General features: G+C 34.9%; 4 protein-coding genes across 4 annotated transcripts; all 4 read left to right on the plus strand.

Moving 5' to 3' along the window:
• The first annotated feature begins 19049 nt into the window (after positions 1–19049).
• Positions 19050–21105, plus strand: LOC116111233 (protein DETOXIFICATION 14-like). Its single transcript, XM_031397431.1, has 7 exons — positions 19050–19247; positions 19326–19870; positions 19975–20061; positions 20155–20211; positions 20300–20538; positions 20712–20917; positions 21023–21105. Exons 1-7 carry the CDS (start codon positions 19050–19052, stop codon positions 21074–21076), a joined length of 1386 nt encoding a protein of 461 aa, XP_031253291.1. The 3' UTR covers positions 21077–21105.
• A 1105-nt stretch (positions 21106–22210) lies between these two features.
• LOC116111222 (protein DETOXIFICATION 14-like) lies at positions 22211–25678 on the plus strand. Its single transcript, XM_031397422.1, has 7 exons — positions 22211–22581; positions 23572–24116; positions 24217–24303; positions 24400–24456; positions 24537–24775; positions 24879–25084; positions 25297–25678. The coding sequence occupies exons 1-7, from the start codon at positions 22330–22332 to the stop codon at positions 25342–25344; spliced, it is 1434 nt and encodes a 477-aa protein (XP_031253282.1). The 5' UTR covers positions 22211–22329; the 3' UTR covers positions 25345–25678.
• Positions 25679–30884: 5206 nt separating this feature from the next.
• On the plus strand, positions 30885–33134 carry LOC116111203 (protein DETOXIFICATION 14-like). The gene is made up of 6 exons (XM_031397398.1): positions 30885–31124; positions 31340–31884; positions 31991–32077; positions 32169–32225; positions 32323–32561; positions 32674–33134. Exons 1-6 carry the CDS (start codon positions 30885–30887, stop codon positions 33132–33134), a joined length of 1629 nt encoding a protein of 542 aa, XP_031253258.1.
• A 2229-nt stretch (positions 33135–35363) lies between these two features.
• Positions 35364–37682, plus strand: LOC116111204 (protein DETOXIFICATION 14-like). Its single transcript, XM_031397399.1, has 6 exons — positions 35364–35603; positions 35819–36363; positions 36470–36556; positions 36648–36704; positions 36802–37040; positions 37153–37682. The coding sequence occupies exons 1-6, from the start codon at positions 35364–35366 to the stop codon at positions 37680–37682; spliced, it is 1698 nt and encodes a 565-aa protein (XP_031253259.1).
• Positions 37683–72089: the final 34407 nt, after the last annotated feature.

Genomic DNA, 72089 nt, shown 5'->3' on the forward strand with positions numbered 1-72089 from the left:
CAGAATTAACCTCACTAGCAAAACGTAATGTATTTAGACCTGTAGTCCAAACGCTTGAAAACATGAAACCCCGTAGGATAAAAATAGGTATTCACAATGAAATGGAATGAGAAAACTGAGATTGCTAGGTATAAGCCAGACTAGTGGCCCAAGGTTTCCTGTAAAGACTTGGAATTGACTTAGGTGAGACGTATTCACCAGTGATGGATGCTATCACATTTCGATACATGATTACTTTATCAGTCTCAGAAGGACTTGATATGCATCTCATGGACGTTGTCACTGTGTATTTGTATGGTACACTGGATATGATATCTATATGAAAATCCCTGAAGGATTTAAAGTGCCAGAAGCAAGAATATATACTCAATAAAATTGTTATATGGGTTGAAACAATCACGACAAATGTGGTATAATCATCTCAGTGAGTATCTGATGAAGGAAGGATGCATCAATGATCTTATATGCTTGTGTATCTTTATAAAAAGGTCAGAATCAAGATTTGCAATTGTGGCAGTATATGTCGATGACATGAACTTAATAGGGACTCTTGAAGAGCTCACAAAGCTGCTGAGTACTTAAAAAGAGAATTTGAAATGAAGGATTTGGGGAAAACAAAGTATTGTCTTGGCTTGCAGATCGGGCATTGTTCAGATACAATTTGCTCCATCAATCAAATTATACTGAAAAAGATCCTTAAGCGATTTATATGGATAAATCTCACCCCTTGAGTACCCCAATGGTAGTTCGGTCTCTTGATCCTAAAAAGGATCTATTTTGTCCTAAAGAAGATGATGAAAAGATACTTGATCCTGAAGTACTGTATCTAAATGCAATAGGTACATTATTATATTTAGCACAATATACGAGACCAGACATAACATTTGCAGTGAATCTGTTAGCCAGATTTAGCTCTACACCAACTCGCCGACATTGGAATGAGATCAAACATGTCTTTCATTACCTCAATGGAACAAAAGACTTGGGATTATTTTATCCAAGAAAATCTGTTAATGATCCTAAATTAGTTGGCTATACAATGTTGGGTACCTTTCTGATCCTCACAAAGCCCGCTCCCAGACAAGATATGTTTTCACTTATAATGGTACTGCAACATCATGGCGCTCTACAAAAATAAACATTGGTTGCCACTTCCTCCAATCACTCCGAGATTCTTGTGCTTCATGAAGCTAGATGAGAATGCATATTGTTAAGATCTGTCATCCATCATATTGAAAGTACATGCAAATTGCCACGTATCTCAGATGCTCCCACAATTATAAATGGAGACAATGCGACATGTATTACCCAAGTCAGGGGAGGATATATCAAAGGAGACAAAACCAAGCATATTTTACCAAAAGTTCTTTTACACTTACGAACTCTAACAAAATCAAGAGATTGATGTCAAACAAATCCGCTCTAGTAATAATCTTGCAGATTTATTCACTAAGGCCTCACCTACATCAACATTTGAAAGGTAGTGTATAGCGTCGGTCTGCGGCGGCTCAATAAGTTACTAAATTAATTCTACCATTATGAGGGGGGGCATTGATCAGGAGGAGCAGCGATTGGGGGAGTTTTTAGAAAAGTTTATTGTACTGGACATATGTGCCTCTTTTTTTCTTAATTAGGTTTTATCCCACTGGGTTTTCCTGACAAGGTTTTTAATGAGGCAATATGAAGCACATCCAACTTCACATTACAATCTCATTGTAGAGTTGTATTTCTTTACTTAGGTTTTTTTTCCACAGGGCTTTTCTTGAGTAAGGTTAAATACAATTATCTGTAAGCGGTGGATGTCCAAGGGGGAGTGTTTTAAATATTGGTGGCTATCCACCGCCTTAACTTAAGGCGGTGAAAAATGGGGGGGTGTGATGGCTATAAATACGCCCCTATCCCTTTCATTTGTGATTTAATCAAAACATTGAGAGGCTTTAGGCAATATCAATTAAGTCCCATAATTCTCAATTCTCTTGCTTTATTCATTCTCTCTCTTATTTGTTAATTTATTCCCTTATTTGAGTCAATTATTATACATCAAATATTTTATTGTTTCACATTTATTTTATGTCTCCCAACCCTTAGAATTCATAACCACCAACCCAATTGTTTAGTAAAGGTTTTAATTTGCAATTACCAACTTATAAATGCCCTTTAGTCACTGGGGATAGCTATAGTAAAGGGATCTTGTATTCAAGTCGCAGGAGAGGTATTTACCATATTTGTACAATTATCTTGGTCCATTGGGCTCGTAGGGTGTTCCATCACCCTGAGGATTAGGCAGGCCCTAATGTGGACTTGGATACCTCAGTTACCTAGAAAAAATAAAATAATAAACTTATAAATGCCAAAATTAGTAATATCATATGAATTGGTATACACGAGTCACAGTCGGCGAACACGGTTATTGGGGGCTAGCAAGTTCCAAGGTTAGATGGGTTTTGTAGAGTGGAGGACGGTGGTTCAGGTGGTGGTGACATATTGAATTTTGGTTGCCGAAATCAATAGGAATTTGGCCAGAAATGTCAAAACCCAAACATGTCATAGGGGTGTATTTGCTAGATTTCAAACAAGTAGGGACTGATTCTTATTTTTTAGGAGTGTGTTTACAAGATTTTAAACTTTTTGGATAACTGAAGATCGCCGGTTTAACCAGTCGGACTGGTCATTCTAGGATCCGGTAGCCTTACTGGGTCCCTTAATAGGTCGGGTTTTAAAACAATGATTAATCACTTTATAAAATTGGCGAGTAATTTGATAATTTTAGGCTCCTTGTTGATTTTTATAAATTATCTCATTGAAAATAACACAACATGTTGACCTTATCAAATCTAATTAGTTAAGTATTTGCCTTGTAAAATAAGCAGGAAATCATATATGGTATTCCTAATTTCCCTTTCACGTATATGTAACAAAAAAAAATTAGAAGGTTTATTACGGCAAGTAACATTACCTAATTACTCAATTAAGCACAAGAGTCCAATTATTCATTTTGTTTATTTCGAACTAATATTTTATTATTTCACATTTATTTTCTGTCATCCAATCCTTTAATTCATAACTACTAACCCAATTGTTTAGTAAAGGTTTTAATTTGCAATTGTTAACTTATAAATGCCCTTTAGTCATCGGGGTTAGCTATACCCAAGGGGTCATGCGTTCGAGTTGCAGCAGAGATACCTACCACATTTGTATAATTATCTTGGTCCATTCGGCTTATAGTTTTGTCCCCTTAAGGATTAGGTAGGCTCTAATATGGGCTTGGATACCTCAGTTACCTAAAAAAAAAAAAATACTTATAAATGCCAAAATTAGTAATATCATATGAATTGATGTACATGAGTCACAGCCAGCGAACAGGGGGCTACCAAGTTCCAAGGTTAGATGGGTTTTGTAGAGTGGAGGACGGCGGTTCAAGTGGTGGTGTCAGGTTGAATTTTGGCCACCAGAATCAACAGGAATTTGGTCGGAAAAGTCAAAACCCAAACATATCGTGTGGGTGTATTTACTAGATTTTGAACTTGTAGGGACTGATTCATATTTTTTAGGGGTGTGTTTGCAAGCTTTTAAACTTGTTGGATAAACAAAAACCATCGTTTAACCGGTCAGACCAGTCAACCTGAGACTTGGTAGCCTTACTGAGTCCCTTAACGGGTCATGTCTGAAAACAATGATTAATCACTTTATAAAATTGACAAGTAATTTGATAATTTTAGGCTCCTTATTAATTTTTCTAAATTATGTCATTGAAAATAACGCAAGATGGTGATCTTCTCAAATATAATTGGTCAAGTATTTGCCTTGTAAAATAAGCAGGAAATCATATATGGTATTCCTAATTTCCCTTTCACATATATATAACAAAAACAAATTAGAAGGTTTATTAAGGCAAGTAACATGACCTAATTACTCAAATAAGCAAAAGAGCCAAATTATTCATTTTAGAACTAATGTTTAATTGTTTCACATTTATTTTCTGTCACCCAACCCGTTAATTCACAACCACCAACCCAATTGTTTAGTAAAGGTTTTAGTTTGCAATTATCAACTTATAAATGCCCTTTAGTCACTGGGGTTAGCTATATCTAGGAGTTTTGTGTTCAAGTCACAGGAGAGATACCTATCATATTTGTACAATTATTTGGTCCATTGGGCTTGTAGGGTATTTCGTTGGCTTGTAGGGCTTGTAGGCATTTATTTTCTGTCACCCAACCGTTTAATTCATAACAACCAATCCAATTGTTTGGTAAGGGTTATAATTTGTAATTGCCAACTTATAAATGCCAAAATTAATAATATCATATGAATTGGTATTATCTTGGCATCGCGAAAAGTGTTTGAAAATAGTGTATATATATATATATATTCCGTTGCGTGTTAAATCCATCTTCTCATCTTATTATTATTATGATTATTTTTTGTGCATTATATTATATTAATTGGACTGTTTAAATATTTTAAATTTTAAAGTCTTTGTATTCAAAGAATAAATATAATCTAAATTTTGCTCTTAAATAATCTAATTAAACAAATGTATATTTATTGCTTTAAAAAGGAAATTAAATCGGAAGCATGATTTAGTGGATCTTTCTTTGGATTTTAAGACAGGCATATACCATAAACAAAAATAACGCAAACCAAATATTTAATTTCTTTTCCGAATTTAAGAATTAAAGTTGTATTTATTTTCCATATCTAATGTACTAATACTCTTATAGGTGTACACTTTATGACTAATAAATCAAATTGTATATGGTTAACATAAAATATTTTTGAAGTTACATATTTGATTTTTTTTTAATGATCATCAATTTGTTAATAAATTATTTAATATACTTATTACTTTACAAATTATAATGAAAGTTTCAATTAAATATATATGACTTTATGAGTAGTAAATATAATTATTTTGTAAAAGGATCAAATTGTTATTTTAAAATAAATTATAATTAGAGTTTAATAAGATAAAGAGGTAAGAGATTAATTTAAGCAAAACATGAGTATTATTTTAAAACTTTATGAAAATTATCATAATTTTTATTAATTTCTCGAAATTTAAAATTACACATTAAAAAAAAAAACATTTTATTAGAGGAAGGGCCTAAGCATTGGCGTTTGACCAGGCCCATCAGGGACCCGACCTGCCCCACATAGTACCCAAGCAAGGGATGAGCGTCTGATTCACCCCGATCGGGGTGGGTATTCCCCGAAATATTTGGGGATGGGGATAAGCCACCTGCCCCGCCTCATCCTGCATTTATTAAGAGCAAGTTAGGTTGCCATATTGACAATATTGGAATATATATAGCTCCACATCTTCTAAACTAACTTCAGAAGAGTTAATCTTCCTAAAGGACACAAGCCCTAAAAAGGAACAAATCCCTGAAGGAATGCAAGAAATAGAAATGAAGAAATTTCTAAACTATACTCATAAGAAAATGTGGAATCATGAGACAACTATTGTTGATAACATATTCTCATACGCAGTAGCTATTGAAATTATGAAGGATGAGTTTGGCCAGTGCTATTGATGAATGTCAAAGCGACATGATTGGCCAAAATGGGAGAGAAAATTCAAGCAGAATTAACCTCACTAGCAAAAGTAATGATTTAGACTTAGTCCAAACGCTTGAAAACATGAAACCCCGTAGGATAAAAATAGGTATTCACAATGAAATGGAATGAGAAAACTGAGATTGCTAGGTATAAGGCCAGACTAGTGGCCCAGGTTTCCTGTAAGACTTGGAATTGACTGGTGAGACGTATTCACCAGTGATGGATGCTATCACATTTCGATCATGATTACTTTATCAGTCTCAAAGGACTTGATTGCATCTCATGGACGTTGTCACTGTGTATTGTATGGTACACTGGATATGAATCTATATGAAAATCCCTGAAGGATTTAAAGTGCAAGACAAGAATATTACTCAATAAAATTGTTATATGGGTTGAAACAATCACGACAATGTGGTATAATCATCTCAGTGAGTATCTGATGAAGGAAGATGCATCAATGATGTATGCTTTGTTATCTTTATAAAAAGGTCAGAATCAAGATTTGCAATTGTGGCAGTATATGTTGATGACATGAACTTATAGGGACTCTTGAAGAGCTACAAAGCTGCTGGTACTTAAAAAGAGAATTTGAAATGAAGGATTTGGGGAAAACAAAGTATTGTCTTGGCTTGCAGATCGGGCATTGTTAGATACAATTTGCTCCATCAATCAAATTATACTGAAAAAGATCCTAAGCATTTATATGGATAAATCTCACCCTTGAGTACCCAATGGTAGTTCGGTCTCTTGATCCTAAAAATGATCTATTTTGTCCTAAAAAGGAGAAAAGATACTTGTCCTAAGTACTGTATCTAAATGCAATAGGTACATTATTATATTTAGCACAATACGAGACCAGACATACATTTGCAGTGAATCTTAGCAAGATTTAGCTTCACCAACTCGCGACATTGGAATGAGATAAACATGTCTTTCATTACCTCAATGGAACAAAAGACTTGGGATTATTTTATCCAAGAAAATCTGTTAATGATCCTAAATTAGTTGGCTATACATGTTGGGTACCTTTCTGATCCTCACAAAGCCCGCTCCCAGACAAGATATGTTTTCACTATAATGGTACTGCACATCATGGCGCTCTACAAAATAAACATTGGTTGCCACTTCCTCCATCACTCCGAGATTCTTGTGCTTCATGAAGCTAGATGAGAATGCTATGTAAGATCTGTCATCCATCATATTGAAAGTACATGCAAATTCCACGTATCTCAGATGCTCCCACAATTATAAATGGAGACAATGCGACATGTATTACCCAAGTCAGAGGAGGATATATCAAGGAGACAAAACAAGCATATTTTACCAAAAGTTCTTTTACACTACGAACTCAACAAAATCAAGAGATTGATGTAAACAAATCCATCCAATAATACTTGCAGATTTATCACTAAGGCCTCACCTACATCAACATTTGAAAGGTAGTGTATAGCGCTCGGTCTGCGGCGGCTCAATAAGTTACTAAATTAATTCTACCATTATGAGGGGGGCATTGATCAGGAGGAGCGCGATTGGGGGAGTTTTTGAAAAGTTTATTGTACTGGACATATGTGCCTATACTTTTTTTTCTTAATTAGGTTTTTCCCACTGGGTTTTCCTGACAAGGTTTTTAATGAGGCAATAGAAGCACATCCAACTTCACATTCAATCTCATTGTAGAGTGTATTTCTTTACTTAGGTTTTTTTCCAAGGGTTTTCTTGAGTAAGGTTAAATACAATTATCTGTAAGCGGTGGATGTCCAAGGGGGAGTGTTTTAAATATTGGTGGCTATCCACCGCCTTAACTTAAGGGTGGAAAAATGGGGGGTTGATGGCTATAAATAGCCCATCCCTTTCATTGTGATTAATCAAAACATTGAGAGGCTTTAGGCAATATCAATTAAGTCCCATAATTCTCAATTCTCTTGCTTTATTCATTCTCTCTCTTATTGTTAATTTATTCCCTTATTTGAGTAATTATTATACATCAAATATTTTATTGTTTCACATATTTATGTCTCCACCCACCCTTATTCATAACCAACCCAATTGTTTAGTAAAGGTTTTAATTTGCAATTCCAACTTATAAATGCCCTTTAGTCACTAGGGATAGCTATAGTAAGGGATCTTGTTCAAGTGCAGGAGAGGTATTACCATATTTGTACAATTACTTGGTCCATTGGGTCGTAGGGTGTTCCATCACCCTGAGGATTAGGCAGGCCAATGTGGACTTGGATACCTCAGTTACCTAGAAAAAATAAAATAATAAACTTATAAATGCCAAAATTAGTAATATCATATGAATTGGTATACCCGAGTCACAGCGGCGAAACGGTTATTGGGGGCTAGCAAGTTCCAAGGTTAGATGGGTTTGTTAGAGTGGGGGACGGTGGTTCAGGTGGTGGTGACATATGAATTTTGGTGCCGAAATCAATAGGAATTTGGCCAGAAATGTCAAAACCCAAACATCATAGGGGTGTATTTGCTAGTTTCAAACAAGTAGGGACTGATTCTATTTTTTAGGAGTGTGTTTCAAGATTTTAAACTTTTTGGATACTGAAGATCGCGGTTTAACGTCGGACTGGTCATTCTAGGATCTGGTGCTTATGGGTCCCTTAAAGGTCGGGTTTAAAACAATGATTAATCACTTTATAAAATTGGCGAGTAATTTGATAATTTTAGGCTCCTTGTTGATTGAAAAGTTGGGGGGGTGGGGGTGTTGGTTGTGTGGGGGAGGTGGGTTTGATGGCTATAAATACTCCCCCATCCCTTTCATTTGTGATTTAATCAAAACCTTGAGAGGCTTTAGGCAATATCAATTAAGTCCCATAATTCTCAATTCTCTTGCTTCATTCCTTCTCTGAGTTCTCTCTCTTATTTGTTAATTTATTCCCTTATCTGAGTTAATTATTACACAATACGTTCCAGCACGAAGAGCTTAACAAGTGTAACATTGCACCCCCATTGAAAGTAAGTACTTCAATCTTATATGTGTTCTTTAATATTTGTTTCCACATTTATGACTGAATTTATTTATTATTATTAAATTCTATCTCTATGATCAAATTTATTTATTATTGTTAAATTCCGCCTCTATGGTCGGATATACTTATTATTGTTAAATTATGCCTTTATGGTTGGATCTATTTATTACTTTCAAACTCCACCTCTATAGTCGGATCTATTTATTATTGTTAAAATTCCGCCTCTATGGTTGGATCTGTTCATTATTGTTGAATACCGCTTTCATGGTCGGATATGTTTATTCTTGTTTAGTACAACCTTTATGGTTGGATCTGCTTTAATTATATTTTCGACGACCAATGTTAATAATTGTGTTTCCATCTTATATATGATAAATGAACTTGAAGTTCTATAAATAAATATCCTTGAAGTTCTAAATACTGATTATAAACATGAAGTTTGTAAAACATAGATGAAAAAAATGGACCTGAAGTTCCATATCGTGAAGATGAAGTTCTATAAACCTCCTTACTAATGTAATTTTTTTTTTTTTTAAGAATGGACTTCAAAACTGAAACATCGATATGTAGTAATGGTGGAAACATTTGTACAGTGCAACAACACACACCATCCTTCAGGATAAAAAATATTTCTCGGGTTTACCTTTACTAAGGCTAAAATAAATACCATACCAAGATATGCAAACATAATTGAGGGCTCCGGAAGAGCAACACTCTTGTTACCAAGTGGAACTAAATTTAGTATCCATGATGCTTTATATTCTAGCAAATCCAGAAGAAATTTGCTTAGTTTCAAAGATATACGACTCAATGGATACCACATTGAAAAGGATGGAGAGTTTTTATGCTTCATTGCTAATATTTCATGCCAAAAGCATGTATTGGAGAAATTCCCTACTTTCTCATCAAGGTTACATTACACATTCCTGAAGAATGTTGAAGTTTATATAGCTATGAACCAGAAGTTCACTGATCCTGAACTTTTTAAGATTTGGCACGACCGTCTTGGTCACCCGAGATCTACTATGATGCGTAAGATCATAGAAAACTCACATGGGCACCCATTAAAGAATCTGAAGATTTTGTCACTGAATGAGAGCACTTGTATTACTTGCGCACAAGGCAAATTAGAATTTAAGCCATCCATCACTAAAGTTGGTGTAGAATCCCCATCAAATTTTACAAAGAATTCAAGAGGACATATGTGGACCTATTCATCCACAAAGTGGACCTTTTCGCTACTTTATGGTATTGATTGACGCATCGGCATGGTGGTCACATGTTTGTCTACTATCTACCCATAATGTTGTCTTTGCTAGATTGTTGGCACAAATTATCTGATTACAGGCACACTTTCCAGATTACCTAATTAAAGCAATCCATTTGGACAATGCTGGTGAGTTTACCTCAAAGATATTTGATGACTATTGTACAACAATAGAATTGATGTTGCGCACCTAGTACCACATGTACATACCCATAATGGTATGGCGGAGTCATTTATAAAGCGTATCCAATTAATTGCAAGAACTTTGCTATTACGTATGCAATTACTGACTTCTATCTAGGCTCATGCTGTGGCATAAATTCGCCTAAAACCCACTGCATATCATCAATACTCTCTAATGTGGCTTGTATTTGAATATCAGCCTAATATATCCTATTTAAGAACTTTTGGTTGTGCTATGCAAGTTCCAATTGCACCCCCTCAACACACCAAAATGGGACCCCAACGTCGTTTAGGAATATATAATGAATATGAAAACCATCCATCATCAGATATCTTGAGCCCCTGACTAGAGATCTGTTTACCACACGTTTTGTGGATTGCCATTTTGATGAGACATCATTTCCTCCTTTAGGGGGAAAGGTAAAGCCTCCTGAAGTAAGGCCTGAACTTTCTTGGAAAGTGAACTCTATGTCTCCTTTAGATCCTTGCACGTCTCAATTTGAAATTGAAGTGCAAAGAATAACATATTTGTAAAATATTGCCAACCAAATGCCTGATGCATTTACAGATGCAACAAAAATAGTGAGATCATATATTCATGTGGTCAATACACCAGAAAGGATTGATGTTATCAATGAACAATCCATGCGGGCAGTGATCAATTCATCTGTTACACGCTAGAAGCGTGGTAGGCCCATTGAAGCCAAGGATACTATTCCTAAGAAACGGAAGGCACATAACCAAGTAGGTGCCAATATTGACAATATTGGAATAATATATTGCTCCACATCTTCTAAACTAACTTCAGAAGAGTTAATCTTCCCTAAAAGGACACAAGCCCCTAAAAAGGAACAAATCCCTGAAGGAATGCAAGAATATAGAAATGAAGAAATTTCTATAAACTATACTCATAGTAAAGAAATGTGGAATCATGAGACAACTATTGTTGATAACATATTCTCATACGCAGTAGCTATTGAAATTATGAAGGATGAGTTTGAGCCATGTGCTATTGATGAATGTCGAAAGCGACATGATTGGCCAAAATGGGAAGAGACAATTCAAGCAGAATTAACCTCACTAGCAAAATGTAATGTATTTAGACCTATAGTCCAAACGCTTGAAAACATGAAACCCCGTAGGATAAAAATAGGTATTCATAATGAAATGGAATGAGAAAACTGAGATTGCTAGGTATAAGGCCAGACTAGTGGCCCACGGTTTCCTGTAAAGACTTGGAATTGACTTTGGTGAGACGTATTCACCAGTGATGGATGCTATCACATTTCGATACTTGATTACTTTATCAGTCTCAAAAGGACTTGATATGCATCTCATGGACGTTGTCACTGTGTATTTGTATGGTACACTGGATATGATATCTATATGAAAATCCCTGAAGGATTTAAAGTGCTAGAAGCAAGAATATGTACTCAATAAAATTGTTATATGGGTTGAAACAATCACGACGAATGTGGTATAATCATCTTAGTGAGTATCTGATGAAGGAAAGATGCATCAATGATCTTGTATGCTTATATATCTTTATAAAAAGGTCAGAGTCAGGATTTGCAATTGTGGCAGTATATGTTGATGACATGAACTTAATAGGGACTCTTGAAGAGCTTACAAAGCTGCTGAGTACTTAAAAAGAGAATTTGAAATGAAGGATTTGGGGAAAACAAAGTATTGACTTGGCTTGCAGATCGGGCATTGTTTAGATACAATTTTGCTCCATCAATCAAATTATACTGAAAAAGATCCTTAAGCAATTTATATGGATAAATCTCACCCCTTGAGTATACCCCAATGGTAGTTCGGTCTCTTGATCCTAAAAATGATCTATTTTGTCCTAAAAAGACGACGAAAAGATACTTGGTCCTAAAGTACTGTATCTAAATGCAATAGGTACATTATTATATTTAGCACAATATACGAGACCAGACATAGCATTTGCAGTGAATCTGTTAGCAAGATTTAGCTTTGCACCAACTCGTCGACATTGGAATGAGATCAAACATGTCTTTCATTACCTCAGTGGAACAAAAGACTTGGGATTATTTTATCCAAGAAAATCTGTTAATGATCCTAAATTAGTTGGCTATACAGTGTTGGGTACCTTTCTGATCCTCACAAAGCCCGCTCCCAGACAGGATATGTTTTCACTTATAATGTTACTGCAATATCATGGCGCTCTACAAAATAAACATTGGTTGCCACTTCCTCCAATCACTCTGAGATTCTTGTGCTTCATGAAGCTAGATGAGAATGCGTATGGGTAAGATCTGTCATCCATCATATTGAAAGTACATGCAAATTACCACGTATCTCAGATGCTCCCACAATTATAAATGGAGACAATGCGACATGTATTACCCAAGTCAGAGGAGGATATATCAAAGGAGACAAAACCAAGCATATTTCACCGAAAGTTCTTTTACACTCACGAACTCCAACAAAATCAAGAGATTGATGTCAAACAAATACGCTCCAATAATAATCTTGCAGATTTATTCACTAAGGCCTCACCTACATCAACATTTGAAAGGTAGTGTATAGCATCGGTCTGCGGCGGCTCAATAAGTTACTAAATTAATTCTACCATTATGAGGGGGAGCATTGATCAGGAGGAGCAGCGATTAGGGGGAGTTTTTAGAAAAGTTTATTGTACTGGACATATGTGCACTATACTCTTTTTTTCTTAATTAGGTTTTGTCCCACTGGGTTTTCCTGACAAGGTTTTTAATGAGGCAATATGAAGCACATCCAACTTCACATTACAGTCTCATTGTAGAGTTGTATTTCTTTACTTAGGTTTTTTTCCATAGGGTTTTTCTTGAGTAAGGTTAAATACAATTATCTGTAAGCGGTGGATGTCCAAGGGGGAGTGTTTTAAATATTGGTGGCCATCCACCGCCTTAACTTGAGGTGGTGAAAAATGGGGGGGTATGATGGCTATAAATACGCCCCCATCCCTTTCATTTGTGATTTAATCAAAACATTGAGAGGCTTTAGGCAATATCAATTAAGTCCCATAATTCTCAATTCTCTTGCTTTATTCATTCTCTCTCTTATTTGTTAATTTATTCCCTTATTTGAGTTAATTATTATACATCAAATATTTTATTGTTTCACATTTATTTTATGTCACCCAACCCTCTAATTCATAACCACCAACCCAATTGTTTAGTAAAGGTTTTAATTTGCAATTGCCAACTTATAAATGCCCTTTAGTCACTAGGGATAGCTATAGTCAAGGGATCTTGTGTTCAAGTTGCAGGAGAGGTACTTACTATATTTGTACAATTATCTTGGTCCATTGGGCTCGTAGGGTGTTCCATCACCCTGAGGATTAGGCAGGCCCCAATGTGGACTTGGATACCTCAGTTACCTAGAAAAAATAAAATAATAAACTTATAAATGCCAAAATTAGTAATATCATATGAATTGGTATACACGAGTCACAGCCGGCAAACAGGGTTATTGGGGGCTAGCAAGTTCCAAGGTTAGATGGGTTTTGTAGAGTGGAGGACGGTGGTTCAGGTGGTGGTGACATATTGAATTTTGGCTGCCGAAATCAATAGGAATTTGGCCAGAAATGTCAAAACCCAAACACATCATAGGGGTGTATTTGCTAGGTTTCAAACAAGTAGGGACTGATTCATATTTTTTAGGAGTGTGTTTGCAAGATTTTAAACTTTTTGGATCACTGAAGATCGCTGGTTTAACCGGTCGGACTGGTCATTCTAGGATCTGGTGGCCTTATTGGGTCCCTTAATGGGTCGGGTTTTAAAACAATGATTAATCACTTTATAAAATTGGCGAGTAATTTGATAATTTTAGGCTCCTTGTTGATTTTTATAAATTATCTCATTGAAAATAACACAACATGGTGACCTTATCAAATCTAATTGGTTAAGTATTTGCCTTGTAAAATAAGCAGGAAATCATATATGGTATTCCTAATTTCCCTTTCACGTATATGTAACAAAAACAAATTAGAAGGTTTATTAAGGCAAGTAACATTACCTAATTACTCAATTAAGCATAAGAGTCCAATTATTCATTTTGTTTATTTTAGAACTAATATTTTATTATTTCACATTTATTTTCTGTCATCCAATCCTTTAATTCATAACTACCAACCCAATTGTTTAGTAAAGGTTTTAATTTGCAATTGTTAACTTATAAATGCCCTTTAGTCATTGGTGTTAGCTATACCCAAGGGGTCATGTGTTCGAGTTGCAGCAGAGATACCTACTATATTTGTATAATTATCTTGGTCCATTGGGCTTATAGTTTCGTCCCCTTAAGGATTAGGTAGGCTCTAATATGGGCTTGGATACCTCAGTTACCTAAAAAAAAAAAATAAATAAATAAACTTATAAATGCCAAAATTAGTAATATCAGATGAATTGGTGTACACGAGTCACGACCAGCAAATAGGGGGCTACCAAGTTCCAAGGTTAAATGGGTTTTGTAGAGTGGAAGACGGTGGTTCAGGTGGTGGTGTCAGATTGAATTTTGGCCACCAGAATCAACAGGAATTTGGTTGGAAAAGTCAAAACCCAAACATATCGCGTGGGTGTATTTACTAGATTTTGAACTTGTAGGGACTGATTCATATGTTTTAGGGGTGTGTTTGCAAAATTTTAAACTTGTTGGATCACAAAAACCATCAGTTTAACCGGTCGGACCAGTCAACCTGAGACTTGGTAGCCTTACCGAGTCCCTTAACGGGTCATGTTTGAAAACAATGATTAATCACTTTATAAAATTGACGAGTAATTTGATAATTTTAGGCTCCTTATTGATTTTTCTAAATTATCTCATTGAAAATAACGCAAGATGGTGATCTTCTCAAATATAATTGGTCAAGTATTTGCCTTGTAAAATAAGCAGGAAATCATATATGGTATTCCTAATTTCCCTTTCATATATATATAACAAAAACAAATTAGAAGGCTTATTAAGGCAAGTAACATGACCTAATTACTCAAATAAGCGAAAGAGCCAAATTATTCATTTTAGAACTAATGTTTAATTGTTTCACATTTATTTTCTGTCACCCAACCCGTTAATTCATAACCACCAACCCAATTGTTTAGTAAAGGTTTTAGTTTGTAATTATCAACTTATAAATGCCCTTTAGTCATTGGGGTTAGCTATATCCAGGGGTTTTGTGTTCAAGTCACAGGAGAGATACCTATCATATTTGTACAATTATCTGGTCCATTGGGCTTGTAAGATGTTTCGTTGTCTTGAGGATTATGTAGGCTCTAATATGGGCTTGGATACCTTAGTTACCTAAAAAAAAAAAAAAAAAAATAATAAACTTATAAACGCCAAAATGAGTAATATCATATGAATTGGTATACACAAGTCACAGCCAGCGAACCGGGGTCTACCAAGTTCTAGGGTTAGATGGGTTTTGTAGAGTGGAGGATGGTGGTTCAGGTGGTGATGTCGGATTAAATTTTGGCCGTCAGAATCAACAAAAATTTGGTCGAAAAAGTCAAAACCCAAACAGATCATGGGTGTGTATTTACTAGATTTCAAACTTGTAGGGATTGATTATATTTTTTAGCGGCGTATTTGCAAGATTTTAAACTTTTTAGATCACCGACATATCACCGGTTTAATCGGCCAGACCTGTCAACCTGGGACTCGGTGGCCTTACCAGGTCCCTTAACTGGTAATACAATGATTAATCACTTTATAAAATTGACGAGTAATTTGATAATTTTAGGCTCCTTATTGATTTTTATAAATGATCTCATTGAAAATAATGCAACATGGTGATCTTCTCAAATCTAATTGGTCAAGTATTTGCCTTGTAAAATAAGCAGGAAATCATATATGGTATTCCTAATTTCCCTTTCACATATATGTAACAAAAACAAATTAGAAGGTTTATTAAGACAATTAACATTACCTAATTACTCAATTAAGCAAAAGAGTCAAATTATTCATTTTGTTTATTTTAGAACTAATATTTTATTGTTTCACATTTATTTTCTGTCACCCAACCGTTCAAATCATAACCACCAATCCAATTGTTTAGTAAGGGTTTTAATTTGTAATTGTCAACTTATAAATGCCAAAATTAATAATATAATATGAATTGGTATTATCTTAGCATCGCGAAAAGTGTTTGAAAATAGTGTATATATATATATATATTCCGTTGCGTGTTAAATCCATCTTCTCATCTTATTATTATTATGATTATTTTTTGTGCATTATATTATATTAATTGGACTATTCAAATATTTTAAATTTTAAAGTCTTTGTATTCAAAGAATAAATGTAATCTAAATTTTGCTCTTAAATAATCTAATTAAATAAATGTATATTTATTGCTTTAAAAAAGAAATTAAATTGGAAGCATGATTTAGTGGATCCTTCTTTGGATTTTAAGACAGGCATATAACATAAACAACAATAACAAAAACCAAATATTTAATTTCTTTTCCGAATTTAAGAATTAAAGTTGTATTTATTTTCCGTATCTAATGTAATAATACTCTTATAGGTGTACACTTTATGACTAATAAATCAAATTATATATGGTTAACATAAAATATTTTTGAAGTTACATATTTGATTTTTTTTTAATGATCATTAATTTGTTAATAAATTATTTAATATACTTATTACTTTACAAATTATAATGAAAGTTTCAATTAAATATATATGACTTTATGAGTAGTAAATATAATTATTTTGTAAAAGGATCAAATTGTTATTTTAAAATAAATTATAATTAGAGTTTAGTAAGATAAAGAGGGAAGAGATTAATTTAAGCAAAACATGAGTATTATTTTAAAACTTTATGAAAATTATCATAATTTTTATCAGTTTCTCGAAATTTAAAATTACACATTAAAAAAAAAAACATTTTATTAGAGGAAGGGCATAAGAATTGGCGTTTGACCCGTCCTATCGGGGACCCACTCCGCCACACATAGTACCCAAGCAAGGGATGAGCGTCTGATTCACCTCAATCGAGGTGGGTATTCCCCGAAACATTCTGGGATGGGGATAAGCCACCCACCCCCCCTCATCCTGCATTTATTAAAAATTTTAGATTTTTTTCCTTTATTAGATTGTATATAAAGTTAGCATCCCATGATTTAAGAATTAAGATTTTAAGTCATATATCAAAATTTATGATTGTCATTTTAAATTTATTATTGTATATTTTAATTGTGGAATAAAAGTAACTTAAGATGAAATGGTATGAGTAATATTAACTTATACTCTTAAAAGTGATAACTTAATTCATTTACTAATGTTTTATTCTTTTTATTATATTTCTTAATTCTTATTATTACTTTGTTATACATATTATTGGTTTCTTTAATTAAAAATTTATTATTATATTAAAAATTTTATTTTTATTCAATAATTTACAAAATTACAAATTATAAAGACTTGATGTATGATGTATCTGTAATTATATTAATAATTTCTTATTATTTAAACCTTGAAATTAACAAGTAATTAAATAAAATAACTGATCTATGCTTACCATCTTTGATTATGACAAAAGAGTATTATCAATCTTGCGTGTATTTTTAATTTTGATAGATAATAATTAATATAATAAAGTTTTGTAACCATTTAAAAAAAAAAATTATCAAAATCGTAGGGGAATTATCGGGGGAATATCCCCTAGTAAAATCCCCACATACAGGGTGGTGACAGGTGATCCTCCAAGGGGTCGGGGAAGGGACTTAGGAATGGGGTCCCCGGCCTCGCCCCGCACCCATCTCTACACGAAAACACTTTCTCATTAAATTTGACAAAATAATTTTAGACAAAAATGATATTTTTGTCAATTAAATGTAACGGTTCAAAGAGAAAAAAAGATATTTTAGATAACCAACATTTTTATTAAATAAAATGGTCGGTCGTTTAATAAAAGAAACCAATTATTTATTTAAAATATTCTTCTAATCTCTTACATTGTTATATTTAGTTGGCCAATGAAGATTGGCTCATAACCCAATCTTTATTGGCCAAACATGTGGTGTTAGTGCTATTTTCTTAAAACTGGGGAAGAATTTTTTTTTAAGCAACGTTATTTAGTATTTTCTCCCTTATTTAATCACCGAAATATGCATTGAGATATAATATTTAAGATCCAGATTTTCTAATATAATTAATAATAATTGAAAATAGACGACATGATTCTGCCCAGTTGTGATGATTTTGTGCTCTTGGTCTCTCAACTTCGTAAGTTGGCCAAAAATCAAGTCCTCTGTTAGAAGATACGACTGTCCTCTGCTATAAACGACCTTTACCCACCCAAGGTTTGCCTTACCAAAAAGTTTCAAAATATCACTTTTTCACTCAAAGTTTATATTTTGTTTACTATTTAGAATACACTTTCCGTTTCGACAGCCAACAAAGAGATAACTCAGTCTAAACTATTTGGAATTTTAAAGAGTGGATTCTAGTAAGTTTTTTGGTGGTGTCAACTTGGATTTTAGTGATCGGGATTGGTCAGAATTTGACTTGAAAGAGACAATTGTGCGTTACATAAATCGCTTGATTGCCAGTAATTCGTGAGATTGGAGAGAGAAAAGTTTGAGGGATTTTATTGAGTAATGATCAGAGAAGAGAATGGTGATGATATGAGGTCGTAAAGGTGTCGGAATCAATCAATAATCGATCGGAGTATAAACTTTGGGTGGGAAAGAGGTATTTTGAAAATTTTTAGGTGGGAAATCATTAAAGCAAACCGTGTGTGGGAAAAGGTCGTTAACTTTATTAAACACGCAGATATTATCGAAACTCCCAACTCAAAGTTCTGAGTAAGACTAGATTAAATAATTATCCAAACACTACTCAAACATTAATATTTAATTGACGTACTGACAAAGGAAAGAACAACATGCAGATGCGTTAAGGTTCTTTATAAGGTAACCCCAGACTGCAGACTGCTGCTTCATTACTGTCTGTCATATTTGATTGAGTGTGTACAAGAGAGAACTTTAAAACATTAGAGAGAAGTTGATATGGGAGAAGTGGTGAACGAGAGTGGTGACATGGAGAAGAGATTGGGAAGATTTGTTGAAGAGCTGAAGAAGGGGAGTCGTATAGCGGCTCCAATGGTGGCAGTCTCTGTGTTTCAGTACCTTCTGCAAGTAGGATCAGTAGTTATGGTCGGACATGTGAGCCAACTCGCTCTTTCTAGTGTTGCCATTGCCACCTCTCTCACCAATGTCACCGGTTTCAGTCTTCTCGTAAGTCTCTTTAATTTCTTTGAGTTTAAACATAGAGCTAACAGAGGAAAACTATTGAATTTTGTATTCTTCAACCAGTCAGGGATGGCTGGTGGATTGGAAACTCTATGCGGACAGGCTTATGGAGCGAAACAATATCGAAAGCTTGGAATCCATACTTACAGTGCCATCATTTCGCTCATCCTGGTTTGCTTTCCAGTCATTATCCTATGGATCTTTATGGACAGATTCTTAATTCTTATCGGCCAAGACCCTGCAATCTCACTTGAAGCCCGAAAGTACTCGATGTGGCTGATCCCAGCATTGTTTGGAAGTGCAGTCCTTAAACCTCTGACTAGATATTTGCAGACTCAGAGTTTGATTCTTCCAATGCTCACAAGTTCATTTTTCATTCTATGTTTCCATGTACCAGTATGTTGGATTCTTGTGTTTAAATTGGGATTGGGAAATCTTGGTGCAGCTTTAGCCTTCAGTTTATCCACATGGTTGAATGTGATACTGCTTGGAATTTATGCGATGTACTCTTCAGCTTGTGAGAAAACTCGTGCGACATTGTCCAAAGAAACTTTTCTTGCCATGGGACAGTTCTTTCGCTTGGCTGTACCTTCTGCTATAATGATTTGGTAAATTTTCCTTCTCTTTTCAATCTTTAAAATTGCATATTTGTTTTTTGTTCCCTTTTAACTCTTTTTCTCTCTCTATATATACTGGTGATTATTATATATAGTCTTAAATGGTGGTCAATGGAGCTGCTAACTTTATCATCTGGCCTCTTACCAAATCCGAAGCTGGAGACTTCAGTGCTTTCTATATGGTTTGCTTCTGTTTCATCACCAATTAATGCATTTAAACAATTACTTTCCCTTATTGACTCAACTCTAAATTGTTGTCATTGTTCTGATATCAGCCTTACAATCTCTACATTGCATTTCACCATACCTTATGGGTTTGGAGCTGCTGCAAGGTCTTTCTCCTAACTTAAACTTTTTTTTGTCCATATATGCCTAAATATGTACTGATCAAAACAAGGCTTCAACTAATATTAATTTTAGTACCCGGGTTTCAAACGAATTGGGAGCTGGAAATCCGCTAGTGGCTAGAATGGCTGTGTGGGCTGCACTGTTTCTCGCTTCCATAGAGGCAGTGACAATAAGCACTGTGCTCTTCAGCTGCCGCAATGTGTTGGGATATGCTTACAGCAGCGACAAGCAAGTTGTTAAATATATTGCCGTCATGACCCCTCTGATTTGTCTCTCAGTTATTACAGATAGCTTCCAAGCAGTCCTTTCTGGTTAGTTTCTTATGTTTCTTTCAATAATTGTCTTTGTTTAATCACTATGGTTTCATTTTCTTGGGAGACCTGCCATTGATTTAGAATAATTATCTTTTGTGCATTTGTATTAGTAAATGTGAACAATTTTCCTCAAAGATTAATGTGATTTCTGAAAATTTGTGTTGCATCAGGAGTTGCAAGGGGAAGTGGGTGGCAGCATATAGGAGCATACATAAATCTTGGGGCATTTTACCTGGTTGGGCTTCCTATTGCTGGAGTACTGGGTTTTGTAGCACATTTAAAAGGGAAAGGCCTTTGGATTGGAATAGTGGCTGGTTCAATTGTGCAATTAACTTTTCTATCCCTTATAACAAGTTTAACAAATTGGAAAAAACAGGTTCTTACTCAAAGCTTCTATATCTACCTTGTAGATCTTACACTAAGTTTTTACATTTTATTGCGTTTATTCATTGGTCGAACTTAACTTGAGCCATCAATGCAGGCAACTAAGGCCAGACAGCGAGTGTTTGAAGAGAGTTCTGAACAGAACGGCTGAGTCAAGCACTGTGGATTAAAAGATTGATGACAAGCTCAATTTTGAGGAATGGAAATATGTATCATATATACCTTCTTGAAATGAAATTTGTTTACAATTTGAGCTGTCTATGTTGAAGACTTTTGTTCTGAAATCAACTTTGTAAGTAATATTTAATAAAAAAGAATAAAGTGACAAAAAAAGAGTAGATCCAAATCATTTAATTAATGGCAGCCTTTTTTTTTTTTTTTTTTTTTTATCTAGCATATGTCATTATTGATGTACTTTGGAACTGTCGGGTGGTGTTATTCGAAAAGGGTTTGAGTGGTCTTTATGTTAAAAGAGTAATTGACGATTTTCCATGATTTTTCAAGTTGGGTCTCTTTATAAGAAAAGAGTAAGATGAAGATCTAATATGATTTTTTGAATCTGAATCTTTATGATATTTAGTAGTAGTGATTACTAGAGTTTTTATCTATTCGATAGTTTCAAAGTCCCACGGGATTGGTTTTATCATTGCATTGGATTTGGCTAAGGTCTTGAGAGATTAGTTGGGGTGTGTACAAACTGATCTGAACACTCTCAGTTATATATAAAAAAAGCATTAGATTCTGCTAGAATCTTGAGAGATTAGTTAAGATACGTGCAAGCTGACCCGAACACTTCCAATAAAAAGGAAAAAAAAAAGGATTTGCTCTAAACGTTCTAAAATGTTGTAATCTAAAAATCTAACAACATTGTCACATTTTAACTTTAGTCTAAAAATATTGTCACTGGCATATGATAAATGAGTTTTTCTTCCCGTGAAATAACTTAATATAAATGAATTCCGTGTTTTCAATATTATTGTGAAGTTTATAATAATCAAAACTCTTGTAAAACATTAAAAATAATGAATGCGTTTTTATATCATGCGACCTCCCAAGACTCTTAAACTCATGATGCTGTCCATGATCAAGAGTCGCCGGCGCACAATAGAGTTGATTTAGTATCCAAAGACTGAAGAGCCAATAATTGAAGGCACATATCCTGGTTTTTTCTGCACTGGAATATCCCCTTTCCGGTCAACTTTTACTTCTCTTTACAATGTTCAAACAAAACTGTTTACTTTTACAAAACGCCATGCCACTTGATTATTATTCCAACTGGCCCCAATAAGTAATTTAACTTTCTTTTGAGATGGAAACATATCTTTTTTGTTGAACGCTTCAATCATTAATGAAGAAGAAAACAACTTTGTGAGGAAGTAACCAATAAATAGAGATAAGCAGCTAATGGAAGAGGAATTAGAATTACTGTTGCTGAAGAGGCCGGAAGAGAAGATATGGAAGGGTGTTACAAGGGGCGTCTTTCTAGCAGAGCTGAAGAAGTTGAGTTACTTGGCGGCTCCCATGGTGGCTGTGACTGTTTCACAGTATCTTATGCAGGTTGTGTCGATGATGATGGTGGGACATCTTGGGGAACTCTCACTCTCAAGTGTAGCCATCGCCTCTTCTTTCACCAATGTCACTGGCTTCATTCCACTAGTTAAGTTTAATTTCTTTCTACTTCTTCCATTTTCATTCAGTTCTTGAATCATAATCCGGTAGTTCAAAAGCCTTTCTACTTCTGTTGCGTTTTTCTTTCTATTAAAGTTTGATTCTGATATATATATATGTAATTCAATTCTTTCATGTTCTTATAACTCATTGCTGGGATAACAAATGAAAAGATGTAATAACTGGTTCAAGATGAATTGATTCAAGATTTGGCTTTAAGATTCAATAACTTGTTCGAGTCAATAAATTTGGCGGACTGTGAGCCAATTAGTCAAATTCAGTATTATTTATTATTGTTTGATTGGAATCGGGAAGTGTTATGCATGAATATTGCATATTTCTGATGAGAATATATGCTTTAGAGGCTTATTCTAATCCCCTGCTTTTTGTCTTTTCCAATTCTTAATGAGTATCCCGACAAGATTGCAATGAGACTCTTGTCTTACCTTGACTTTGTTAAATCATTGGTGAGACTGCAACTACCTTTAACTCTTCAAGTTATTGAAAAACGACGTTGTGCCTTACTGCAGAACATTATCTTCTAAGTTTTTGTCAACAAGTTCAATTGAAAATCTTGATTTACCCGTAACCAAATTCCACTTTGTACAGGCTAGTTTGCTAGTGTGAGAGAACTAGATTTCAGTAAGACCAATATCCATTAATTGGACAGGTAAAAAATTGGTTTAGGTGGTGAATTTTGAGTTACTTCTATGGTAAGATGGTTAGGAATGAATTTTGCTAACCCAAAGTATACTGAATATGTATAACTGTGTTCTGGTAGAGCTTAAAACATGTATTTTTCAAACTAGCATCTGGGTTTACTCTGTTCATTGACTATCATTACCAAGACAAATGACTAGATGGGATATGTGGATTGACTGGCAATTAATAACTTCAAAAATATGTTTTTGGAGATTCTGAATTGGGTTCAAATTTATTTAGTCCATATTATTGACAATAACTTTTTTCTTTGAGCAGTTTGGATTGGCCTGTGCATTGGAAACTCTATGTGGACAAGCTTATGGGGCAGAGCAATATCATAAGCTTGGAACCTACACTTACTCATCAATAATTATTCTCATTCCAGTTTGTCTTCCAATATCTCTTATTTGGATATTCATGGACAAAATATTAGTAATGGTAGGCCAAGACCCTCAAGTTTCAGCTGAGGCTTGCAAATACTCCATTTGGCTCATACCTGCACTACTCGGATTTTCTATTCTTCGATCATTAGTGCACTACCTACAGTCTCAGAGTTTGATTCTCCCAATGCTCTTAAGCTCATGTGCAGCTCTATGTGCCCACATACTCCTTTCTTGGACTCTAGTGTATAAGTTTGATTTGGGAAGTATAGGAGCAGCTTTATCCATGGGTCTATCTTATTGGTCGAATGTGATCATCCTTGGACTTTACATGCGATACTCTTCAGCATGTGAGAAAACCCGCTCTCTCTTCTTGAATGACATTTTCTCTAGCATCAAGGAGTTCCTCCGTTTTGCACTCCCTTCTCTCATAATGTTTTGGTAATCACCACATTTCACTTTGCAACATATAAATGAAGTTGCTTCTCTTAATTTTCATTCCCAATTGGTTATAACGTGCTCCTTTGATGCCTGTGTTCAGTCTTGAATGGTGGTCATTTGAGATTCTCATCTTGCTGTCCGGACTATTACCGAATTCAAAACTTGAAACATCAGTTTTTTCTATATGGTATGCTTCTATAATTGTGATAATGCGTTTGTTGATTTAGGGAGTTTTAATAGAAATGTACTTGATTAAATATATATCTTTAATCTTCATGTGCAGCCTTACTACTACATCATTACACTACTTTGTACCATATGGAATTGGTGCTGCTGCAAGGTTTGATCGATATCTTGTTCATGAAATATGTCTATCTCCTACATATTCCTGATTGTTACATATGCATCCATAATTTGTAGCACTCGGGTGTCGAATGAACTAGGAGCTGGGAATCCACAGACAGCTCGATTGGCTGTCAGTGCTGTAATGGTTCTTGCAGTCACTGAAGCAGTCATAGTGGGCACAACTCTCTTCTGCTGCCGCAACATTTTGGGATATGCCTATAGCAATGAGAAGGGAGTTGTGAATTATGTTGCAGAGTTAGTTCCCCTGCTTAGTGCTGCAGTTATATTGGACAGCATACAAGCAGTACTTTCAGGTGAGTTTTCTGTCATTCCATCACTGTAAACATTTACTCATGAATGCCTTCTGGCGTCAGGCTTAGAAACATACTTGTAATAAAATTTTCTTCTTTGAATCAGGGGTAGCTAGAGGAAGCGGCTGGCAGCACATTGGGGCCTATGTCAATCTTGGGGCATATTATCTTGTTGGAATTCCCACAGCTGTCGTTCTGTGTTTCATTCTGCATCTTAGAGGGAAAGGTCTTTGGGTTGGAATAATGACAGGTTCAGCAGTACAAACAATTTCTCTTGGCCTGATAACCTCTTTTACAAATTGGCAAAAGCAGGTTCCAAGTTCATTGCAACATTTTCTTCCTGAAGTGTTTGTTTTTCTTTTTCACCCTTCATGCTCCATTTGCTTGTTGGAAATGAAGAATTGCTGTTTCTGTTACATATCCACCGTTTCCTGAACAGTAAATGGAGTTTTTTTAGTTGCTTGACTATATATCATCTTTTAATATGTTGGCTGATTTGAATTTTGTATGTGGATATTTCACAGGCAACCATGGCTAGACAGAGAATATTTGAGGAAACTTTTTCAGCTTAAAACAGATTGGTTTGACGCAAAATTTAAGGTCATTGCACAATTCATTTTGCTCTCTTCATATCAGAATCTTTGGAGGAAAGCTATCGGTTATACTCTGGCAATTTCTACGACAAGGTCTCATTGTTACTTTGTAATAGATTTTGATTTAACTAAAATGCAGAACTATACCTCTCCCTTTGTGATTGGATGACAAACCCTTTAATCACTAAAGTTAGCTGTACCTAGGGGATTCTATGTTCGAGTCGCATGAGAAGTATCTACCAGATTTGTGCTGTAGTATACCTCAGATACCTAAAAAAAATAAAATGCAGAACCATTGAAAGCTTTGAATTAATTTTTTCGGTTGTCAGTTAGTTAGGCAGGTGATTGGAATATTGTCTTAATGCCATGCAATTTTGCTCAACATCCAAAAAAGAATTGGATTACTCAGGTATGCTCTATCCTAACGTTATTTCTTGGTCTTTTAATGGCTTTAACAAATGGCAAAAGTAGGCTTTTGGTCCAATAATTTTTATAAAGTTTTAAGATTTCTTCATGTAAAATTACTCCAAAAGTTATTTTGTTACCTTAGGCCTCAATTATTTGTTAAATATTAGTCTCTCTTATTTATTATACATTACACTTTGATCTTCAAACATAGTTTTCTCATTTCTGCTTCTAGTCGTTGATAAAAGTGATGGCAGAGGATGACTACTTTTCCAGCTTCTTCTATTATGCCTCTTGTAAAGCAATTGCAGGTTGGGCCACAAAATAATCAGTGTTAACAGTTGAAATGGTTATAACTTATAAGTTGAATTTGTCACATATCATTGAATTGATGAGATATTATAAGGCATATGTGCGGATTTGGATAGCTTTCGAGAGTAAGTTTTACCCAAATTCATTAATCATTATATCAAAGCCTCGCGCTTGTCACACATCACTAAGTTTTGGGTTGATGTATTTTGGCCCTTGCTGAAGAAAAGAGGAGAAGCCATCTAGAGATGATCAACTGACTCAACCATCCAAACAAAGTTGACTTGTTCTGTGTATTGCTCCTATAACACAGCCTGAGTCCTATGACATGGCACCTAGCTGAATCAGCCATCCAAATAGAGTTGATGTGACCTGTTTTATCATTTGACTCAGCCATAGTTGACTGCAGCTCATACAAGAGGACAATTCTATTATTGGCATATCATATACTGTTGGAGATTTAGCTTGGTCTACAAGAAACGTTCTTGCGCTTGTAGCCATTAGATTATGTCTTAGGATTATAGCCATAGGTTTGTATATATTTGCCGCATCTTAATAGTTAAGAGTGTTTATTTTGCTCTCATTTTCTCTGTTGTTCTTCGGTATTTAGCATTTTTTATCTGGTAATCCTTTGCTTCTGAAACTTGAATCAGGAGATAAAATTCTCACAACCCTCTCTATCCTAGAGATGGGAAATGAGTTCTATCCAAACCTTCTCTCCGGACCCTCTCTATCCTAGAGAAGGGAAGTATGTTCTGTTGACGGAAGTCTTAACTGCATGAAGTCGCCTGGCTCAATAACTACGAAAGCAAATCCAAATGTATCTTTTATACAATTGTACATTAATAATGGATGCAATGAACCACAAATGATCTCTTCTACACGGGACACACCACCAATTATTAGGCACAAGGATACAATGAAGAGTATTCATTTTTCTATTAACATCAGTTTTGGCTACATGAAAAGTCACCCGATCTGAGAGCGAAGCCAAATATGTCTCTACATTAATAATGGAAGCATTGCAATAACTGTGATGGCCATGAAAAAATAGACAGATAAGAAACAAATGGAAGAGGAATTACAATTGAGAACAGATGGAACGTTGTAACATGGAGTGGCTTTGTACAAGAGGGGAAGAAGTTGAGTTATTTGGCGGCACCAATAGTGGCTGCGACTGTTTCATTATGCAGGTTGTGTCAATGACGATGGCAGGACACCTTGGACAACTCTCACTCTCAAGTGTGGCCACCGCCACTTCTTTCACTAAAGTCACGGCCTTCATTCCACTAGTAAACTTTTCTTTCTACCTCCTGCATTTTCATTCACTTCGTGCACTTTATCAAAATCCCTTCTGTTATCTGGAGTTAGTCGTTAATAACAAATGTGTTGTTTGAGTTTCTTAATTAAACAGTACATTTAAATTACTGTTGGGCAGTTAGGATTGGCCCCTGCATTAGAAACTCTGTTTGGACAAGCTAACGGAGCAGAGCAATATCATAAGCTTCGAACCTATACTTATCAATAATTATTCTGATACCAATTTGTCTCCCAATATATCTGTTATTTGGATATTCATGGACAAAATACTAGTAGTGGTAGGCCGACAGAGAAAATGAGAGCAAAATGAACAATATATGATAATTTGTGATTGTCACTATGCGCTTTATTAAACTAATGTGCATATGGAATTAGTGCTGCCGCAAGGTTAATATATCTGTTATTTGTGTCATATGGAATTAGTGTGGCAAATACTGAAGAACAACAGAGAAAATGGAAGAGGAATTACCATTGCATAAGAGGCGTGAAGAAAAGATATGGAATGGTGTAACAAGGGCTGACTTTCTAGAAGAACTGAAGAAGTTGAGTTACTTGGCGGCTCCAATGATGGCTGTGACTGTTTCACAGTATCCTATGCAGGTTGTATCGATGATGATGGTGGGACATCTTGGAGAACTCTCGCTCTCAAGTGTAGCCATCGCCTCTTCTTTCACCAATGTCACTGGCTTCATTCTACTAGTTAATTTCTTTCTACTTAACTCCAAGGAGTTGACCTAACAATTAAAGAAATTTGCTCCCTTAATTCAGTTTTTGAGTTCAAACCTTGAGGTTATCTAACATATTATGACTTACTTAGTTTTTTGGGCTTGTAGGGTTTTAAAGTTGAGATATGCATAAGCTGGTTTGGACACCTGTTTACCAACAAAAAAGAAATATATATTTCTGCTTCTTCCATTTTCTATCCGTTCAAAAGCCTTTCTGCTTCTGTTATGTTTTTCCTTGCTGTTAAATTTTGATTCTGATATATTAATGTAACTCAATCAACATTTTTGTACTTAGGCTTATGCTTCAATTCTTTCATGTTCTTATAACTCATTGTTGCAGGGACAACAATTGAAAAATCTAATAACTTGCCCAAGATGAATTGATTCTAGATCTGGCTTTTAGATCCACTAACTTGTTCGAGTCAATAAATTAGTGAAATTCAGCATTATTTATTATTTATTAATTGGAATCAGGAACCCATATGATAAATGTTCCATATTTGTGATGAGAATATATGCTTTAAGAGGCTTATTCTAATCCCCCACTTTATTGTCTTTTCCTATTCTTAATGAGTATCCTGACAAGATATTGCAATGAGACTCTTTTGTCTTGACTGTTGGTGAAAGTGCCCAAACAATTAAAATTGACCTTGCTAAATCATTGGTGAGAATTGAGATTGTAACTATCCTGTACTCTTCAAGTTATTGGAAAACTGGATTGGGCTTTACTAGGCAATATTATCTTCCAAGTTTTTGTCAAGAATTTCAATTAAAAATATTAATTTATAAACTAATTCCATTGGCTAGTTTGCTAGTGTGAAAGAACTGGATTTCAGTAAGACCAATATCCATTAGTTGGACTTGTAAAAAATTGGTTTAGGTGCTAAATTTTAGTTACTTCTGTAATAAGATGGCATGGCATGAGTTTGGCTTAACCCAGACCAATGTCCAAGGTATGCTTTGAGCGAATAGATAGATATACACAAATCATAAACAATAAACAAAAAGAAGAAATATACACGATTTTACCTTGATTTATCTAATTAATATGCTATATTCAACAGAGTCAATATTAATAAAATACTATTCCATCTCTCTCGTTTATAATGAATGAATTTGTCATACTGTTTGCTATCACTCATTACAAGATAAAAGTATGTTTATATACTAGATTTAAAAACTAAAACCTAGTATTATTGACCGGGCAGTGAAACCCCCGAATGTGTCTGCGTGACCCATTAATGCTGAAGTGGTAGACAACTCCAACATGCTTGAATATGTATAATTGAGTCTGGTTGAGCTTGAAATATGTATTATTCTAACTAGTATATGAGTTTACTCCATTCTTGGACTATCCTAGCATTATTAGCACTGAATAATTTGGGGGAAATTGCACAAACTTCTCCAAATTATGTCCATTAAATGAAATAAATTAGCCTGCAAAATGAGTCTATCATTATCAAGACAAATGACTAGATGGAAAATTTGGATTGATCTGTAGTTTATAAATTATAAATATGTGTGTGTTTTTGGAGATTCTGAATTGGGTTCAAATTTTATTCAGTCTATTGACAGTAACTTCATACTTTTGAGCAGTTTGGATTGGCCTGTGCATTGGAAACTGTGTGGACAAGCTTACGGAGAAGAGCAATATGCAAATATCATTAGCTTGGAACCTATACTTATAAATAATTATTCTCATTCCAGTTTGTCTCCCAATATCTGTTATTTGGATATTCATGGACAAAATATTAGGACTGGTAGTTTCAGCTAAGGCCTGCAAATACTCCATTACCTGCACTACTTGCATTTGCTATTATTCGATCACTAGTTCAGCCGACCCATGTAAATTTTAGGCATATTATCTTGTAGGAAATCCTGCAGCTGCTCTACTTTGTTTCGCAATGCATCTTAGAGGTAAGGCCTTTGGACTGGGATAATGACTGGCTCAGCTGTACAAGCAATTTTGCTTGCCATGATAACCTCTTTAAAAAATTGGCAAAAACAGGTTCCAAGTCCATTAATTGAAACATTTTCTGCATCAAGAGTTTATTCTTTTCACCCTTGGTCCTCCATTTGCTTGCTGGGATTGCTTTTTGTAAGAAAATAAATTTTCGTTTTGCTCTATATCCACCATTTCCTAGAAAGCAACTCGATGTTAAAAATCCTTTTAACATGTTGGTTGATTTGAATTTGCATGTGGATTTTTCACAAGCAACCATGGGTAGGGAGAAAATATTTGAGGAAACGATTTCTGCTGAAAACAGATTTGTTTGATGTAGAATTAAGGGTCACTGTACCAATTAATTTAGTTCATTTCCTCATATCAGAATCTTTGGAGTAAAGAATCAGGCTTCAGTTTCGTTTCTGGCTTGACCAATTAATAGACATTGTAACAATTGAACTATTTTAAATTTTGATATAGACATATAGTCCTGTGTAAGTTTAAAGAAGAATAAAAACAATACCATGGTAGTGGAAGCTTAACTACTGGATTACCTTCCTAAAATTAAAATAATGGTGGCAATCCGATATAGTTTATAATGTGTTTAAAGCCAAGCCTAAATCCAAAATGTCTGCCCTTATCTAATTTTTTAAACATTCACATATTCACATAGACTGCATGAAAACACAATGCATGTGCGAGTTTATGAGATCCAACTCCGAGCACATATTTTATAGTTAAGTTATCATTAACAGAAAACAATGAATAGAATAAGTTTGTTAGCTGAGAACACATAGGCAGTGATAAAAAGGCAAATGGGAGAGGAAAAATTGCCTAAGAGGGAAGACAAGATATGGAAGGTTGTAACAAGGGCTGCCTTTCTGGAAGAGCTAAAGAAGTTGAGTTTCTTGGCAGCACCTATGGTGGCTGTCACTGTTTCACAGTACCTTATGCAAGTTGTATCTATGATAATGGTGGGACATCTTGGACAACTCTCAATCTCAAGTCTCTCCATCGCCACCTCTTTCACCAACGTCACTGGCTTCAGTCCACTGGTATATTGTTTCTCAATTTCTCCTGCATTTGCTTTATTCAGTTTATAATTGCATGCAAAATGAATCTATCTTGATGTTGTTGCAAAGAAAAATGACAGGATGTGATTCTTGTATTTATAGAGTGCATGAGTTATATTTGAGTTTTCAAGTCAGCAGGTTAATTAATTCAAACTTGTCAAGTCTATGATTGATATTATCTTTTAACTATCGACCAGTTTGGATTGGCCTGTGCATTGGAGACTCTCTGTGGACAAGCTTACGGAGCAAAGCAATATCATAAGCTTGGAACCTACACTTACTCATCCATAATTATTCTCATTCCAATTTGTTTCCCAATATCTGTTATTTGGATATTCATGGACAAAATATTAGTACTGGTAGGCCAAGACCCTCAAGTTTCAGTTGAGGCCTGCAAATACTCCATTTGTCTCATACCTGCACTACTCGGATTTGCCGTTCTTCGTTCACTAATTCACTACCTCCAGTCTCAGAGTTTGATTCTCCCAATGTTCTTGAGCTCATGTGCAACTCTGTGTGCCCATATCCCCCTTTGTTGGACTCTAGTATATAAGGTGGACTTGGGAAATAGAGGAGCAGCGTTATCCCTGTGTCTATCTTATTGGTTGAATGTGATCATCCTTGGACTTTACATTAGATACTCTTCATCATGTGAGAAAACCCGCACTTTCATCTTGAGTGACATTTTCTCTAGCATTAAGGAGTTTCTTCGTTTCGCACTTCCTTCTGTTGTAATGATATGGTAATTACTAGATTTCACTGTACAACAAGAAAATGTGCTAGTTTAATTCTGTTAGAATTTCTTTTCTTAATTGTTTATAATGCGTTCATTTCATGTGAATAACTAGTCTTGAATGGTGGTCATTTGAGATTGTCATCTTGCTCTCCGGACTTTTACCAAATTCAAAACTTGAAACTTCGGTGCTTTCTATATGGTATGCTTAATTCCAGAACTGTTATTTTAGGTTTGTTGACTCAGGGAGTTCAAATAGAATTTTATTGAGACCTTTAATCTTTAATATGCAGCCTTATTACTACATCCTTACACTACGTTATACCATGTGGATTTGGTGCTGCTGCAAGGTTTGATCTATATCTTTTCTCAGACGCATGTGTATAGGTGTGGACATAATGTTTGATTATAACTATGTGCTTAAACATATGCATCCACCATTTCTAGCACTCGGGTTTCAAATGAACTAGGAGCTGGGAATCCAGGGGCAGCTCGATTGGCTGTCTATGTTGTAATGATTCTTGCCGTCAGTGAGGCAGTCATAGTGAGCATAACTCTCTTCTTCTGCCGCTATGTTTTGGGATATGCATACACCAATGACAAGGAAGTTGTTGATTATGTCATAGAATTAGCTCCCCTGCTTTGTCTCTCTGTTATCATGGATAGCATGCAAGCTGTACTCTCTGGTAGGTTTCCAGTCATTCTACAAAAAGTAAATACATATTTACCTACTTATCATTGTCTTTCTGGGTCTTGTTTACAGAAAGACCAATAATACAAGTTTATTTTTGGAATCAGAGGTAGCTAGAGGAAGTGGGTGGCAGCGCATAGGAGCTTATGTCAATCTTGGGGCTTATTATCTTGTTGGAATTCCAGTAGCTGCTGTGTTGTGTTTCGCTCTGCATCTTAGAGGGAAAGGCCTTTGGATTGGAATAGTGACAGGCTCAGCTGTTCAAGCGATGTTGCTTGCCCTCGTAACATCTTTCACAAATTGGCAAAAACAGGTTCCAATTCCATTGCAACCTTTTGTTCCTGAAGTGTTTGCTTCTTTCAATCCTTCATGTCCCATTTTCTTGCTTGCAATGTGGGACTGCTTTTGCAAGAAAATAAAATTCTATCATGTTATCTTACCATATCCTGGAAATCAAATAGAGTTTCATTCGATACTTTTGACAAAAGAAACAATGTTGGCTGATTTTAATTTCCATGTGGACATTCCTCAGGCAATCATGGCAAGGGAGAGAATATTTTTATTCTAATCCCCCACTTTATTGTCTTTTCCTATTCTTAATGAGTATCCTGACAAGATATTGCAATGAGACTCTTTTGTCTTGACTGTTGGTGAAAGTGCCCAAACAATTAAAATTGACCTTGCTAAATCATTGGTGAGAATTGAGATTGTAACTACTAACTATCCTTTACTCTTCAAGTTATTGGAAAACTAGATTGGGCTTTACTAGGCAATATTATCTTCCAAGTTTTTGTCAAGAATTTCAATTAAAAATATTAATTTATAAACTAATTCCATTGGCTAGTTTGCTAGTGTGAAAGAACTGGATTTCAGTAAGACCAATATCCATTAGTTGGACTTGTAAAAAATTGGTTTAGGTGCTAAATTTTAGTTACTTCTGTAATAAGATGGCATGGCATGAGTTTGGCTTAACCCAGACCAATGTCCAAGGTATGCTTTGAGCGAATAGATAGATATACACAAATCATAAACAATAAACAAAAAGAAGAAATATACACGATTTTACCTTGATTTATCTAATTAATATGCTATATTCAACAGAGTCAATATTAATAAAATACTATTCCATCTCTCTCGTTTATAATGAATGAATTTGTCATACTGTTTGCTATCACTCATTACAAGATAAAAGTATGTTTATATACTAGATTTAAAAACTAAAACCTAGTATTATTGACCGGGCAGTGAAACCCCCGAATGTGTCTGCGTGACCCATTAATGCTGAAGTGGTAGACAACTCCAACATGCTTGAATATGTATAATTGAGTCTGGTTGAGCTTGAAATATGTATTATTCTAACTAGTATATGAGTTTACTCCATTCTTGGACTATCCTAGCATTATTAGCACTGAATAATTTGGGGGAAATTGCACAAACTTCTCCAAATTATGTCCATTAAATGAAATAAATTAGCCTGCAAAATGAGTCTATCATTATCAAGACAAATGACTAGATGGAAAATTTGGATTGATCTGTAGTTTATAAATTATAAATATGTGTGTGTTTTTGGAGATTCTGAATTGGGTTCAAATTTTATTCAGTCTATTGACAGTAACTTCATACTTTTGAGCAGTTTGGATTGGCCTGTGCATTGGAAACTGTGTGGACAAGCTTACGGAGAAGAGCAATATGCAAATATCATTAGCTTGGAACCTATACTTATAAATAATTATTCTCATTCCAGTTTGTCTCCCAATATCTGTTATTTGGATATTCATGGACAAAATATTAGGACTGGTAGTTTCAGCTAAGGCCTGCAAATACTCCATTACCTGCACTACTTGCATTTGCTATTATTCGATCACTAGTTCAGCCGACCCATGTAAATTTTAGGCATATTATCTTGTAGGAAATCCTGCAGCTGCTCTACTTTGTTTCGCAATGCATCTTAGAGGTAAGGCCTTTGGACTGGGATAATGACTGGCTCAGCTGTACAAGCAATTTTGCTTGCCATGATAACCTCTTTAAAAAATTGGCAAAAACAGGTTCCAAGTCCATTAATTGAAACATTTTCTGCATCAAGAGTTTATTCTTTTCACCCTTGGTCCTCCATTTGCTTGCTGGGATTGCTTTTTGTAAGAAAATAAATTTTCGTTTTGCTCTATATCCACCATTTCCTAGAAAGCAACTCGATGTTAAAAATCCTTTTAACATGTTGGTTGATTTGAATTTGCATGTGGATTTTTCACAAGCAACCATGGGTAGGGAGAAAATATTTGAGGAAACGATTTCTGCTGAAAACAGATTTGTTTGATGTAGAATTAAGGGTCACTGTACCAATTAATTTAGTTCATTTCCTCATATCAGAATCTTTGGAGTAAAGAATCAGGCTTCAGTTTCGTTTCTGGCTTGACCAATTAATAGACATTGTAACAATTGAACTATTTTAAATTTTGATATAGACATATATTCCTGTGTAAGTTTAAAGAAGAATAAAAACAATACCATGGTAGTGGAAGCTTAACTACTGGATTACCTTCCTAAAATTAAAATAATGGTGGCAATCCGATATAGTTTATAATGTGTTTAAAGCCAAGCCTAAATCCAAAATGTCTGCCCTTATCTAATTTTTTAAACATTCACATATTCACATAGACTGCATGAAAACACAATGCATGTGCGAGTTTATGAGATCCAACTCCGAGCACATATTTTATAGTTAAGTTATCATTAACAGAAAACAATGAATAGAATAAGTTTGTTAGCTGAGAACATATAGGCAGTGATAAAGAGGCAAATGGAAGAGGAAAATTTGCCTAAGAGGGAAGAGAAGATATGGAAGGTTGTAACAAGGGCTGCCTTTTTGGAAGAGCTAAAGAAGTTGAGTTTCTTGGCAGCACCTATGGTGGCTGTCACTGTTTCACAGTACCTTATGCAAGTTGTATCTATGATAATGGTGGGACATCTTGGACAACTCTCAATCTCAAGTCTCTCCATCGCCACCTCTTTCACCAACGTCACTGGCTTCAGTCCACTGGTATATTGTTTCTCAATTTCTCCTGCATTTGCTTTATTCAGTTTATAATTGAATGCAAAATGAATCTATCTTGATGTTGTTGCAAAGAAAAATGACAGGATGTGATTCTTGTATTTATAGAGTGCATGAGTTATATTTGAGTTTTCAAGTCAGCAGGTTAATTAATTCAAACTTGTCAAGTCTATGATTGATATTATCTTTTAACTATCGACCAGTTTGGATTGGCCTGTGCATTGGAGACTCTCTGTGGACAAGCTTACGGAGCAAAGCAATATCATAAGCTTGGAACCTACACTTACTCATCCATAATTATTCTCATTCCAATTTGTTTCCCAATATCTGTTATTTGGATATTCATGGACAAAATATTAGTACTGTTAGGCCAAGACCCTCAAGTTTCAGCTGAGGCCTGCAAATACTCCATTTGTCTCATACCTGCACTACTCGGATTTGCCGTTCTTCGTTCACTAATTCACTACCTCCAGTCTCAGAGTTTGATTCTCCCAATGTTCTTGAGCTCATGTGCAACTCTGTGTGCCCATATCCTCCTTTGTTGGACTCTAGTATATAAGGTGGACTTGGGAAATAGAGGAGCAGCGTTATCCCTGTGTCTATCTTATTGGTTGAATGTGATCGTCCTTGGACTTTACATTAGATACTCTTCATCATGTGAGAAAACCTGCACTTTCATCTTGAGTGACATTTTCTCAAGCATTAAGGAGTTTCTTCGTTTCGCACTTCCTTCTGTTGTAATGATATGGTAATTACTAGATTTCACCGTACAACAAGAAAATGTGCTAGTTTAATTCTGTTAGAATTTCTTTTCTTAATTGTTTATAATGTGTTCATTTCATGTGAATAACTAGTCTTGAATGGTGGTCATTTGAGATTGTCATCTTGCTCTCCGGACTTTTACCAAATTCAAAACTTGAAACTTCGGTGCTTTCTATATGGTATGCTTAATTCCAGAACTGTTATTTTAGGTTTGTTGACTCAGGGAGTTCAAATAGAATTTTATTGAGACCTTTAATCTTTAATATGCAGCCTTATTACTACATCCTTACACTACGTTATACCATGTGGATTTGGTGCTGCTGCAAGGTTTGATCTATATCTTTTCTCAGAAGCATGTGTATAGGTGTGGACATAATGTTTGATTATAACTATGTGCTTAAACATATGCATCCACCATTTCTAGCACTCGGGTTTCAAATGAACTAGGAGCTGGGAATCCAGGGGCAGCTCGATTGGCTGTCTATGTTGTAATGATTCTTGCCGTCAGTGAGGCAGTCATAGTGAGCATAACTCTCTTCTTCTGCCGCTATGTTTTGGGATATGCATACACCAATGACAAGGAAGTTGTTGATTATGTCATAGAATTAGCTCCCCTGCTTTGTCTCTCTGTTATCATGGATAGCATGCAAGCTGTACTCTCTGGTAGGTTTCCAGTCATTCTACAAAAAGTAAATACATATTTACCTACTTATCATTGTCTTTCTGAGTCTTGTTTACAGAAAGACCAATAATACAAGTTTATTTTTGGAATCAGAGGTAGCTAGAGGAAGTGGGTGGCAGCGCATAGGAGCTTATGTCAATCTTGGGGCTTATTATCTTGTTGGAATTCCGGTAGCTGCTGTGTTGTGTTTCGCTCTGCATCTTAGAGGGAAAGGCCTTTGGATTGGAATAGTGACAGGCTCAGCTGTTCAAGCGATGTTGCTTGCCCTCGTAACATCTTTCACAAATTGGCAAAAACAGGTTCCAATTCCATTGCAACCTTTTGTTCCTGAAGTGTTTGCTTCTTTCAATCCTTCATGTCCCATTTTCTTGCTTGCAATGTGGGACTGCTTTTGCAAGAAAATAAAATTCTATCATGTTATCTTACCATATCCTGGAAATCAAATAGAGTTTCATTCGATACTTTTGACAAAAGAAACAATGTTGGCTGATTTTAATTTCCATGTGGACATTCCTCAGGCAATCATGGCAAGGGAGAGAATATTTGAGGGAACATTTTCAGCTGAACACCAACCGGATAGAGGCAGAAGCACTTCTCCTGATATCAGAATCTTTGAAGGATAGCTAAAGGTTTATCTGCCATTTTATACCCCGAGGTTCTGTTGTTACATTTGTAATAGATCAATTTAATTGCAGAGCAAACTAACTGGAAAACCAAAAAACTAAAAAGAAAGATGACTTCGATTTTATATTTGCAGTTGTAATAGACTCTCTTCCTCTTTGTGGTAGACTAGCACTTCATTATTTAGTTTTCAAGTTCATACATGGATGATTATTAAGTCTTTAATTGAACCATAATGTGACACCTCGAACAGGAGCAGGACAAGCAAGATCTGTCAAGCAGAGGTATTTTTCTGTCCTCTTTCTTATCATGAAGATGAGATCAAATATCAAAATAATCTGTTAGTTCAATGGGTTCTTCTTCATAGTTAATAAATCCAACCCCTAATTATTTCCTGAAGGATTGGATTAATTACTCATCAATGCTGTTATACAAAGTGCATACATCATTACTTCCTCTTCCAATGGCTTTCACAACTGGTAAAATCAGAATTTAAGTCGATTCATCTCCATTATACAAAATTATACAAACATCATTCCCTGCCGCTCTTCTTTTGTTTCTAATCTAAAGCAAAATCAAGGGTAGGTCACAATTTCACTACCAGAACAAATTGAAACATTTTAAGCTTACAGATCGCTACATATAGCTTGCAAACAAACAAGGCTACGGAGGAAATAGAATAATAAATCAAACAAACTCAGCTACTGATCGGTGTAATTACAGTTTCAGGACCAATATCTTTTACTCTGCTTTTGGGATATTTTAGGTCATTCTTTAGATATCACAAAAAAACACTATTGAGTCAAGAGAAGAATAAAGACTACCAACAAGTCCGAACTAAAATACATAAAATTCTTTACAGCAATTTATAATTTTTTTTTTTTTTGTTTTTCATAATATAAAGCAAAGTACTATTATATTCTAAAAGTCCAACAGAAAATTAGCAGAAAGGAAATTCGATCCCTTTCCAAGAAAAGCAAAATACATGAACCTTTTTCTTTCTTTATCCCAAGGTGCCAGCCCGCCCGCCGACCAGCCTCTGATCAGCACCATGCATGATCTATCACATACACACCGATACTTGTTATTTGCTTTATTGCCTTCCCTTCACTGAGAAGTAAAGTAATTATTGAAAATCATATACTTAGCATGCAAGCGAGCTAGTAAGGGGGAGGAGGAGGGCGCTGCCACGGAGGAGGTGGTCTGTAGGGATCAAAGTATGGAGGTGGAGGACCGGGGGGTGGCGGATGATGATGATGAGGTGGTGCAAAAGGTGGAGGAGGATGGGGAGGACCTGGTGGTGGAGGAGGAGGATAAAATTCAGGACGCGGTGGAGGTGGAGGCGGGGGACCACGAAGGTATGGTGGTGGTGGTGGTCCTGGAGGAGGAGAATAAGGGTCGGGCGGCGGTGGCGGAGGTGGGTGTCTGTGGAATGGCATGTTTTGAAAGTTAGTTGATAAGTGAAAGAGAAAGAAGAGAAATGGTGATCTGGATTTTGATGTCAAAAGGTTTGAAGTTGTTATATAGAAATTAGAATAAGAAGTTTCTAGATGTCAATTGACTATTAGTTGATTGACTCTTAGGTGAAGACGTGTATATTTTTACTTAGCCAAGAAGAATCCAACGGCTGGGCTATTGCTGTAGTCAAACAGTCAATCCCACGTGCCGTGTTTTAACTGCATGTAATTCTATGTACTTTATAATAATCTCTTCTTCTTGAAAGAGAGAGATTTACGTGTCAGCAGATAAAATCACATGTAGAAAGTTTGACTATCACCTCAGCCAATCTTTAAACCACCGCCGTGGGAGTTGCGAGATCAATTCTATTACGATACGTCAAGTTAACAGCGTTTTATTACAGTATATTTATTTATACGTGGCTTCTCGTTCCCAATTAATTAACATTTTTTACGTTAACTTTTTATTTAATTAACTCGTTTGTCTTAAAAGGTGAGCATGGTTAAAATGTAGAATTGGAATCAAAACTGACCTTATTATAATCTGGTTTTTGTTCTAAAAAATTAGAATTAAAAATTCTCAGATACAATTCTAGTTATTACGGTGCTGAAACTAGGAACTGAAACCGGAACTAAAATTGGAACCGAGGTCTAGGTATTCAAATAAGGATCTAAACTGAATTGTAATTTTTGTAAAATTTGAGAACGTATTTGTCATTTTATTTAATATAGGGGAAAGTAACCTAGATACTCGAAACCAGAACTAGCTAGTTTCAGTTCTCTAAAAAAATGCAAGATACCTGAAATGATCACCCCGAGCCCCCAGTTTGTCCAGTCCTAGTTTCAGAATACTACAAGACTTGAGCACACGGCCATCGTAATGACTTAATTATTAATTTAGAAGAGAAAACTTGGAAAGAATTATGTAGCATATGATCCTGCAGCTATAGTCTTTGTGCGTCTAAAGTCATGTAAACATTTTTTGTAGATAAGAAATTAATGGGAACAATTCAATACAAAACATAAACAAGTTTAATTCTTTAGGCAGTGAAACAGGCGTGTAATTCTTATATATATGAAAAATGGAATATATGTACTTAAAATTAATATTTGAATACGGTACTTGATCATAATGCAAAGAGTGAACTAAAGAAGTAGAATTTTATTGATGAACATGTAATTCTGATCACTATGATTTATCAGAATTATTCCTATGAATCGTATTATTGAATTGATTAGCAAAGAAACAGACAAGAAATTGACATTATATTAAAACTTTTCCATGCACTGGTACACTGCATTCAAGACTATACCCTATATAATCATAACCATACAGATACAATGTTTATTCAGTCACTGAATGCCATTAAGACTGAATAACCATACAGATACATATCAAAGTTATGAGCAACGCTAATAAGGTGGAGGAGGAGGATGAGACCCAGGCGGAGGCGGTGGACCTGGAGGCGAAGGACCTGGAGGCGGAGGATGAGCAAATGGAGGAGGAGGACCCGGAGGAGGTGGCCCTGGTGGAGGTGGCTGGTAGACAGAGGGTGGTGGTGGCCCTGGAGGTCCTGAGGGTGGAGGTGGCGCAAAGGGATCTGGTGGTGGTGGACGTGGAGGCGGGGGCCCAAAGGGGTCTGCTGGTGGTGGTGGTGGAGGATGCCTATGATGAGTCATTTCCTTGAGAATTCTATGAACAGAAAGTAATTATGTGATGGGGTTCCATGTCAAAGTTAGTGGACTTAATTATAGAGGGGTGATAGAAGAATGTAGAACCTGAAAATACTTGAAAGACTTGTAGTTGAAGCTGAGACTGACTGGTAGTTCCCAAATTGATCTTAAAACTATGCAAAAGCGCGGAAGGATCAAAATTTATTCTTGTATGGAAAGGAAGTGCCAGGAAGCCGCTAATGGATTTGCGGCCAGATGTAAAGAGATGGCTTCTGGGCTCTACAATCTAATTAATGGAACAAATATCCAACTTTCAAAGGAGCAGAGAATGATAGTTTACTATCATCATATCTGATCGTGACAAGTGATAAATGTTACGTTTGAAGAAACCCTTGCCCTTTAGTAATTGACAATTTGAGGCTTGTACAGACTGACACTTGGGCATCTTATGTTTTGGGTTTGGGCTCCAATTTTTATTTTTATTGGATATATGTTTGGGGGGTGTGACTAGGGCAAGCGAGGATACGTGTCCGTCCCATTGCCATTGGAGGAGGGGATTATAACATAAAATTCGAAGATGAGGATTGCTCTCTTCGCCCCTCCGTGTCCCAATCCCAAAAATATTATAATTTTATATTAAAATATTTAAAGAGTCCTATTAGTATCATGTATGTGATTAAGACTTCAAGGCTTTAGAACTCTATTATTTTGTAGTTTTGTGTATTTCATTATGATGAAAAACTCAACTGGTGATTAAACTTTTTACTTGAACATGATTCAGTCTTTATGCATCAATTCTACGATATGTAAATGTTTGTACTTTGTAGATGCAGGATCCATATATGCTCCAAACCCTTATTAGTTCATTTTTTTTTTTTTAAACTCTCCACACTTTCATTTACACAATAAACTCACCATTGAAACTGATTTACTTTTAGATTAAATCTTTCATTTATTTCATGATCAGATTCCAATTTAATTTAGCTGGTGACAAAAGTATTTGTTATGTAAATCCACAATCAATTCTCTGCCTAATCACACACACAAACAAAACAGATAACACACACGCAATTCAGAATCAAAATCAATCAACTCAAGAACACCAAATATACCGTAATTCACCTTTCCACAATAGAAAGACTACATCCACGTTGAGCTCCAGGAATTTTTTAGGGCTTACTGCACTAGGAATAAACTGTTATTATAGATTACAAACTGCTCTCAACGATTCACCAAATATCAATCTTTAACCCACTCACACAAACCTGAAATCTCTAGAGAAGACCTGACCCAGTCTTTCTAAACCTGAAGGAAAAACCCACCCTCACCCAAGATTACACAGATTCTAAACTGAAAACAAGATTGACAACAAACTCACAACACAAGAGCAAAACTCGATCTGTCGCACAAAGAGAAGAAGCAAAAAAAATTCGTTTCTATGTAAAGAACTCTTCCTTTATATAGTTTGACTTCATGAGCTAATCCTGACCGTTAGATCTTCTTCATTTCAGCAACTGAGATTTGTTCTCATTTGCAGTGAAACGACAGCGTTTTTGTTTAGTGATCTTCTGTAGAAACGTTGACATTTTGTGCTTCGGATATTAACAATTCTCCACCTTGAAGCTCAAAACTTTTACAACCCAGATTTCCTAAGTGCAGCTCAAAATCCTAAACTCCCTTCATAGCTCGGTTACTGCCTGTTACTTGACAAACAGTAGGTTCAAGCAATGGTTGAACTTAGCAGTAGTGACAATCTTGGTACCCATATCAGCAGGATTATCTTTAGTTGGGACTTTCGTCAAGATGATCAATCCTTGGGCAACTAGATCTTAGACAAAATGAAATCTCACATCCACATGTTTGGTCCTGTCATGATAGACATGATTCTTGCTCAGGTGAATGACGCTTTGGCTGTCTGAATAAATGGTGGCTACTCCATCAATCAAATTCACTTCAGTTAGTATTCCTCGGAGCCACAATGCTTCCTTGAATACAACAGCAACAACCACATACTCTGCCTTAGTTGAGGAGAGTGCCACAATAGGCTGGAGCTGGGATTTCCAGCTCACACAATTTCCTCCCAACATGAAGACATAAGCAATGGTTGATTTTCTTGTGTCTTTATCCTCTGCAAAATCAGAATATACAAAACCCATAAGATCAAGTGAATTATATCTTTCACGGTATTCCAAACCAACATGTGAAGTGCCATTAATATACCTCAAAACCTATTTAAGGGCTAACCAGTGTTCTGACCCAGGATTTGACTGTTATCCAATCTCACATGCAAAAGCTAAGTTTTTTTTTACTCTTTTCAAAGAGTAGTATCACATGGGTGTGTTAACAAGCAAAATCATCCAAGTGGGGCGGGGCTTGATCTTAGTAAATAAGATTGATCACTGCCCCATATAGCCATTTCTAGTTTTCTGAGTTCTGATATAATTATTCAATAAATAAGATCTATTCTATTAATAATAATAATAATAACAACTAGTACATATGATATGATAGAGAAATAAAAAATAAACTAGTGGTCACATGAAGATACAAAACTCTCCAACTCTCCATTATTCTCTAGCATTATAATTAGTTAACCTCAAACCGATTCATATAGATTCTATATTTCTTCGATCTTAATTGAAATAGTTGGCACGGTTGATGAGGAATCGTCAATATTCCCTTCAACATTTTTAAACATAAACACAACCGAAATGATAGTAAAGGCTAGTGGGAAAAGGCAAACATCCAATTGTATGATACCAAAACCGATGAGGTGAATGGATGCATTAATCAATTGGATTATAGAGAAGACAATTTTACTCATCTCAATTTGCCTCTGGGCTAGCGGTTTGGCAACTTCAGTGATACGTTTCTTGAAAAATAAATATGCGTTTATAGAAAATTCAATTGATGCCAATATAAATGCAACAATATGGATCTTCAACTTGTTTTTCCATAATTGATCAATCACGAATGACATTACTTCCAACACAATTGACAAAATCGAGAGTGTATGTTTTTTCATAATTTGATAGTTGATAAAAGTCATAGTTGAGTAAACCACTTCCTTTATTTTGAGTAAATAACTTATTTTTTCTTTATTATATGAAAATATCATTCAATTGTAACTGTTGAAAACTAACATGTATGTTTTGTTTTATGTCATATTAGTTGCATTTAATTTTTTTGAAACTTCTTGTGAACCGTTTATCATTGTTGTTTCAACTGTTTATAAAAAATGCTGAGTTGACCTTAAATAACTATCTTTAACTTATCTCTTATCACACTATTAGATTAAAAAAATATGAACGGTTTACAAGAAGTGTCAAAAATTTAAATGAAAAATTTAGGTCACAATATCCTAACCTTTATCATTTATTTAAAATATTAAATCATAATTATAATTAATTTTTTAATAATTAATATATCTCTCATTAAAGTTTCTTATAGTTAATTACTATCATTTAAGTATTGATATAAATAATTTAAAAATTAAAATGATGAAAATGGTATAAAGTATTTTATAATTTAAAGATAAATGTTAAATAATTTTTTAAAGTTTTTAGTTAATTATTAACGTAAATATTTTTTTCCAGTCTCTTACAACACCAAACACCAGACTACATTATTTTAATTATGTATTTAGTATATTTAAATTTAAGTTTCAAGATCCAAATCACTTCGATCGCCTATGTTTTTTAATTTTCAAACTATGTATATTTAGTATGACTTTATTGGATGAATATGCAAATGGAAAAACATTTGATAGTAATTTATTTAAGGGTTCTATAAATAATGTAATGGAGACATTTCTCTCAAGACTTTTTAAAAGACATTTATTGATTTTCTCTTAAAAAAAAAATAAATAAAAATTAGTAATCACTTATGCAAGTAATTATATTTAATTATTTGACATAAATTTAGTTTTAACTACATCATAACATAATTGTTTTTACGTAAGTATGATAAATAATAAAATATTCGTTTAAAAATATATTACAGTTAATCACCACCTATAAATTTAAGTATTGTGCTAATGTTTATATAGTTAATTAGTAATTACTAATATTTATAATATAATATCATAATCAATTAAGTAATCATTTAATTATGTAATCATACTATAATGTAATGTTATAGTGAATTAAGTAATCACACTATAAATCTTTAATGTAATATTATAATTAATTAAATTTTTAATCATTTAATTAAGTCTGTACTAATGTTTATAATGAAATGTTATAGTTGATTAAGTAATTATATTATAAATCTATAATGTAATGCTATAATTAATTAAATTTCTAATTATTTAATTAAGTAATATACTAAATGTTATAAGTCAATTAATTAAGTAGTAATAAATTAATGTAATACTATAAATCAATTAAGTAATGTTATAAATTATAATTAATTAAGTAATCATTTAACTATAATGTAATGTTATAATTGATTAAGTATGATATTTAACTAGTAATAAAATTTATTAATGTTTATCAATTTATCATATATAATTAATTAAATGCTAATTTACTATATGTATACTTAGAACTTGATAATTGAAGTAAATAACTAAATATATTATTATTCAATCAAATATATTATTTTATTCAAAAATAATTTTAAAAATTTAAAACACTTTTAATTGGATCATAATTCCCATTATTCACTTAATTAATCAAAACTTTAATATTAATATATTATAATATATTAAAGTTTTTAATATGGTGTAATTTATATGTAATAAGTATAATTGTATATTTATTTAATTAGGTTATTCTAAAAATTTAACTTTTTCTATTTTAAATCTTTTTATATGTAAAATAATAAAACCCCCCATTATTCACATTTCACAAATATTTCATTGCAGTCCAGGTTCCAAAATAGGTTCTAAACAGGTTCTTAAACAAGTTCCAAACAGGTTCCAAAATAGGTTTCAAAAATCGGTTCCAAACAGGTTCTAAACCAGGTACCCGCTACAAGTTCCAAATAGAGTACCCGTTTTAGGTTCTTTTTCCAGGTTCCGATTCCGGTTCCTCCACGCATAAGAACCGAAACCAAAACCGGATCTAGAGTCGCACAGTGTCGGTTCCAATAAAATGGAACCAGAACCTACCCGCATAGTGCCGGTTCCGGGTAGGTTATGGTTCCGGTTCTACCCGCTACCCGTGCTCACCGCTAATTCGACATAAAACGACTCAGCAATGATATTGCAAAGGAGAGGTCAAGTCTGGTGCTAATCATGGCATACATAATTGACCCTATTACATTTGCATATGGGACTTGTTCCATCTCTATTAACCTTGGGACATTGGTGTTTGCTAAGTGTGAAATGACTAGCTAAAGGCATAGATACAACCTTTGATTCAGCCATATTAAACTTAGAAACTAGTTTTTGCAAGTAGGAGCTTTGAGTTAATCTTAATTCATGACAGTTTCTATTCCTATATAAAACCATTGCTAATATATTTTTAGCATATCCTAAGTCTTTCATGTCAAACTCGGCCTTAAGTTTACCCTTTAATCCATCTATTTTAGATTTAGATTTGCTAATCAAGAGCATATCATCCACATATAAGAGTAAATACAAATGCATATCATTATCCAAAGCAAAATAAAAGCAACTATCATATTTGCTCCTGTTAAACCCAATGCTTAAAATGAATGCATCAAACCTTTTGTACCACTGCCTAGGGGATTGTTTTAGTCCATATAATGACTTATGAAGCAAACACACATAATTTGGAAATCTTTTATCAACTAATCCAACAGGTTGTCTCATATATATTTTCTCTTCTAGGTTTCCATGTAGAAAAGCAGTCTTAACGTCTAGTTGCTCTAGTTCTAGATCATAATGTGCAACTATAGACAACATAATCCTAATTGTTTTATTCTTAACTATTGGTGAGAAAATTTCACTAAAGTCAATGTCTTCCCTTTGTGTGTAACCTTTAGCTACAAGTCTAACCTTATACCTAGGAGGGTCAGAAGAGTTTATACCTTCTTTTACCTTGAATATCCATCGACATTCAACTGGTTTCTAATCTTTTGGCGTTGGAACCAAGGACCAAGTTCTGTTGATTTTCAGGGACTGCATTTCTTCCTCCATCGCAGCTTGCCATTTGTCCTTGTCCTTTGATATGATTGCTACCTCATAGCTATCAGGTTCTGATCTTAGTACTTTAGCTCCAGCCACCAGTGTAGTGAAGATCAGATCAGCATAGGAATATCTTGCTGGAGGTCTGATCTCTCTGCAGGTCTTGTCTCTGGTTAGCTGATACTGTGCCAGGGATTCTTCTTAGGTTGGTTCTAAGTTCTCAGTTGGTTCACCCTCCTGGTTATGATCCAGGGCTGCCATTTCAGTTTCCTCATCTGGATTTTCTTTATTAGGTTGAATATTTAAGGGCTCCACCTCAATTTGTGTCCCTGTATTTGGTTCTTGACTCATAGGATCAATGCTAGATGTACTTGCATCAGGGTTAGTAGTTTTGCAAGGAAAAATATTTTCATTAAAAATAACATCCCTACTGATTATAACTTTAACCCCTAGTGATGTTCTTTCCCATAATCTAAACCCCTTAGTCCCTTCTTGATAACCGAGGAAAACACACTTTAGTGACCTAGATTCAAGTTTCTCTTCATTTGTGTGTGCATAGGTTGCACACCCAAAGACCCTAAGGTGGTTTAGGTTTGGCTTTCTTTTGGACCATCTCTCCTCAGGACAGGTGAAACCTATTGCACTAGAGGGGCTTCTATTGACTAAATATGTTGCAGTGTTGAGGGCTTCTCCCCAAAAGGTCTTAGGTAATCTTGATGTGAACAGTAAGCATCTCACCTTTTCTAACAACGTCCTATTCATTCTCTCAGCTACTCCATTTTGCTGAGGAGTTCCCCTGATTGTTTTGTGTCTCAAAATACCCTGATCACTATTGTATCTATCAAACTCTGAATTGCAGAACTCTAGCCCATTATCTGTCCTAAGGGCTTTAACCTTTCTGTCCACTGGTTTTTCTACAAGTGTTTGCCAATTCTTGAACCTATCTAAAGCCTCATTTTTAGATCTAAGTAGAAAAACCCAAACTTTCTTACTGTAGTCATCCACTATCGACAAGAAATAGTTGCTGCCCCAATGAGATTTTATCTTTTTTGGACCCCAAAGATCAGCATGTAAGTATTCTAAATAATTAGTGGCCTGGTGTGTCCCCTTATGAAAACTTAACCTATGTTGCTTCCCCATTATACAAGTTTCACAAAACTTCATATCATTAATGACATCCCTACCAAACAACCCCTGTTTACTTAGAGTATCTAGGCCTTTTTGGCTCATATGCCCTAACCTTAAATGTCATTTTTTAGTGTCTATCAGATTTGTAGTAAGCAAACAATCAAAATAGTGACCCCCACTCAAGATGTACATCCCATTCCTCTTTACCCCACTAAGTATTATGTTGTTACCCTTATAGACATTTAAGCAACCATTTTCTACCTTATAACAACACCCAGATTCATCCAAGGTTCCTAGTGAAATCAAGTTTCTCTTAAGATCTGGAATATATCTAACCTTAGTTAGTTTGACTAGTTTCCATTATCCATCCTCAAAGATATACTACCAACTCCCTGAACCTTACATGCATTGTTGTGTCCCATAAACACAGTCTCAAGGTCATTTGGTTCAAAATCTTGGAACCAATTTTTGTTTGGACTCATGTGGAATGAGCAACCAAAATCTAACACCTATTCCCCTATGGTATCAGCCTTAGACACTGTTAGGATCTCTGATTCTTCAATGCTATGTTTAGTGGTGGCTAAATTGCTCTCAGTGTTAGACTGTTTTTGTTTCCTAATCCACTCAAAATAGTTTTTCTTTAGATGACCAGTCTTATTGCAATAGAAACATTTTTGGGTTCCCCTTTTGGATTTATTACTGTGTTTACCTTTATTTTTGTTCCTAGGGCCACTACCGTGATGAGGATTACTACCCACTTGACTAATTTCACCATTACCCTTAACGAACAGGCTATTACCACTCCTCTTCTGAACCCTAAGTTCTAACTCCCTAGCTTTTAACCCAACAATGATTAAATCTACACTAGGTACAATGCCAGTGTACTACAAAACATTTTTTACTACCTGATATTCATCAGTCAAGGAATTAAAAGAATCATGGCAAGGCTGGAGTCATTGAGTTCTTGATCAGTACCCTTGAGAACCAGGGTCATTTTCAAGAACTCATCAAAGTTTTCCTCAATAGTCCTATTACTATCTATTTTATACGAAAACAGGGCACCTTTTAAGTGTGCTAGATTAGGAGTTGATTGTAAAGAATAGAGAGATTCAAGCTTACCTTAGGCCGATTGGGGTTTCAAACCTATCGACCTTGCACAACACACTGTCGGTAAGGTTCATGATGATTAAATTGTAGGCCTCTTCATCCACTTCAGCCTTCTTCTTCAACTTCTCCTCCAGCCACTTGGTGGAATCTTTCTCCAATACGATAGATAATTTGTTGTGGGACAACAAAGCTTTCATCTTCTTCCTCAAACTTCCAAAATTGATCTTTCCATCATACTGGGTGATCTCAACCCTAGTTGTACTCATGATTGAATGTGTTTGTTTTTGTGTTTGGTGATTACTAAACAGAACCCAAAGAAACGAACCAAGATTGGTCTCTCCTTCTCAAATTGATATCCTGAATTTACAAAATTTCTAATCCTAGACTCTCCCAAACCTTTAATCAAGAAATCCCCAATTTATGACCAAACCCTAGATTTCAAAAAAATCAAGAAACCCTAGGATTGACAACACTAACCGTGCTTTGATACCACTGTTATGTAAATCCACAATCAATTCTCTACCTAATCACACGCACAAACAAAACAGATAACACACACACTACAGAATCAAAATTAATCAACTCAAGAACACCGAATATACCGTGGTTCACCTTTCCAAAATGGAAAGACTACATCCACGTTGAGCTCCGGGAATTTTTTGGGGCTCACTGCACTAGGAATAAACTATTATTACAGATTACAAACTGCTCTCAACGATTCACCCAAATATCAATCTTTAACCCACTCACACAAACCTAAAATCTCTAGAGAAGACTTGACCCAGTCTCTCTGAACCTGAAGGAAAAACCTATCCTTACCTAAGATTACACAAATTCTAAACTGAAACAAGATTGACAACAAACTCACAACACAAGAGCAAAACTCGATCTATCGTACAAAGAGAATAAGCAGAAAAAATTTGTTTCTGTGTAAAGAACTCTTCCTTTATATAGTTTGACTTCATGGGCTAATCCTGGCCATTAGATCTTCTTCATTTCAGCGTTGAGATCTATTCTCATTTGCAGTGAAATGATAGCGTTTTTGTTTAGTGATCTTTTGTAGAAACATTGACGTTTTGTGCTTCAGATATTAACAGTATTATTATTATTACACTTTTCTCATCAGTTAAATAAAAATTCAATTTAATCATGAAATGAAAAGAAATGGCTTGATATAATTATATCCGAACGGTTCTGATTTTATATATATATATATATATATATATATAAGAAATGAGGCTTCATATATTTAAGTAATTTTAATTAGTTTCATTGTTAAAGTTATGAAGAATATTGTTAAAAAATATAGTAATGTTTAGGTATACAAACTATTTCCTACAAACTGGTGTGGCAACCATGTATGTTTGCAATATAATCTCCTTTATTTATTTAATTTATTTTTAATTTGAAGTCACACAATTATATTAAAACATGCCAGTTTAGAAGAGAATTAAAAAAAAAAAAAAAACTACGTGTTTTTGTTCTTTATTGAAGAAAAAACATATTACACCCTTTTGTTGAGCACTGCTTATATAATGATTTATATATAAAAATAAAGAAATTAACAACTCTGCATTATTTCCATAAGAACTCTATTGCTGGACGGAATGCACCTGGACTTAAATTTGATATGATTCATTATTTTCAAATGTCCGACTGATCTGATAGTGCTGGTGATTCATGTGTGACCTTCTCATCTTGTTGGACTATCTTTTTGGTTTGAATTATTGACCCCAAGTCTTCTTGATCTCTCAAATTGTCTCCACTAATTTTGAGATCATAATGAGTATTTTCAACCTTATCACTCCAAGATTTCTAGGCCTCCTTATCACTCCTTTAATGCCCAATGACTTTGTTGCCAAGCTGTAAAATATTACTAACACCTTCCCGCAAACTCTGTCGGGGCTAAAGGCACATTTGGTCTGAAAGAAATTGAGAGTTGCTCTGGACATTGGTTTGGTGAAGAGGTCAACAACTTGGTAACCAGTAGAAATATGTCGAGTGATAAGCTAACCGAGCACGTACAAAATGATAATCCAACTCGATGTGTTTACTACGAGCATGAAAGATCGGATTAATAGTCATGTGTAAAGCACTAAGATTGTCACAATATAAAATTGAAGGAGTAGACATTGAAATTTTGAGATCTCGCAAAATGAATGTTAACCACGTCAATTCAACAGCAGTATGCGCCATGACTCGATACTCCACTTCAGTATTGGAGCGGAAGATAGTATGTTGTTTCTTTGCACACCAGGAAATGCGATTTTGCCCAAGGAAAGTGCAATAACTTTGGTGGAGCGTCTGGTAGTAGGACATCCCACCAATCGGCATTTGAAAATGCACATAGATCAAGTGTAGTATTTGAAGAAAAATGTAATCCTAAGCGAATAGTCTTTTACATATCGAAGAATACGTCCAACCAGTTTTAAATGAACTACAATGGGAGCATGCATAAATTGAGATATATAATTAACACTAAATGTGAGACCTGGACGTGTAAGGGTGAGGTACTATAGTGCTCCAACAATGCTTCTAAAATAGCCTTGGTCTTCCAGAAGCGTGTCCTCATGAGAATATTTCGTTTGTGCTTCTAATGGTGTACTCATAGGCTTACAATTAACCATGTCTATTTTCTCAAGTATCGTAAGAGCATAATGGGTTTGAGAAAGATGAAGACCATCAAGTGTTTGAGAAATTTCGATGCCAAGAAAATGATAGACAGGCCCTAAGTCTTTCATTGCTAACTCACTGCTAAGAAGTTGAATGAAGGAGACGACAAGCTCATCAGTTAATCCTGTAAGAAGCATATCATCCAATAAAAGAGCAAACTTAGTGAACCATGATTCGAATGACAAATAAACAGAGATGGATTGACTAAATTGCAACAAAAAAAAAAAAGTAAAAATTTTATATTGAAGAAGAAAGGAACTAAAGCGATCAAACCAAGCACAAGACACCTATTTTAGCCCATAGAGAGCTCGTTGGAGTTTACAAACATAAGTTGGATGTTGCGGATCAGATAGTCCCGATGGTTGTGCCACATATATTTCTTCAGAAACAATATCATGCAAAAAAGCACTATTAACATCGAGTTGCCGAATGGACTATTACCAAACAAGAGTCAAAGATAGAACCAATCGTATAGTCCCCAGCTTGATGACTAGATAAAACTTTTCAGTGTAGTCGATTCCGTCAATTTGATGATTCGCTTGTGCAATTAAACGGGCCTTGAGACGATCTAGTTACCTATCAGGTTTGAGTTTTGACTTGAACACCCAATGTGAACCGATAACATACATAGACGTTGACCGTGGAACAAGTTGCCAAGTTTGAATTTTTTTGTAACGCTGCAAGCTCTTCTTCCATAGCAGCTTTCCAATTGGGATGAGCCAATGTTAATCTTATGTTGTGAGGCTCGCGAGGAACCACTGAAGACATAATTGTCATTGCATACGTTGGATTAGGTTTAATGACACCAAGTTAAGAGTGAGTGACCATGGAATGAGAAGGTTGCACAACTTCATTATTCTGCGAGAAACTCGTGTGTTGTGAAGATAAGATATTTGATAAGGGCAGGTCTGTAAGATCATTGAAAGAAGGCATTGTTGGACTATTATTTGCAAGTGGAATAACTGAAGAAGATGGACTAAATATAGAAGTTGATTCTGATATATTGTAGTGGTCAGAACTATCACCATTTAGCATGTCTGAAGTGAAAGGTACAATAGAAGGTAAAAGACTTAAGCAAGGTGGCATAGAAGATGTTGTACCTGCAAAAGAATCAATGTTAGGTTTCGAAAGCCAAAGGTCAAAAATACTAATAGAATGAGATGAATCAGGAGTGAGTGTTGTGGAACAAGAGTTCTTATAAGGAAAAACCAATTCATAAAAAACAACATGATGAGAAACAAAAAAATAAAATAAAAAATCTGCTAGAAGGATGAAAACACCTATGTCCTTTATATGAATCACTGTAGCTAACAAAAATACACGGAATAGATTTAGGATCAAGCTTATGATGTCGTGTGTCTCATGTATAAGGAAAGCATTTAAAACAGAAAACTCTAATTGAAGAATACACATGATGAGTTCCATGCAATAAAAAAATGGAGTTTCAAAATTAATCGCCAATGATGGTAACCAATTGATTAGATTAACAGCCGTAGTGAAAGCTTCTACCCACATAAATAAGGGAACACCACCATGAAAAAGCATGGTCATTCCTAATTCTTGAATAATTATGTGATGTCGTTCAACTATATCTGTCTACTCAAGAGTATAAGAATATGATATTTGATTAACTATCCCTATTGTCAAAAAATGAGATGTCAATCTAGAATTATGAAACTCACCTCCACCATCTAAATGAACAATTTTGATTTGGTTGTTGAATTGTCTCGCCACATATTTTTTAAAAGCCAAATATGCATCAACAAAATCATATTTGTTCTTCAGAGGAATAATCTAGGTATATTTAGAAAAATCATCTACAAAACAAGCATAATATTTAAATTTTGCAATAGATAAAACTGGAACAGGACCCCACAAATCATAATGAATTTTATTAAAGACACTAGTACTTGAATGTGTAGAACAAGAAAATGGTAATTTCCTAAGCTTTCCTAATTGACAACTATCACAAAGATGTTTTAGTAGCTCCTACAACTTCAATTAACCCTTATTTTTTAATAACTATAACGCTGAAGACTATGGATGTCCTAAATGTTGATGCCAAATTTCTATTGAGCCAAACTTAAAACGATGAGAGAAATGCAATTCTGGCGAGTTGGAGAGAACATAGAGATCACCCTTGTGTCTCCCTTTTATCATCAGTTGTCCTATTTTTGGTTCCTTAACACAAAAATCAACATCAGAAAATTCACAATTTACAGGAAATTGAGTAGCAAATTGGCTCACAGATAGTAAATTCTTAGTTAAATTTAGCACTAATAGTATATTTTGAAGAGGTAAAGTAGCTGCATTTTGTTTTATATTTGTATCACCAACTCCAACAATAGGCAATGAAGATCCGTCTCCAATAATTATTGAATCAGATCCCATATTTGCAAATATTAAAGAACATATCTGACTTACCTATCATGTGATTAAAAGCTCCAATGTCAGCTATGCACTCTATATCAAAAATAGCATTGTCTAAGGTAAGAGCTACAAGAGTATGAGGAATCTTGTCATTTTGATGAGACTTTTTAGGTATCAACAGCAAATCTTAGCAATATGACCCACTGGCATTGTTCTTCACGATATAGATTTTTTAAGCTGAAGTCATGCGATGTTCACTTGGTGGTGGAGGATGACGTTGTTAAGTAGAAGAAGTAGGGTTATCTGAGAAATTCTTATTCTGGCTCCTAGGTTGTGCTGCTTGGAATCCACATCCAGTGGATGTGAATTGCTATTAGGGCTATTAACGAGCCGAGCTGACTTTTTGGCTTAACAAGCTCGACTCGTGAAAAGGAAAAAGAATTCGAGCCGAGTCTTTAATTTCCTAACTCGGCTCGACTCATAAAGAGAAAAAAAGATTTCGAGTCTGGCTCACGAGTCAGCTTAGCGAGCCGAGTTAGAGCCGGCTCGTGAGCCAATAAAAGCATGCAATTTTTTTTTTAAAATTCGGTGTAGATTTTATCTCTCTCATTTATTACTCTTTCTTTTCTCTCTCTCTCATTTATTACTCTCTCTATCACTTCTTTTCTTATTGATTTGTTTCTTCTTTTCTCTCTCCAGACTATAATGCTTTTCCCCTCTAATTTATTATAGATTTGTTTCTTCTTTTCTCTCTCTCCAGACTACAATGGGTCACGGTTTCTCTCTCTCTCTTTTTTTTTTCCCTTTCTTTCTCCCTGTTTCCCTTGCTCTCTCCAGTCTCCACCAACTCTAAAGTTATTCCCTTCCTCTTCTCTTTTTTACTTATTACTTTTGGCTTTCTCTTCTTTTCTCTCCCTCTAATGACGCCTGTTTTTTCCTATTTTCTCTTTCTTTCCTTCTTTCTCCTTTTTTCCTATTTTCTCTTTCGCTCTTTCATTCTTTATCATTGTTTCCCCTTCACTCTCCACCAACTCTGATTTCTTTCCTTCTTTCTCCTTGTTTCCTTGCACTCTCCACCAAATCTAACGCCGACAACTTCCCTAAAATGGTTTGGTTTGGTTTGGTTTGGTTAGGGGAAAGGATTTAATCACGTTTTTAGGGATTTTAACATCGGGGTGTTCTTTGTCATTTTTGCAAACCTTTTGTTTTAAAAATTTTAGTTTAATCCCGTATACTTAATAGAACCTCTAAAACACCCCTAATAATTCAAGCCTGGCTCGGCTCGCGAGCCTAACAAGCCAAGCAGAGGCAGGCTCGAACTCGGCTCGAAGTCTCTCACGAATCGAGCTGAGCCGGCTCGATTCTAGACGAGGCAAGCTGTTAACGAGCCGTACTCGAGTCGGCTCGCCTCGTTGAATAGCCCTAATTGCTGTGAGTTGCCACGCTATCCTGAGAAAGGTTGTTGTGTGCACTGTTGCTATTGGCCATAGAATGCCAAATAAGGAGTGAATTGTGAAGTTGGAATATCTGCATAACTAGAGAACCAATTGCATCACTAATCAAAGTTATGAAGTTGTGAGACCAGTTTAGAGTATGATGGTCATGAGGCTTCAGCATGGTAATTGTGAAAGTTTCATACTGAGGGCGAAACTAGTGAGAAGGCAAAAAACTTTTTCTTTGTTAGGAATAGGTTTCCCAATGGCTGCAAAGCATTGTTTTAAAAACCGGACCGGCAGGCAACCCGCTCTGCTACCCGGGTCACGGTTCAACCGGTCCAACCGGTTGGACCGGCCGGTCCGGTCCGGCTTTTAAAACCATGCTACAAAGTTGTCATTTAGTCCTTTGAAGGTACAAATATGTTCCCTAATGATTTTGTCATCTTCTTTGTGTAGATATGTTACTTGTTGACGTAGTATGAATTCGTGTTCTTGCGAATCTTGAGCATATTCATTTTTTAGTGCTTCCCATACTGCATGGATTGTGTCTAAGCCAACAACAATCTAAGAGTTTCTTCAGAGAGTGTTCCGATGATCCACCGACGAAGGAGACGATCAGACTTTCGCCAGGCAATGAAGTTATCTGTTAGTTTTGGTATAAATTTTTTTGCATCTGTGGTGTTGGTTGGTCAGGTGTAGTGTATTTGGTGGGAGTAGGGTCTTCGTTAGTGAGATGGCCAACCAATTCTTGGCTTTTTGCAAGAGCAAAGGCGTGTTCATGCCACAAGTGATAATTGTTTTGAGATATGAGTCTGATTGTGATGAAGTTGCCAACATTAAGAGATAGTGAAGTCATGGTGGAAGAGAAGAGTGTGTTGTGTTGTGCCGAGTGCTCACAATAGCTCTGATACCAAGAGGAGAATTAAAAAAAAAAAGGCAAAAAAAAAAAAAAAAAAAAAACTATGTGTTTTTGTTCTTTATTGAAGAAAAAACATATTACACCCTTTTTTTAGCACTGCTTATACCATAATTTATATATATAAATAAAGAAATTAACAACTCTGCATTATTTCCATAAGAACTATAGTAAAACCTCTCTATAGTCATAATGGTGGGACTAATTAATTTTATTACTATGAGAAGATTATAATTTAATTGAGGTGTAGTTACAAAAATTTCTTATTTTATAATTTATGTTTTAGTAGTACAGTATTAGGATTTCAATTCATGTTTTAATAATATTAGGATTTCAATTCAGCGCTTCAATTGCCTACTTTTTAAACTAATAGAAGATCGTGTCTTGAAACCAGCAAAGATAAGTGTTATTGACGGAATTGTAAATACAATTGTTGAATGGTTAAACTGATGTGAAGTCATAGACAATTGCCAATTAATTTAAGCATTATAAAATTAGGTCCCCTGATGTCGATGAATTACAAGTTATAATAAAGTGGATGAGAAGAATCAAAGAGTCATTATAGAATTAAGTGATCTGATTTGACAACTTCACTACACTAATCAAATGGATATTAATATCTTTCTCAATCATTCAAATGATAAACAAGTCATGTATGCTTTCACTGAAGAAGAAAGCATTGCTACAATTACACAAAAAGAGAAAGGAAATAATCATGAGGATGATAGTACGGAAATATAAAAAGTTTTGTGGCAAGAAGCTCCAAACATGCTTGAGAAGCTACAAATATTCTAGCTTCAACAAGAAGATGTTCATGCTAGAGAGTAATATACCCGCAAGTTAAAAAATATGATAACAACTCTAAAGCATAAATCATTCTCCCAAACAACTTTAGATAAATATTTTATTTCATCTTAAACCTTTAAAGTAACAAAAAATATATATATATTTTTTTTCAATATACACATAATTATTACTATGTGGAGACAACTTTCCTTAAGACGGGAATTAGAAAAATTATAACTTATGACAATATGGAGTTTATTCTTATTTATAACTATTTCAAGTTAGAAATAAAATTTTTTATGACTATGTAAAGTTTATTCTTATATAGAGTGTCACTATAGAGATATTTTACTGTATATTGCTAGACGGATTGCACCTAAACTTGAATTTGATCAAATGCATTATTTTAGAATGTCCGACTGATTCGATAGTGCTGGTGATTCATGTGTGCTCTTCTCATCTTGTTCGACTATCTTTTTGGTTTGAATTGTTTGACCCCAAGTCTTCTTGATCACTCAAATTTTCTTCGCTAATTTTGAGATTATTGTGAGGATTTTCAACCTTATCACTCCAAGATTTTTCAACCTTATCACTCCAAGATTTCTGGGCCTCCTTGCTTTGATCCTCAATGATTTTGTTGCCAAGCTGTAAGATATTGCTAACAAGCTTTTATCAAGGAGCTTGTATATAAAGTATTATCCAAAAAAAAAAAAAAAATTTATGGTACAATTTTAAGCTCTCATTTACTCAATAAACTCACCATTGAAAAAAACCAACCTATCTTTACCCTAATCGGTAATTTTAAGGTCAAACATAACCTTTATTAAAATTAATTGTTTAGATTAATCAATTTAATTATAAAATACATCCACTTTAACAATTTTGTTTTGGGTAAATGGTAATATTATAAAGAATGAACAAATGAGACCCCAAGAGGGAAGTCTCGGCAAGAGTCTATGAGCCCTGGACAAAGCCAAGGACCCTGCAAAGAATCGGCAGCAGCAAGAGAAGGATTTACAATCCTTATATACCAGCGAACTAGTCTCGCAGAAGTCTAAAACAAGCAGGCCAGCAGCACACAAAAGGCAGGCCTTACGACAAACAAAAGACAACAGACTGCAAAGATATGCAGAAGAAGAAATAAAAAGTTTATGCAAAACGGTTTTGAGAGTTGCTGAAATTCTAATTTCTTTTATCTTATACTAGTTCTTTTTAGCTGATATTACATTCATTTTTAGGTTTCTAATTCTATTAGTCTTTCGTCATAACTTGTTTGTATATTATTTTTTATTGATTCTGGTGTCTGGTTGTAGATCTTCAACCGATATTTGATTTAACGTATTAAGGGGAGATGATAATATAACTGATCGATGATGTTTATGTAAGATACTAAGATGAATGTTAAGAGTAAAAATAGTTTTTGTTATCTTAATCAATGGTAAATTGTATCATATCTTAGGTATTTTCTTATGGAATTTTATTTTTTATAGCAGGACCTTTAAACACATTATAAAATCGTTCAAAACTGAGTCTTAGATTCTCTAATTAATAATGGATTAACATAAAAATAATGATGGATATGGAATCCCCCCACCAAGCACATAGATGAGTACTTTACAGAATTCTCCACTTCCATGAAAATTTCAGTAATTATCCATAAATTATGGGAAATTCACTGGCTCAACCACAATAGTCATGAGTCATATGTAACGTTATGTCAGCCAATACTTCATTGAACAGCAGATATGATGTTTGATGATGATGATGATGATTTGATTTGTTCATTCATATGTCACCATCAAACCCTCCATAGACAAAAGAAGGAAAAAGAAAAACCAAATTAAATTGAAGTATTCGAACAAACAAACAAGATTTTGAAACCACAGTTTATGCAGTGACCTCAGACCGAAACTGGCTGTATCTTTTGTTAATTAACAACTGGAATTACAGTGGTTTCAAATTGAAGTTGGTTAATTGTACTTGGCCATAGTAATCAATAACCATACGAGAAAAGAAAAGGAAAAAAAAAAAAATAGAAGAAGAAAGAAATAGAAGCAGTGAGATAAAATTTGAATAAATTTGGGGAAGAAAAGCAAACCTTGAAATACTTGGAAATGGCATATATGAAAGCATTAATCTTGAAAGAAAGAAAGAAATGATATGAATAGGGTTGTGCAAAGTTTTAGTGTATATATAGAGAGAGAGAAATGTAAAAAGTGAGGGGACTGAAGATGATGACAGAAGAATAGAGAGCACAAAGGAGTGAGATGCCGATAGCCCGTTGCATTTCATCATCTGTGCTCTCTATCTTCTGTCAACAACATCATCAAATGCCTCCCTCTAACACTACACACAATACATATACAAATATATAATACCCAAATAAATAAAATACATAAAGAGATCGAGTGGGAGAGAAATGGAGTGTTTCATCAACAACCCATTGCTAATTTAGAAGTAGAAGAGAGATAGAAACATCAGTGAGTGAGTGAGTGAGTGAGAGAAAGAGCCAGGTAGAGAGGTTAGCTCTGAGAGCTTTGAATGATATAATAGCTCACCCATGACCTCTATTTATAGGAAAAGGAGTTGCCTATCGCCTTACTGTTTGCTGATTTCAAATGAAATTTTAAGAAAAGAGATTATGATGACTAAATTTGGAGATAATCACAAGTTCAAGCGCAGTAATTGTCGATTGTTAATGATAGTTTTACAATGAAACATTTTTATGCATGTGTCATTCATTAATATTTTTAACAGATTATAACAACTCATGTACTAGTTATTCTTATTATTTTAGAGTCACATTATGATAGTCAATTTTTGTGCACACAACACTGCCAATGTCATTATCACACTGAAGTCCAGAGTTTAAGAAGATCTAGAGTAATAAAAGTATCACTACTAGCTAGTTATGCCATAGGCTAGTACATTTATGTCCTTTTTATTTTGTTTTGTTTTGTTTTTTTTTATTTTGTTTTTTTTCTTTCATCTATCTGTAGATTTAAACTAAAAACTTATATGTAATATTAGATATATCTTTTTTTTTTTTTTAAATTAAGATCAAGCTTCTAACCTAGCCTCCAAGTATGTTATCCATGATCAGCTTAAAGCCATCTAGAGTCTGCCCGATTTATTGGTCTTGTTTGTTATGAGCTTGTGAGCTCTTGTCAGGCGCATAAGCCCGTTTCTCTTTTCTATTTGGTTTGAGCTTACGAGCTCCATTAGGGTGTCTGTGCCCATCTCATTAAATTGTTTGGAGCCTACATGCTCACTTTTGGGAGATTGTTTCCATCAAGTTGTCCAAAAAAATGAACACATCTGTTATGGTATTCTTTAAACCTCTTCTGAAGGTAAGTTCATAGTTTTCTGTATAGTTTTCCTTCTTTTATGAAATTTACCTTTTTTGCAGGAAAAAAAATTAAAATATCTAAAATATTATTGTGATACTAAGCTAGTCATATTATTAGCTAATGATTTTATATATATTATATCTCTATATTTGTCCTCTCATTTATCTTTGCAATTAATATGATTAGTTATTACTAAATTAAAAATTTGTATTAATATATGTATTGAATTATGATATCTTTGATAGGATGGCACCGGAATATCTTAGAGGAGGCTCAAACTAGATCAGAGCTTGTTCCATGGACACATTGAATGGAAACGGCATCAATGGTGACTAATAATTCCAACAGTTAGAATGTCAAAGAAATTCTTTACCGATAAATAATAAAGCCTTGTCCTACTTGGGTCAAAATAATTAAATTAAATAAATGCCAACAGCAGCCCAGCTACACTCCACTAAGTATAATGTACTGTACTGTACATTCATCTTTGAACAAACAATAAAAATGTAGTAGTATTCTAAGGTTTTTCTTCCGAATGCTACATTTTTTGTCTCAAGATATTTGTTTTTTAATTTGCCAGAAAAGATAACCTAAAGTACCAGGTAAGAAATTAAGTAAATTCGAGAACAATATTAAAGAGTTGCAGAAACAAAATTGCACGTGATTAACCAACTATATTAACTATATATGTATATAACATGTTAGTGTTATAGTTAACTTTAACATAGAAACCACAGAAATATAACATGTTAATCTTGGAACTTGTCACTTGTAATATTTTCTAATTTTCAGCCTGCTTTGTTCTTCAGCGAGGGAGAGTTAACGAGGACATGTTAATTAGTGTATACATAACATGATGAAAATTGAGCTTCCTCTAGTGTCAACTTTGTTGGAGTCTCACACCAACTAGACACGTTCAAGCCTACTGGTTTATAAAAATGAGTAATCCTCCCATTGAATAAGACTTTATTAGGTGAGGAGTCAAACTCATCTAAAATTCTATCATGGTATCAGAGCTGAGCCCAGTTGAGCTGAATGCTTGACCAGTGAGGGTAATCCTCCCATTCAATAAGGTCTTATTGGGTAAGGAGTTAAGCTCACCTCAAATTCTAACAAACTTTGGAGAGAAAATACTCCAATATGTTTTCTATCTTCACCAAAATGGCTGACATAAGAAATGGGTTTCTGTCGTGCAAATTGATATAGTTCAAGCTTCATATATATATATAATTTTTTTTTTTTTTTTTTGATAGGGAGTGTCCGGACCAGCTTGCGCGTACCTCAACTAATTTCTCAGGGAAGTTGATGATAAAGTAAACCCCTTAGTAGCTATCACCATTAGGACCTGTGAGAACTCGAATTCAGGAGCTCATAAAACCTCTTTTTACTCTTTTATCGTCAGGTTACCCAGAGGTAATTTTTCAAGCTTCATATTACTTGGTAAGATTATATATATATATATATATTGTTCATACTTCAAATTTTTACTCATCCAGCGAAAATAAAAATCTACTCAATATTAAGTATAGGTTTTTTGCTTTTATATATATAATTTATTGTATATATTTCAAATCACATTGAAAAGGTCCTGGGCAATTTTTATGAAGTTATGGCGAAATGGCTTGATGACATCAGAGATTAGCTCGGCATTGTATGCAAGCTGCGAGGAAGGTAGCAAAAGCATGGGGATGAAAGGAGAAAGGGTGAAGAATCCCCTATCACTAAAGCCTTATCCTGCAACGTCTGTCTGTCAATCATGCATCTATCTTTATGCCACAAAATGGGGCGGTGATCACTCCTCTTCCACATGTCATTACCCCATTGCTTTTCTTTTATTCTTCTTGTCGGGACTTGCCTTTCTGCTTTCATCATATTTGAATTCTGTTTCTGCGCTTGATGAAGATAATATTCTTATTATTATGACAGCACGCACCTTCTTATTCATGTCTAATCATCAGCTTTGTTCTGATAAGTTCATTGATTATAGACATAAGTTGACTCCTTTTACAAAAACGCAAAATATTTTTCAAAATAGAACTGTAGATAAAAAGATGTATACATATATGGGTATCGCATATAAGGTTTAAAGTGGAAGTAGCGTCAAAACCAGAAATTTGTGATTGCATACTCTAAAATGGTTATTTCTTACATGCGTAAGATCAGATTTAATTAAGTGGTGGAATCTCTCTGAGTTTTCCTTTATCTAAGTCTGAAAAGAAGAAAGAGTGTGTGCTGGGATGGGGATGATCTAGAGAAAGAATCGAGACAAGCAGGTTAAAGTGGTAGTGTCCTATGCGGTGTCTCTTTATGTGTGTGCAATTATATTGAAGATGATATCAATCCAAAATCCTGGACCTATCCCTTTTGGGAGCATGGCATCTCTCCACACAACATTATGCTTTCCCTATTTGGCTACCCATACTCACCCTCTGCCTCTTACTACTAATAACAGGAGGACCTCAAACTCAAAGTAGGAAATGTAAACTCAGTCTCTCAGTTCAAACCCTAGCCCACTAGTTAAAAGAGAGGAATTAATCCAGTGGTTTAACTGTGCTTTCTATGACAATGCAGAGAAAGTTTATAATACCGTCGTGGTATTGCTAACATAATATTCCAAGACATTGTATTTGTATGTACATATAAAGTAGAATCACAAATAATTTAGGGATAGAAAAGTGAGAAAAAATTAATGATAACATGAATTCACTGAAGGGTGATATGAATGATGTATTTTTTTCTAGATTTTTTTTATTTTTATTTATTTATTTATTTTTAACCAAGACAACATTTGAAACACTGATAATTTATATTAAGCTGAGTATACTTATTTTCATAAACCCAGTTTTCAATTATCTCATATTATCATTTGGTATTAGAAAATCATTAAATATTTGGTAGAGTTAAATTAACCTTGACGATGAAACTCTTTTCTTGGGGTATGCCCTCAGTATTTTGTAATTTTTTTCTTTCTTTTACACATATTTACCTTTTCCAACAGAAAAACCAAAAAAAAAAAAAAAAAACCATTATTATTATTCACCAAATAAGGATTAATATTGAGGTTGTAGAAGGCGCATAGACAAAGAATAAAGCTTAGATGTTGGATGATTGGTAAGGACATTGACCACAGAAATGGCGAATAATAATCCAAGAGGTTTCTTGAAGGCATCATTTTGGAATCGAAGTTTTGTGATTGGGTTATCTGATCCATCCACTTCCTCACGGTTTTTGTTCTCTTTTTATTTTATATAAATATATTTTTAGTCACCTTTTTCAACTGCAAACAACCATAACCATGCATATCTCCATGTCTTTTGACTTGCTTTTTATAGATATGTGGGCATGCATGGAGCACTTTCCGCCTTGTAATCTTTATATGGAGGGACCTCCTCTCCATTGAATCACTTTACAGCTTTCTCAACCCAATTCGTTCACTACTGATAAACACAAAACATAATTATTACATTTAGTATCACTCATGTAAGTATTTTTGTCAACTTATGAAGATGTGTACATGTGCACATCGACTTTTAATGTTTGCACATTTATTTAGTTAAGCACAATCGTATTTGTAGTTTACACATATCGTAATATTTTGCATAAACGTATGCACATTTCCTTAGTTTGAACCTATTGCAAATATGTGAGAACATTTGAGTCAGTTATGTAAACATTTTTCCAGTCAAACCCTTTGGTACAGGTGTTATGTTTTCATTGCTTGTTAGGATAATTTCTAGTTCTGAAATATACGTGAGTGGTCCAAATACAAGTGTCAAAAGTGGTATAGGAAAGTTGTTGTGCCTTTTTCATATGTGGTCCAACAAACTTGTTGAAAGCTTTCCTAAAATAGCCCAACATGTGTAAGCCTTTGTCGATTGGTTGTCTAAGGGTTTGTTAAGCAAGGATTATATAATATATACTTCATCCTTGCATTTTTTTCTTCAACTTGAATACTCCATTTTGTTCTTCGAAAGTTCTTAGAGAGTTTATTATTTGGTCAAAATACCTTAGTTATTGCAAATATATGGGCACATTTGAGTTAGTTATGTAAACATTGTTACAGTCAGACCCTTTAGTACAAGTGTCATGTTTTCATTGCTTGTTAAGATGTTTTCCAAATCTGAAATATGCATGAGTGGTCCAATTACAGGTGTATGATATTTCAAAAGTGGTCCAAGAAAGTTGTGCCTTTTTAATATGTGGTCTAACTAAGTTGTTGAAAACTTTCCTAAAATAGCCCAACATGTGTAAGCCTTTGTCGGCGGGTTGTCTAAGGGTTTGTTGAGCAAGGATTATATAATATCTTTTTCATCCTTGCGTTTTTTCTTAAACTTGAATACTCCATTTTGTTCTCTGAAAGTTCTTAGAGAGTTTATTATTTGGTAAAAATAACTTACTTATGTATTATTGTTGATAAGTGTTTGTTAGAACATGGTTCCTTTGATGCAAGCTTGAAGGGAGTTCAAGTTGTAGAGCTTAAAGTTGACTTCGGCCTCAAAGCTTGAGCTATACATGAGGTTTTTTGGATTCAAGCAATTTGTAGCAGAACATTTGACCAACCACAGGGTGGAGTTAGACTATTGTGAAACATGGAGTGTTTTACATTTGTTTACTTAATTTCAACTCTGTAATTGACTTACAAGTGTTTGCTATAGTGGATTTGCTTCGTCTGGACTTGGTCCCACGGATGTAGGTATTGACAAACCAGTTCAAACTGAAGATATGCATTCAGATGTATCCAGAATAAAAGAGATATCAGAATATCAAGAAGGATCTTTCGAACATCAAGGGAGAAACCTAATTCTTCTCATGTTCAATTTCTTATACTCCTTGTAATTGTCAATTGATTCTGTATATAAACACATGTTCATATTGTAAAAGTCATATGGGAATACATGAGATTTACTTTTGCTTAGACATTTATTTTGTGTATTTCTTCTTGCTATCAGAGCAGCCGTGTATTCCTACCTCTGCAATGGTAGTCAACACAACCTATCCCTATCCTAAACATGTGAATGTGGTGAACTTTGTCACAATCAAACTAATAGAGAATAATTATCTCTCTTGTGTGACTTAGTTAAAATCATTGGTGAGACACCAAAAATTACACAATTTTCTCACAGGAGAAGTGGCAAAACTTGCTGAGTTTATTAATCAAGATGGACAGCAAACTGCAAATCCTTTGTGTGCAACATGGGAATAAAAGAATGGTCTTCTTAGACCTTGATTCATCAAGACTCTTTCAGAATAAATTTTGGGTTGTATTTTTAAGCTCGAAACGACAGCCGAAGTATGGTCGACTCTAACAGAACAATTCTCTCAACACACTAAAGCTTAAGAATTTGATTTGCTATCAAAACTTCACAATTTATAAAAGCGGAAGAGATCACTTACAGCCTATCTAAGGGAATTTAAAACCTTATGTAATCAAATGTCAGCGATTGGAAAGCTACTTTCAGATTCGGTAAGAACTCATTAACTCCTAGAGGGTCCTAAATAAGACTACGAGACGTTCTGCACCGTCACTTTCAAACCTCTAATTCCAGCCCATGCAAACGTGATTTCTCAACTCAAATCTTTTGATCGTCGTCTTCATCACAACACCACAACACAAGATAAAAACGTTGTTTTTTTCAACCAAATAATAGCAATCGAGGAGCAGCATGTGGTGGAGGGCGAGGAAGACGTCAAAATGGCAACATTAATAATGGCAGCAGGTATCGTAATTTCTCACAAAGTGCTCAAGAGTCTTATCAAACTGGTGGACGCGGAGGCTATAGAGGACGTGAGAGTCATTCATTATATCAACAATTAAACTCTATGGGACGAGGCTTCATCAAACTACACGATCTAATTTGTCTAATGATGGTAAGAGACAAACTTTTAACATAAATCAGTCCCTTGTTTGTCAAATTTGTGATAAAGAAGGTTATGTGCCCTTCAATGCTCAAAATGATTTGATCACTCAATCAAGTTAAGAGGATTCAAAAGGCTCTCGCAGCAAAACATATGAACGATCTTATAGAAGAAAAATGGATACCTGATACAAGTGCTACCTCACACATTACAAATGATGTTGGTAAGATCTCTTCTCCTGTCACCTACTCTAGACCAGACTCTGTAATGGTTGGAAATGGACAAAATATTCACATTTCACATGTTGGTAATTTCAATGTTCCTGAAGGAAATTGTCCTTTATCGCTAAAATCCATTCTAGTTGCACCCTCAATCAGGAAAAACTTGTTATCTGGAGCAAATTAACTTCATATTACCCTTGCCATTTTGAATTTAACAAAGATGATTTTTTTTCATTAAGGATTCAAGGAATCATGCAGTTCTAGCTTCTGGAACTAAAAGAGGTGGTTTTACGTATTGACTGAATCTCCACACCATGCTCTTTATTCCATAAGACAACAAACCATGGATGAAGAAACATGGCATTACAGACTTAGTCATCCCAATGTTGGTATCTTGAATCATCTCAAGAATAACAATAAGATTTCTATTAAAGGGTCAAATAAGTTTTTTTGTGATAGTTGCCAGATTACAAAAAGTGTTAAATTATCTTTAAATCTTCTATAAATAAGGCCTTTATGCCATTGGAAAAAGTACATAATGATCTATGGGTCCTACGCTAGTTACATCCTTCCAAGATTTTAAATATTATGTTGTCTTTGTGGATGATTTTACTTAGTTTACTTGGATTTACCCATTGAAAAAGAAGTCAGATTTTTATGACAATTTTTTGAAGTTTAAACTTATGGTTGAAAAACAATTTAATCATAGTTTAAAAATACTCCACTCTGACAACGGAGGTGAATACACTAGCCATGACTTAAATGATTTTCTATCTACAAATGGCATTGTTCACAAGTTGTCATGTCCACATACACCAGAGCAAAATGGTGTAGTCGAATGCAAGCATCGCCATATTGTTGAAATGGGACTAACAATGATGTCTTAGACAAAAATTCCAATGAGATATTAGGTTGAGATCATTACAAATGTTGTCTATTTGGGTCAACCATTTACCGACACCAAACTTAAAGTCTCCTTATGAGTTGCTTTATAATATGGAACCACAATACACCTTTTTGCGTATTATTGGGTGTTTTTGTTATTCGTATTTGTGAGATTATCGCGACAACAAGTTCTCACCAAGGTCCCTAGATTGTGTGTTCTTGGGATATAGCACCAAGCACAAGGGATATCATTGTCTCCACCCTTCTAGTGGAAAACTCTTTATCTCTCAACATGTTATTTTTAATAAGAAGTGTTTTCCTTTTGCAGATCAAAATTCACAAGACTCTTCTTCATGTGAAATCAATAAAGATTTTTCCAATGCTTCAGTCCTGGACTCTGAAATATTCAGTTCACATATCAATTTTTCAATCACGTTTATGACAAGCTGTTCAACATCACTTGGGCTAGCCCAAGTTGCTACCAAATTCTCCTCCAATACACCAACAGTTCAATCTTTATCAAGGTAATTTGCCACATCTGGGCATGCACCCTTCACCATGAATCAGTCTCCACATCAATCACATGAGTAGTTCGTTCCCAACAGCAATGACAATCCCACCTTAGGCCCACTGCACAATCAAAATTTTGGTTTGTCATAAAGTCTGACTATGTCTCTAGCCCATAGAAATGTAAGACTTGCACCTTCTTCTTCTACTCCCACAGCCAATGCCACATCATCCCAACTTCCTTCATCTCAAATCCCTTCACTTACAAGTTCTACAACTCCTCAAGTTTCTGATTCGACACATGTCGCTACAATAATTCATCCCATGATAACTCGTAGTAAAGTCGGCCTTCACAAGCCAAACCAAAAGTATGCTCTTCTTGTTCTTTGTGACATTCCAGTTGTTCCTTCGTCAGTCTTTATCGCTATTCATCATCCCGAGTGGTTCGCAGCCATGGAGGCTGAAATGGCTGCTCTCAATCAGAATCACACATGGCAACTTGTTCCTCGTACTTCGAATATGCATGTTGTTGGTTGTTGTTGGGTCTTTAAAGCGAAAATGAGCATAGATGGTTCTTTTGACCGTCTTAAAACTCGTCTAGTTGCAAAAGGATTTCATCAGAAAGAATGATTCGATTTCTTGGACACCTTTAGTCCAGTGGTCCGGCCAACAACCATTCGCATTGTTCTCTCTGTCGATAATATTCGTGAATGGCCTATCTTGAAGTTAGAAAACAAAAATGAGTTTCTACAAGGGAATCTTAAACACCCAATGTATATGGAAAAACCCCTAGCTATGTAAGTTCAACTGCACCAAACTTTGTCTGTCAGCTTTGTTGAGCTTTATATGGATTGAAGCAAGCACCATGAGCTTGGTTTGATCACTTCAATGTATTCTTGTTGGATTTTGGGTTCACATGTAGTTTCCAACAGCTATTGGAAACTAATTGGCTGCTCCTCTATTTTTATGACTTGCTCATAACAGGTAATTCTCGTTCTCTTGTAGATTGGTTTGCAACCTTGATGGGCAAAACTTTTCCAATGAAGTCTTTGGGAAGCATACATTATTTTCTTGGGGTTGAGATCATTAGTCACTAGTCGGTTGTTTTCTCTCCTAGAAACAGTATGCAATTGATCTCCTTTGACGGGCTGATATGGCTGACTGTTGACCAATCTCTACTCTTATGGCAGTGAAACTTCCCCCTTATAAATGGTGACTCTCCTTTTGCACATCCTGCCACTTTCTATAGCATTATTGGTGCTTTTCAATATCTCACCTTGACACATCTTGACTTGTTGTACCCAGTGAATTGTTTATGTCAATCCATGCATTCTCTGACAATTCAAGACTACCATAGTGTGAAAAGATTACTCCAGTACATACATGGCACAATTGACATGGGACTGGTTATTCACTCAAATAGCTTAACTGATCTTTATGGTTTCAGTGATTCAGATTAGGCAGGGTGCAAGAGTACTCATCGGTCAACATCCGGTTTTTGTTTCTTCCTTGGAGCTAATTGTATCTCGTGGAATGCAAAAAGACAACCAACTGTTGCGCTCTTCCGTTGAAGCTGAATATCAAGCCATGGCAATAGTTACTACCGAATCTACTTGGATTTGCTCACTTTTGAAAGATCTCAGTGTATCTTGATATAAGCCTACATCGCTCTTTTGTGATAATCTCTTTGCGCTTCACATGACTACCAATCCAGTCTTGCATGGGAGAACAAAGAACGCTAAAGTAGATTATCAATTTGTAAGGGAAAAGGTTGCTTTAGAATCTCTTGTCACTCAATATGTTCCTACGAACGAGCTGGCTATTGACATCTTCACTAAACCCCTTTCATGACAAATGTTCTTGTCTCTTCGTAGCAAACTTAGTCTGATCGTCTCAAGTTTGAAGAGAAATGTTGACAAACTAGTTCAAACTGAAGATGTGCATTCAGATGTATCCAAAATAAAAGAGATATTAGAATATCAAGAAGAAGTCAAGAAGGATATTCCGAATATCAAGGGAGCAACTTGATTCTTCTCATGTTCAGTTTCTTATACTCCTTGTAATTGTCAATTGATTGTGTATATAAACACAATTTCATACTGTAAAAGTCAGATTGGAATACATGAGATTTACTCTTGCTTAGACATTTATTTTGTGTATTTCTTCTGTACGCTGTTAGTCGAACCATGTAAAAATCCTTGTGCACTTTTCTTTATGTCTTTGATGGTTTGTATTGTGTTAATGATAAATGGCCATTCCCACAAGCACAAATGAACTCAATCAACTTATTCGGCAAGAGTTTAATTAATGAACTAGATTAGTTATAAACTTTCAACTCATATAAACATGTATAGAGATTTCACAATTTAATTGTTATTGGCAATGGAATAAATAGTTCGTTATTTGAGAAAAAAAGAAAGAAAGAACTATCAAAAGGATAACGATAAGTGTAGTGGGTATCCACAGATCAAATCAATCAGGTTAAGCCTTTTTTTTTTTCGTCTTCACAAACTTATGCTTCAAAATGGATTCCTCTTGACTTCCTAATTTCAATCAACCCATCAAATGCAAAACCAATCCTGTGGGTACACTATATTTCATATATAGTTCTCTTTTAGCACTAAACTATACAACAAAATCATGTTAAAAATAANATCCCGAGTGGTTCGCAGCCATGGAGGCTGAAATGGCTGCTCTCAATCAGAATCACACATGGCAACTTGTTCCTCGTACTTCGAATATGCATGTTGTTGGTTGTCGTTGGGTCTTTAAAGCGAAAATAAGCGTAGATGGTTTTCTTGACCATCTTAAAACTCGTCTAGTTGCAAAAGGATTTCATCAGAAAGAAATATTCGATTTCTTGGACACCTTTAGTCCAATGGTTTGGCCAACAACCATTCGCATTGTTCTCTCCGTCGATAATATTCGTGAATGGCCTATCTTGAAGTTAGAAAACAAAAATGAGTTTCTACAAGGGAATCTTAAACACCCAATGTATATGGAAAAACCCCTAGCTTTGTAAGTTCCACTGCACCAAACTTTGTCTATCAGCTTTGTTAAGCTTTATATGGATTGAAACAAGCACCCTGAGCTTGGTTTGATCGCTTCAATGAATTCTTGTTGGATTTTGGGTTCACATGTAGTTTCCAGCAATTATTGGAAACTAATTGGCTGCTCCTCTATTTTTATGACTTGCTCATAACAGGTAATTCTCGTTCTCTTGTAGATTGGTTTGCAACCTTGATGGGCAAAACTTTTCCAATGAAGTCTTTGGGAAGCATACATTATTTTCTTGGGGTTGAGATCATTAGTCACTAGTCGGTTGTTTTCTCTCCTAGAAACAGTATGCAATTGATCTCCTTTGACGGGCTGATATGGCTGACTGTTGACCAATCTCTACTCTTATGGTGGTGAAACTTCCCCCTTGTCAAGAATGGTGATCTCCTTTTGCACATCCTACCACTTTCCACAGCATTGTTGGTGCTATTCAATATCTCATGGAGTGCAAAAAGACAACCAACAATTGCGCGCTCTTCCATTGAAGCTAAATATCGAGCCATGACAATAGTTACTGCCAAATCTACTTGGATTTGCTCGCTTTTGAAAGATCTCAGAGTATCCCAATATAAGCCTACATCGCTTTTTTGTGATAATCTCTCTGCGCTTCACATGACTACCAGTCTAGTCTTGCATGGGAGAACGAAGAATGTTGAAGTAGATTATTGATTTGCAAGGGAAAAGGTTGCTTTAAAGTTTCTTGTCACTCGATATGTTCCTACAAACGAGCAGGCTGCTGACATCTTTACTAGACCCCTTTCATGACCAATGTTCTTGTCTCTTCGTAGCAAACTTTGTCTGATCGTCTCAAGTTTGAAGGGGAATGTTGACAGAGTAGTTCAAACTAAAGATATGCATTCAGATGTATCCAGAATAAAAGAGATATCAGAAT

Source organism: Pistacia vera, unplaced genomic scaffold, assembly GCF_008641045.1.
Source record: "Pistacia vera cultivar Batoury unplaced genomic scaffold, PisVer_v2 Contig63, whole genome shotgun sequence".
Lineage (NCBI taxonomy): Eukaryota > Viridiplantae > Streptophyta > Magnoliopsida > Sapindales > Anacardiaceae > Pistacia > Pistacia vera.

Coding starts and splice junctions, on each gene's coding strand:
- LOC116111233 (XM_031397431.1), top strand. CDS start 19,050: ATGGAGAAGAGATTGGGAAGATTTGTTGAAGAGCTGAAGAAGGGGAGT. Junction 19,871..19,974: donor CCTTCTGCTATAATGATTTG/GTAAATTTTCCT, acceptor TATTATATATAG/TCTTAAATGGTGGTCAATGG. Junction 20,212..20,299: donor GGGTTTGGAGCTGCTGCAAG/GTCTTTCTCCTA, acceptor TATTAATTTTAG/TACCCGGGTTTCAAACGAAT.
- LOC116111222 (XM_031397422.1), top strand. CDS start 22,330: ATGGAAGAGGAATTAGAATTACTGTTGCTGAAGAGGCCGGAAGAGAAG. Junction 24,304..24,399: donor ACATCAGTTTTTTCTATATG/GTATGCTTCTAT, acceptor CTTCATGTGCAG/CCTTACTACTACATCATTAC. Junction 24,776..24,878: donor CATACAAGCAGTACTTTCAG/GTGAGTTTTCTG, acceptor TCTTTGAATCAG/GGGTAGCTAGAGGAAGCGGC.
- LOC116111203 (XM_031397398.1), top strand. CDS start 30,885: ATGGGAGAGGAAAAATTGCCTAAGAGGGAAGACAAGATATGGAAGGTT. Junction 31,125..31,339: donor TCACTGGCTTCAGTCCACTG/GTATATTGTTTC, acceptor ACTATCGACCAG/TTTGGATTGGCCTGTGCATT. Junction 32,226..32,322: donor GGATTTGGTGCTGCTGCAAG/GTTTGATCTATA, acceptor CACCATTTCTAG/CACTCGGGTTTCAAATGAAC.
- LOC116111204 (XM_031397399.1), top strand. CDS start 35,364: ATGGAAGAGGAAAATTTGCCTAAGAGGGAAGAGAAGATATGGAAGGTT. Junction 36,557..36,647: donor ACTTCGGTGCTTTCTATATG/GTATGCTTAATT, acceptor TTTAATATGCAG/CCTTATTACTACATCCTTAC. Junction 37,041..37,152: donor CATGCAAGCTGTACTCTCTG/GTAGGTTTCCAG, acceptor TTTTGGAATCAG/AGGTAGCTAGAGGAAGTGGG.